This window comes from Megascapheus bottae, chromosome 13, assembly GCF_031878675.1.
Source record: "Megascapheus bottae isolate mThoBot1 chromosome 13, mThoBot2.hap1, whole genome shotgun sequence".
In the NCBI taxonomy this organism is placed as follows: Eukaryota; Metazoa; Chordata; class Mammalia; order Rodentia; family Geomyidae; genus Megascapheus; species Megascapheus bottae.
The window spans coordinates 11,102,648-11,174,736 of NC_143521.1; the positions used below are offsets into that span (position 1 = coordinate 11,102,648).

Sequence of the window (72,089 nt, forward strand, 5' to 3'; positions counted from 1 at the left end):
TTGTTTGGGGGTATGACTCCTATTAGAAATGGTTGGCTAGAATGTGCATGCTCAATTTCCTGATTTTTGACAAATATGCTTTATTCGTTGGGGGTTTAAATTAAAACATACAAGTGGAATAAAGTATGGACAATAAGTATTTTGAGTAAGTTATTTTCAGAGAATATTCATTAGTATGAAGAAGCAGTTTATCGCTTCTAATCTCAATCCTGAAATACTTTTCTACCCAAAGGTTAGCCTGAATCAACACTGACACACACCTGCTTATTATGAAGAATTTATTGACAATAATTCAGAATTTATTCCCGATATCTGATGTTACAAACTTTGGGGTCTTTGAGATAAGCAGGATCCTTGTATGTAACTGGCATAAATCCTGAAAAGAGATAAAGTTCTTCAGAAAAGAATAAGCAAAATTTTGACTAATACAACCCAATTGTTCAAGTACACCTACCCACGATTTGAGCTCTTTTGATTGCTTTTGTAATTTCTTTCTGTTTCTTCCCACAAAGACCTATGAAATTTTGAAGAAGTGTTTTAAAATTTGTAAGAAAATGCCAGTATTCAAAATCTATTTCCAAAGTTTAAGATTGGTATTTATTTTTTTTCTGTAAAGGCCACAGTATTAAATATTTTGGGCTTACAAACAAGTCATAACTTCCATGTTGCTAGCAGCTCAAGAGAAACCATGTGGCTCTATATAGGCAAACTGGAAGAACAATCAACAAGCAACAAGCTGGATACGGCCTACTCATGGGCCACAGTTTATGACACCAAGTTTTAGTCTAAAGATGACTGTGTCATATGTACACTTCATTTGTAATGTGTGTGTATATCTCAAACACCATGTATTTTGGAAGCACTGAGGTTTAGACTCAGGGTCCTGCACTAAAAAGGTGTTCTACCACTGAGGTCACGTTCCTTGTCTTTTTTTTTTTTTTTTTGCTTTAGTAATTTTTTTCAAAAAGATCATGAGGTATGGCTAGGGGCTGTGATCCTAGCTATAGTCTCTTATGTAGCTGAGTTGACAGGCCAGGCATGGACTACTATGCTGTCTGACTTATTAGCTGAGACATGCCTGGGCTGGACTTGAACCACATTTCTCCCAATATCTGCCTTCTAAGAAGGTAGGATCACAGGCATGAGATACCATAGCCAGTCTTAAAAACCCCTATTTTTATATGTTGCCAATCTATAGTTAGGTCTGAGCATAAAAAGACACACAAAATGATAACTCTTGTAGTTTAAAAAGAAATTTGCTTTACAAAACTCCAGCCCCTATAGCATATAGTCTAGAATGGTTTATAGCAATGATAGAAGTGAACAAAGATAATTCTTTACATTGAAATTATTATGATTAAAAAATACCTGTTATGTGCCTTCCATAAATGCATCCAGTAAATGGAGAGATAAACTGAGACAAAAGCTAGGTTTTTTTGAGGGAAAAAAATTACACTGTTATTTTGTGAATATATATAATTAAAAAAAACTAAAAATCTTACACAAGACCTTTAAGTCATATAAGCATTAAGTTTCTAACAAATTTTGTATGAGATAAAATATCCTATTAAATATTAACAAAAGTTGACATCCAGTGTATCAAAAAAATCTATACTACCAAACAACATGTTAATTGGCTTATTCAGTATCTTGATTTCCACAAATATTTAACATCTTTCTAAGAACTTACTAAAATGCTTCATCTGTTATAACAGGAAGCCACATCATCATGAAGGTAAACAGGACTACAGTGAGGTCTTGGGAGGTATAGATATAATAGATATATAGATAGATAGATAGGTATAATAGATATAACTTATCTATTTTTTATTTTTTGTCTATATTAGGATTTGAACTCAAGTCCTCACTTTATTATTGATTTTTGACACGCTAGCACTATCTTGGTCCAGGGCAGTTCTCTTGGCCTTCTTTCTCCCGTGTTGCATTTTATAAATCCCTGGACTTTCTCCCTTAGAGGCAGCTATTATTTTACGCTAATATACCTAACACTGGCACCATTCACTGCTCCCAAATTTGCACTTCTCACTTGCTGAGAACTTGATGAGGGGCAGTATCTGAACCAGAATGATGAGGTACAAAGATCGACTAAACATAGGAGTTTTTACTTGCACCCTCCAACTCGAAATCCCTATTATAGGAGCCATTTCTCAGACCTTTGGAGCATCAGATATGAGCTGAACTAACAGTACATGAGGAGCCAAGGGGCTCAAAAGTGAGTAAGGATACTGACATACAAAATTACAACCTAATTTGAAATTATGAAGCTCCTCTTTAAGAAAGACTAGCAAAAGGCAAAACCCTAAAATGAAGTTTAGTACAAAGGTATATCTCACCTGAACATTCTTATAATCTATACGTTTCTCACATAAGATACATTTCTTAAGAGGTTCCTTATAAGGGTTTTCCATTGAAATGGGCTAGGATGAAGAAGAAAAGTGTCATGAAACAGTTAATTTTGAAGCCAAAAAGGTTATTATGTACCTGTGTGAGAATAAAACAATGAAGCTTGTTGAAATCGTTTAGGAGAGAGGGAAGCTGGAATGAGAAAGATTGATCATGGTACACTATATTACATACATGGATATGTGGAAATGAAATCCTCTTGTAGAACAGATTAAAGCTAATAAAATGTTGAAAACCTTAATAGACATCCACTAAAGTACACTCTACTTTTATTACTGTGTAGCTATTTTGAATAGGCACTTCGTTTTGTGTCACTTTGGCTAAGGAGAAGAAAATTTATGGAGGATTCTGGGATGAAGATAATCTTTGCAGAAAAGGGTTTATGGAATATAAAAATACAAGTTTGATTTTTAAAAAGTGGTTGAGGTTCTTGGTTTAGATTGTGGGTGACTAAACCATTTTAATGTATTTCCATTTAAGACAAACATAGCACAACAGGTCTACCATTTCTAAGTACAACTGCTAGAATTTAGCTATCCTATTTTTCAATCAGGTGTTTCATCACATCTTCTTTTATAACTATGTAATGTTCCATAGCTTCAGCAAGAAGCTCTTCTGAGTTCGATTTTCTAGCCCTATCCTGCCATGTTTGTATATGCCTTCTTGGTTTTTCTGCCTCCACTCTTGCTTCAGTTCCAGAGCCTTTCCTCTCCTGCTATCAGAATGGCTGGCTCCAGTATAAAGATTTGCTTTGCTTTGTTTTGTTTCTATAAGATAGGGCATGACTATGAAGTTTGCCATCTTCCTGCCTCAGCCTCTGAGTTCTGTCATTACAGGTAGGTACATTGGTTAGAGATTTAATTTAGTTATGGCCTTGAAGCCATAATTGTGTAATTTTGCATAATTGTATTCCAATTCCAACGCATATACACGAGTACTCTTTTCTTAGAGAGGATTCAGTTTTTTTAGCTGCCTTAGTGAGATCAAGACCAAAATAAGGGTAAAGTTCTGTTTTGTTTTGTTTTTGGTGGTTATGGGGCTTGAACTCTGGGCCTGTGTGCTGTCCCTGAGCTCTTCAGCTCAAGGCTACCACCCTACCCCTTTAAGCCATAATGCCACTGGGCTTCGTTTGCTGTACTACTTGAGTCACAGCCACACTTATGGCTTTCTGTGTGTGTATATTTTATTGCAGATAAGAGCCTCACAGACTTTCCTGACTGGGCTGGCTTGGAACAGGGAGGTCCTCAGATCTCAGCCTCCTGAGTAGCATGAGCCACTGGTGCCTAAAAGCAGTTAACTTCTTGAAGTGTGTGAATTAGATAACCCAGAGGTCTAGGCCTTCCTAGACAAGTTATTTTGTTTTCACCAATTCTTCCAAATTTCTTAATTCAATTTACACTCAGCACATATACAATTACTAATCATATTCTCAATTATAGGCTAAGTGCTTTGTATGGTATTGGTGTCAAACAAATTATCTTTCCTATGTTAAGAAAATTTACTCTTTCCAAATCCATGTACCTTTCCCCCATAAAAACACACCTATAAGTAAGAAGAAGGTATATTAAATATCGGTGTAAAATTTTACTCTCTATATTTATTAAGGCAAACTGCCAAAAACAATTAGACAAAATAAGTAGTCTTATGGGGCCAAGAGTTTGGCCTAGCGGTAAAGTGCTTGCCTAGCATGCACAAAGATCAGGGTTCGATTCCTTGGTCCCATGTGCATAGAAAAAAGACTGACATAGTGCTGTGGCTCAAGTGGTAGAGCCCTAGCCTTGAGAAAGTCCAAGGACAGTGCTCAGGCCCCGAGCCCCAGCCCAGGATTGGCAAAAAAAAGAAAAGTAGTCCCTTTGTACAATTGTTTGCAATTATTATTACATCTAGCCAAATGACACATACAACTCCCAAATCACATGTCTTTGTATATATCAAGGAAGAAAAAGTATCAAAGAAGCCATGTTTCTTCTTTAAGGAGTCTAGACTCCTGCTAGACTAATCCTTACTTTAGTGCTTAGTTAAGTGAGTATACCTTATTTTTCTCCTGTAGTTTAATTACAAATATCTGAAAGGTAAGAAGTTTACCTTATGTTTTCAAATTCCTTACTAATATAAAGAAGAAAAAAAAATCTTACCAGGTCCTTACTGCTGTCCTCCTGTTTATACTGTGAACAACCTCTTCTCCATAGCACTGCAATTGAAACACCAATAAACCAAGTCTGTTAACTAGGTTAAACAGCCAATAAAGATTTTGTTTTTATGGAAGCATATGTATCAAAGGATACAAAATAAAAAGTGCTGTTAAGGGGTGACATTGTCAAAAGGAATTGTACTCATTACTTGACTTATGAAATGGCAAACCTTGTGTACAGCATCTTAATATATATAAATATTATGTACGTATATTTAAAAGGTACCATATAGTCTCCATATTCACCATGGGTGGTCTGCAGCACGTTCCCACCCATAAAACATCTTTTATAGCGGGACGCGGTGGCTCACGTCTGTAATCCTAGCTACTCAGGAGGCCGAGATCTAAGGATCGCGGCTCAAAGCCGGCCTAGGCACGAAAGAGCAGAAGATTCTTATCTCTAATTAATCACCAGAAACCCGGAAGTGGTGCTGTGGCTCCAGGAGTAGGGCGGTAGCCTTGAGCTGAAGAGCTCAGGGTCAGTGCCCAGGCCCAGAGTTCAAGTCCCAGGACTGACTAAAACTACAAAAAAGCGAAACACAACCTCTTTTTTTTTTTTTTTTAAACACAACCTCTTAAGACCATTTCTCTTAATTCCTTGGTTACAGATTTTAATGCAGTTTGACACCGGGGAAGCAATGGCAATGTCATCACAAAGTCAAAATGAGTACAATAAGATTCTCTGGAGAATAGCTATTAGAGAAACACAGAAATAAAGATTTTAAATGAGTTACCAGCACAGCTCGTTTACTTTCCCTTCAGCTCTAAAATACTCCTCTCGCTCCACCGATCTTGCAGAAACCAGCATCATTTTACCACCACCCACTGTGATAGCCAAAGCAATGGCTGCAAATGCCTCAAGGGAGACTTTACCCGCGTGAGTTCCACCTTCAGGGAGATGGGCAGCAGCCGTCACCCAGCGTGTCAAATTCTTCCGCCCTAGACCCCTGCAAACAGGTCCTACAGCCGCCATGGTCCCTCTTCCTTTCCTTTTCCCAAATCGCCGCATCAAGTCCCTTCCGGTCTCTTCCCCAGTTGGGCCCGGAACTCCAAGGTTCCGGGGTCGACCGCTAGGGGACGTGAAGTCTTCAATGCGCATGCGTGACATCTGTCCGTTCTCATCCTCAACGCGCGGGAAGTCACAGAACGCTCGTGATTGGACGGGAAGTGGGGCGTGTTAACGCTTGTGCCCCAGCTTCCGGTTCGGGAACTCAGGGAACTTCACTGGGGTCTTAGGCGGTGCCTTCCGAGTCTGGCGGCTGGGTCTTTGGGGAGGATGTGTTTGGGGCCGCATTCTCGCCTCAGCCATGGATGAAGGTGTCTCCCGCATCCAGCGGCGGGTGTCTGTCCGCAAGAGGAACCGGGCTAGTGCTCGGAGCCCCGGGGCCTCCCCGGCCGCGCGCGGGTCCCTGCGGAGCGCCGGGGAGGCGGAGGAGGAGAGGACGGCCGGGAGCCGGCGGCGGAAGACCGTGGGTGCGCGAGCCGCCGAGGTATAGCGGGCCCTCCCTCCTGATTCCCGCGGGGGGCGGGAGGGGGAACCCGGGCCTCCCTCGTCGCGGAACACGCAGTGGGGCGGGGGAGTCAGGAACTGAGAGCTTGGCCGCAGAAATGCAGCGGTTTCTCCTCAAGCGCGGACGCTTCAGTTAGAGGACAGCTGTCACAGTACCTGCCGTTGATTAGCACTTAGCAGATGTCTTGTTTTCACTCTAAATTGATGCGAAAGTTAGACCCTGGGCATGAACCTTGTACACAGGACAGCGGAGTGGCCCGACACAGTCTTAGAATCCGAAATTACCGCTCTCTTTGCCACTGCGAATTACGTTATGGTCATTCTGTCAAACTGCCTGTATTATCCAGATGTTTACAACAGTAGTCACGCCTAAGAAGTTGAGCAGCTACAGTACTGATTTCAAACTGTTCTTATAACTTCACGGTATTACTATCTTCCCGTTTGCAGCCCTTCTGTTTAGTACATAGGCCACCCCCAAGCCAGTGAGCACACCGTCTCAAGCCCAAATCCGGTAGTATCTAGTGGTACAACCATGAATTTGTCACACAAGCCAATCCCCTTTGAGTGAGACTAGATTGCCGCAGTCACCAGAAGCATCCCAGTGGTTGTCGACCATTCCAGAACAGATGTAGCAATTAGGATCTAGGAGCTGGAGTGTAAGTAGTAGAGCCATCATGCCTCCTACAGTCACTCTGTTCCTTTCCCCTCTATTCCCAAACCCAAAATTGGAATCACCGTATCACTTCAACATTTCAGGAGCATTATTTAGGAATGCTTACATCACCTCTTCATGTTTCTGTTTCTTTATCTGTAAAAAGAAATTCTCTATCTGTAAAATTATAAATATTCATAATTACCTGCATATAATTGTATATTTGGGTCACGACTAGGCTGAAGGTTTTGTTCTTAAGCTGGGATTGCCCACAACTCTTTTTGTTTCCTTCTCAGCCAATCGACAGTGAAGAGGACATGTTTGGTGGCTATGATAGTTTCGTAGAAAATTCCTTTTTAGCCCAAATTGATGATTTGGAACAGAAATACATGCCATTTCCCGAACACAGAAATCATGCTACCGACTTTGCCACTGAAGATCTTTGTTCAGAAAGTATCAAAAATAAATTCAGCCTTCCAATGGAAAGCAACTTTACTGAAAATAAAACAAAAAGCCCAAGTGAAAGTGAAGATGTCCCTGTTGAACCTAGCAACGATCTTTCATATAATGATATGCCTTCTTCTCAACTTTTATTCTTTGAAAATTTGTGGAACTCTTCAAAAGATTTGAATGCTCCATCTACTAAAGAAAGGGATACGAACTCATCCTCTAATAATACTGTAAATGAAGAATTGCCCCCAGGTCACATAGAGCAACCCCAGAAAAATGATGAATTCTCTCCAAAAGTCAGAACTAGTTCAGATATGAGTAGGAGGGAAAGTATTAAAGATCATCTGAAGAGTGCCATGGCTGGAAATGCCACAGTCCAAGCACCAATGTTTTCTAAGAGTAAACAGCTCAAAGAGACTCTCCTATCTGAAGAAATTAATGTTGCTATGAAAACAATTGAATCATCATCCTATGATCTTGGTCCTTTTTATTCGTTACCCAGCAAAGTGAGAGACCTTTATGTTCAGTCCAGAGGAATTGAAAAACTATATGGTAATGCTTTTTATTGGAATGAAAACAAAGTTTTGGGGTTGAAGGTGTCACTCAAGTGGTAAAACATCTGCCTAGCAAGCACAAGGCCCTGAGTTTAAACCCCAGTATTACCCCCCCCCAAAAAAAATCTTTCATCAACAGCAGGGGTTTCCAGACATTTCTCATCTTGAAAAATCAAAGTAGCAGCTGTCTCTCAACCTTCCATTCCCTATTTTGCCACTACGGAACCCCTTTCCTACATAGTCATCTTTTAAACCATTTATCCTTGCTATCTGTTAAGAAATTCTTCACTACATGCCAATTCTGAGTTCTGTGCTCCCATTTACAATATAAAGACTAGGGTGTGAAAATCCAAGGGAATTTTAATAATTACCTTTCCTGACTTAGCGGTTTTTCTGCTGCTATAACCACATTTATTACAACTCTTGACACATCTGCTTCTGTTCATTTTCCTCTGAGTAGCTGTTTCAGTTTCCATTTGGTTGGCTGTCTTCTCTGCCAAAATTTTGTTTTACTCCATTAAAGGTTGGAATGTCTGTAATGAAAGAAGTCAACAGTACCATTAAACTTTACCATTACTAAAGACAGTTGCAGTTACTATTTAAATGCCGAGAAATGTAGTGTTGTTCAAAATTGGATCCTTGCATATATTTCACTGTCATTTTAAAGAAGGGACAGTTGCCGTTCTATGGGAGATCAGCTCATCAACCAATTACTTCATAAGTGTTTCTGAAACTCCTTTTAGGATCTTATGAACTATATGAGAAGGTGAGTTCTCAACTCAGGGAGAAAACAGGTTGGAGAAGTAGGACTTCAGGAAACAAAGTCTAATACCAGACTACAAGCAGAGGTTCATGGTTTAAGAGGTAACCGTCTGTTATACTTGAAGTAAATAGTATTTTCCTAACTTTACCTTTCTCCTAACACCATGTTCCTTAACTTTCATCTCTTGCCAAAGTGATTTCCCTGAGAACAAGGTGCTAACCCATCCTTATCTTTGTAACTAGCAATGTGCTTTGGACTTGTGGTATGTTTTCACCTTTTGGAAGCTGTCCATCTCCTTATGAATTGTGGCCCTTTTGATTAAACAGTAATGCATCTATGAAAAAGAGCGAATAATTGTTTTGCAAATTATACTTTGAAATGTCAAATTAAGTAGAAGAAACGATTGTCAATAATTACATTGGTTCTAGGTAAGAATTTCAGTATCTTTGTGTGTGGGTGCACATGTGCACATGCAAGTGCACAGGCACGTGAACACCTGGGCTTGGAATCAGGCCTTGAGCTTTTTGGCTCAAAGCTAGGACTCTACCACTTGAGCCACAGCTCTGCTTCCAGCTTTCTGGTCCTTGATGGGAGATAGTCTCATGGACTTCCTGTTCCTCCTTGCTTCAAACTATGATCCTCAGATCTCAGCCTCCTGAGTAGCTAGGAGATCTTGAGCCACCGATGCCTGGCTAAAAAAAAAAAAACACTTTGAAAATTCTTATTTTAGGGCCAGGAGTTTGGCCTAGTGGTAGAGTGTTTGCCTAGCAAGCACAAAGACCTGGGTTCAATTCCTCGGTACCACATACATAGAAAAAAGCCAGAAGTGGTACTGAAGCACAAATGGTAGATCTCTAGCCTTGAGAAAGTCCAAGGACAGTGCTCAAGCCCTGAGCTCAAGCCCAGGACTGGCAAAAAAAAAAAAAAAAAAAAAAAAAAATCTTATATAAATCTGCCTTAATAACATGGCCAATTTAAAGCATACATACATGGGTTAATTCAGTATTCTAAAGCAGTGTTGTCATTTTTTAAAATAACATATATTATTTGTACAAGTAGGAAAGAGGCTTATTATGACATTTCCACTCATGTATATAGCCCCAGTCAACCTCAGCCCATGTATCACTCTACCTTACCTTTTCCTCTTTCTTGAAACTTTATCAATAGGTTTCATTGTTCTATTTTTACACATGTAAACAAACTTCTTTGGGTACTTTCATCCTCACTCACCCCCTTGTCAGGTCATCCTCCTCCTGCTGAACCCTTCTCCCAACAGAGCCTGTTTTATTTTCCTGTCTTCTTCTTTTAAAATAAATGTGTATTAATTGCAGCAAAGTGATTTCATCATGGTATTAGGTGTACATAACACCTAATCATGTTTTACTCAGAATAATCTTCTCTATTGCTTTCTCTTTTTCCCCACCCCACCCCCACTTGATCCTTAGCTCTCACTGAGATTCTTTTATGCTGATTTTATTCATAGTAACAATGTACTTCAAAATTACCTTTTTTCTTCATCCTAAATAGTACATGGTTAAATATTTAATACACGAAAAACTGTACTCCTAAATATTAGTCACTTTGGTCATTTTAGGTTTAAAATATGTGATTATTAGTTTGGGCATGAACATCTGGAGCTTGATAACTAATGGATGATATCAGCTGAAGTATTTTAAAATACTGAATTTTGAATATTAATTTAAGTATCTCAGTGTTTATTTTCAGTGCTGAGATTGAACCCAGGGCCTCGTGTATGTTAAACATGCACTCTCTACTTGGCTATATCCCTAGCCAAGTATTTTAAAGATGCTTTTTATAGAAAAAATATGTAGTTACTCTAGATGTCTGGGAATTGTGTTAGAAAAAGAACGAAATCATTCATAAATGTCATTAAATCATTTTCATTTTTTAAAATGTTCAGGCCCAACACTTTGCTGCATATTTTCAAATACTGTGTATAATTGACTTCACATAGGTCAGCACATTTGTGATCTGTTTTTTTTTTTTACTATTAATGTATATAGATTGCTTATATTTAGATTCTCATGTGATTATGCAATAATAATTCATCCCCTCCACCTCTCCATGGCCCTTTTGTTATCTTCAAATGATGCTGTGGTTAATCCTGCATGCAGTCATTATATCCTCTTGCTCTTTTACGTGTAGATAGAATTTCTAGATTAAAAGCAAATGTGATTTTCTTTTTGAAACTCACTTCCAGGTTATTAGCATTTTATGTTCTTACAGATCATAAGGAGGAATGCTCACCTCTCCTCACTCTAGCCAACTGTACATTTTTAAGAGAGGGCCATTATTTAAGCAATTCATGTGTTTATTTTTACCAATTAAATAAATTACAGTTGAGCCTCTATTTCTATATCCATTTTGTTTTCCTGTCATGAAATGATGTCATTTGCTTATTTTTCTAATGATAAAATACTGGTGCGTATTTTGGAGACTATCTCGATTGGAAATTTTTCTATGGAGTGTTATACTGATTCCCACACTATGTCTTAGATATTACCTATTTTTATCAATGCTACCTTGCTAAGTGAAGTTAACCCCTGCATGTACCAGTTCATACTCCTATTCTTTGATGGTTTAGTTTTTGTTTAAAATGGTATTCAGCCATTCAAAGTTCAGGTTTGGAAGATAACTAATTGAAGTTAGCCTATACAAAACCTTGCAGACTTGATTCGTCTACCTTCTATTCCTTTGTAAGATAGCTTTGGGTAAATGAGGAAGATTAGCTTACATAGTTTCTCAGAATTTAAGAGGAAGATGGTAGGATATTCATATGGGTCTTTATGTTGTTGATTTGGTCCTCACATATCCTAGGTGATAGTCTCGTATTCCTCAGGCTGCAGCCAACTCTCTTCCTGCCTGAGTCTTAAACTGGTGATAAAGGGGGTTAGCTGTTCATCCCCCATTGATGAGGTCTCTGCTAGGCTCTCACTGGCGGTAGGCATTGTATGCTTGGAATTTAGGGCATTTAATATTGATTTTAATACTTACCTTTAGAAGAAGATTGCCTTACAGGGAAGTGTTGCTGTGGCTCAAGTGATACAGCATTAACCTTGAGCAAAAAAGCTCACAGACAGCACCCAGGCTCTGAATTTAAGCCCCAGGACTACCCCCCCTCCACACACACACCATACACACACACCATATACAAGAATATGAAGAGAGAAAATAATGTTTTATTTTTAATTCCACAGAATGGCAACATACTTGTTTAACACTGAGTTCTGTGCAAGAAAGAAAAAATTTAATATATTCTTTGCCAACTAGTGGTGGAAAAACTCTTGTAGCTGAAATTTTAATGCTACAAGAACTACTTTGTCGGAGGAAAGATGTCTTAATGATCCTTCCATATGTGGCAATTGTCCAAGAAAAGGTATGTTTTTCCTAATTAAATTTTGTTTGCTAATGTTATTGTGACATTAAGATCTAAAAAGCTTAAATGTATAGTTTTATACAAAAGTATCTTTTCATGATGAAGAATTAGGGTTTTTAGCATCTAGTACTTACCTAATATATCACCAGATACTACTTGTATTTTTCTCTAAATTGGTAGCTTGAATTCTATACTATTAATATTTAGTCCGAATTTTCAAGCCAAACCAAATGTTTTGTCAAATGAATGAGTTAATTCTGATTTTTTTCTGATTTATCAAAAAAGACAGACGTTATTTTTAACATTCATTAGTTATCATCTAATGAATTAGTTATCATCTAATGAATGTTAAAAATAACGTCTGTCTTTTTTGATAAGATAGGCCTCTTATTTTTACTGTATTTCTTAGATATAAGTGTTTAATAAGCATGGTTGTTTTTTGTTGTTGTTTTTGGTTTTTTTTTGGCAGCCTTGGGGCTTGAACTTTCGGCTTGGGCACTGTCCTTGAGCTTCTTTTGCTCAAAGCTGGCACTCTATTACTTGAGTCACAGTGCACTGCTGGCCTTTTCTGTTTATATGGTACTGAGGAATCAAATCCAGGGCTTCATTCATGCCAGGCAAGCACTAACCCACATTCCCAACCCATTTGCTTCTTTTAATATTCTAGATTTCAGGTTTGTCAAGTTTTGGTATAGAACTTGGTTTCTTTGTTGAAGAATATGCTGGAAGCAAAGGAAGATTTCCTCCAACCAAAAGAAGAGAAAAGAAATCCCTGTATATTGCAACTATTGAGAAAGGTCATAGCCTTGTGAACTCCTTGATTGAAACTGGAAGGATTGGTAATTTGGGCCTGGTTGTCATAGATGAGGTCAGTTACCATTTCTGCTTCTATCTGTTTGTCTGTCTGTCTGTCCCTCTATCAATCTATCTCTGTCTATCTATGTACTTTTTTTTTTTTTTTTGCTTGTCCTGGGCCTTGACCTGGGGCTAGGGCTCTGTCCCTGAGCTTCACTGTGCTCAAACCTAGTGCTCTACCACTTGAACCACCACAGTGCCACTTCCTGCTTTTTCTGAGTAGTTTATTGGAGATAAGAGTCTCACAAACTTTTCTGCCTGGGCTAGCTTTGAACCATGATCCTCAGATCTGAGCCTTCTGAGTAGCTAGGATTACAGGAGTGAACTACCAGCTCCTAGCTAATATTTTCTTTCTACTAATGTGTTACATTTATTATTGTGATTATTTTGTGGACTTGCTTAGTACCTCATCAAGAAGTAATTCATTTTAATATACAGAAAACAATACAAGTAGAAACATTTCTCTTTTGGAAATCTGCAATCTTTCCAATGTCGGGTGTTTCTTGATGTGTAACTACATATGTTTATGAACAATTTTATAGTGGATTTTTGAATTCCAGATGTGTCAGTGTGTTGCCCCCTAAATTCATTAACTTAAATTACTATCTGGTATTTTAATGTGTATTTACTGCAATCCAAAATGTAAAAGAATTATAAAGCAAGTATTGAATACTAATTTCTTATAATTTTTATATGCACATTTATAAAGGCTTACTTGTTTGCCTTTTTGGTGTTATTTTTTTCTTTTTTTTTCTCTCTGTTTAGTTTTCTTTGTTTTATTTTAATCTCAAAGTTACACATGATTGGTGAAGGGAGCCGTGGTGCCATCCTGGAAATGACCCTGGCCAAAATCCTCTATACTAGCAGTAAGTATTTGCTGATTCAAATTAAGAGTTCTAAACTATAAAAAATTAGATTATGTGACCTAGAGTGAGATACTTATAGTTCCTGATTTCATTTCTAAAATAAGCTCATAAGTTTTTGTTGGAAGAATGGATGACTGAGTAGAACTTTGAGGGTAAGTTAAATTACTATTTGAAGGAGCCATCTATTACTTATTTTCACTCACTAGCTATGTTTACTTAGTCCCCATTATTTAACCTGATGAGATTCTTGTGAGAATTACCTGCATTAACGCCTATGAAGTATTCTGTAGTGCCTGATATACATGCTCAGTAGTTTCTTGCTTCTATTTTCTTCACCACCACCACCATCTAAATGAAATAGTATATTTAAGTATCCATTGGAAGGAACTATTTTGCACTCCTGTTTTTCTTTAAAATGTGCACAAACTATTATAAATATCATCTCTATATCTATACTTTTTTTTTCTTTTACCTCTCCTTGCTTACTTTTTTCCCATATCACTTGAGAAGAATTTAGAATATAAAGTATTGCTAAAATTACTTTGGAGGGGCTGGGAATGCCACTTAGTGGTAGAGTACTTGTATAGCATGCATGAAGCCCTGGGTTTGATTCCTTGGTACAATATGCACAGAAAAAGCCAGAAGTGGCGCTATGGCTCAAGTGGTAGAGTGCTACCCTTGAGCAAAAGAAGCTTAGGGACAGTGCCCAAGTCCTGAGTTTAAGCCAGTGACTAGAAAAAAAAAAAATTAGGGCCAGGAATTTGACCTAGTGGTAGACTGCTTGCCTCGCATGCACAAAGACCCAGGTTCAATTTCTTGGTGTACCACATATATAGAAAAAGCCAGAAGTGGCACTGTGGTTCAAGTAGCAGAGCTCTAGCATTGAGAAAGCCAATGGACAGTGATCAGACCCTGAGTTCAAGTTCTGGGACTGGCAAAAAAAAAAAAAACATATATATATAATATCTATAATATCTATATTATATATATATACTTTTGATATAAATGAAACACTTTAATTCTTTTGAGTTTTTTTTTTTTTTTAGAAACGACTCAGATTATTGGTATGAGTGCGACATTAAACAACGTTGAAGACTTACAAAAGTTCCTTCAAGCAGAATATTTCAGCAGTCACTTTAGACCAGTATGTACTTAAGGTTTGCATTATATTGATTTGCCATGTTTTATCTTAGAAATAAAAGTAGTGGGCAGAGTATATATAAAAATTTTATAGAAGCTGTGGGCTAGTGGCTCATGCCGGTAATCCTATCAGGAGGCTGACATCTGAAGATTGAGACTCTTGTCACTAATTAATTAAAAAAGAAGCAAAAGAAGAAGGAGGAGGAGGAAGAAGAGGAGGAAGAAGCAGCCAGCAGTAAAGCTATAGCTTAAATGGTAGAGGCCTAGCTTTGAACAAAAAGCTCAGGGATAGTGCTCAGGCCCTCGGTTCAAGCCCTAAGTCTGGCATACACACACACAAAATTCTAATGAATATCCTGGGTTCCATGACTAATGACTATAATCCAGTTCCTTGAGAGCCTGAAAATGGGAAGATGATAGTTTGAAGCCAACTCTGGTAGAAAAGTTCATGAAAACCTTTTTCAGTCCATGGCAGAGTCTGTCAGCTTATGCATGACATCTCAAGTTATGTAGGAAGTTGAAACTAGGTGTTCCAGGCTAGCATAGTCAGAAAAGTTCTAGACAAAAATTCTCCAAGGAGGGAATCTGATTGCAGCGCCCACACCTGTCATCCCAGCAATATTGGAAGCCAAAGGTGGGCAGATCGTGCACCTAGGTGGGAAGCAAAACTATTTCAGAAATAACTAATGAAAAATAGTGCTGGAAGCATGACCTAATGAGCATGTGACTCTAAGTTCAAACCCCAGTACAACCCAAAAAGTTCAATGGATTAAGAGGTGAGGCTTGGAATATGGCTTAGTGGTAGACTGTTTGCCTAGCATGCATGAAGGTCTGGGTTCAATTCCTCAGTATCACATAAACAGAAAAACCCAGAAGTGACACTGAGGCTCAAGTGGTAGAGCACTTGCCTTGAACACATAGAGGGTCAGGGATAGAGCCACAGCCCTGCATTCAAGCTCCACAGCGGCCAAAAAGAATAAATAAATAAATAAGCTTAGGAAGTATAATTCCACTCCCATGATAACTACATTCTAATAATTAAGTTTGTGTATAAAGACTATAAGTTATATAGGGACCAGGATATTGGCTTGTTAATGTCTCTATAGCACTTGAAGCAATGATTGGCTTAGGGACCCTCAGTGAACATTTGTTGAATTAACTGTTCTAGAACTCTTTTTTTCTGTTATTTTTTAAAGTATATTTTTCATTTGGCTCAAATTTAGTGAGACATGTCTGGCTTATTAAAAAAACAAAGCCAGCTTTGGTAATGGAGAACATCATCGCCAAAGGACAAAACAGCACAATGGCTCATTTCTGGTTGTCACCGAGCAGAAGGCCAAGAGTAAGACCCCCTCCGAGGAGCCTCTAATGAGTGACCTACGTCTTCCACAAAGGCCAACTTCCTGCTACCTCCTGAGAGAGATATCAAAGTGCAAATATATTGATGGGTTAAACCTTTGATTAGGTCAGAGACCCCATTCATCTTTCAGTGATTACATCTACCAGCTGGGGCCACGGCTTTGACCACATATGGATTTGGGAGGAGTGTCCTATGCCAAACCTTTGGACAGAATCATGACCTCCCAAATTAGTAAAGTAAAAATCAGCCAGTGTGAGTGAGAGTAGGAAATGTTTATCTCCTTTAAAAACTTTGAAATCCAGAAACATATGTTTAAGAATATCTCTGCCTTCTGTTGGATAACAGAATAAGTAAGGTTAAGTGAATTATAAGAAAAAGTTTATTTTGTTCATAATTTTGAACTGAGAGGTTCAAGGGTGTGGCACCAGCACATCTTTGCTATCATCTGAGGCATGGTATTTTGCCTCATGTTGTGCTAGAGGTGCTTCCAGGCAAGAGCACAAGTATGCTGCCTATATCTGTCTTTCAGGTCTTGTAAAGCACTAATAATGTGAGATGCAGTCCCACTTTTATAACCTCCTCTAATGCAAATTGCACCCCAAAGGCTCTACCTTTAAATACAATTAACATGAATTTGTCAATATATCTTTCTGTATGATGAAGACTGTTATATAATTTGCTAAAATAATAGAATCTTTAGTGTAAGAAACGTGTTCTCTTTCTCATCATTGAAGTATATGTGAAATATTGATATTATTTATTTCTAATAACACTTAATGGAAAAGTCACTTATATCTGGGTTTTTAACTAGTGTTACAATAAAGAATACACTTCTTTGCCTCAAAACAAAACAAAACAAAGCCAGGGACAGGAGTTTAGCCTAATGGTAGAGTGCTTGCTTAGCCTGCATGAAGACCCAGGTTCAATTCTTCAGTACCTCACATACATAGAAAAAGCCAGAAGTGGTGCTGTGGCTCAAGTGGTAGAGTTCTAGCCTTGAGAAAGCCCAAGGACAGTGCTCAGGCCCTGAGCTCAAGTCCAGCAGTGGCATAAAATAAAATAAAACCTCTTTTAGTTGCCGTCCTGTAATTCCATCACTCAGGAATCAGAAGTAGAAGGATTGTGAGTTTGAGGTCAGCTTGGACTGTAAAACAAGACTTTGTAGTAAACCCACCCAAACAAAAGATTTACTTTTATAATATTTTCCGATATCTATGCTTTGGTAGTAATAATATCTTTTTAATAAATTAAGGCTTAACATAGGTTTAAATTTAAACTCCTCAATAAGAGCATTCCCCAAATGCTTGAAGCAGGTAAACAAATAAAATTCAGTTATCCAAAAGTAATGTATAATGAACATATGCTACAGTACTAGTGTATATGTTCTGGTTCTAAATAGAGCTCCAGAAAATAATTTTTAAGAATTACCAAATTTTATTTTGAAGTTGGATGGTTTTACATTTTTTTCAATGATATGAAGAAAATTAAGAAGTGCTAAGAAACATTTTTCTAACCTTATGTGTCACTTTAGACACTTAAAAATTTCTTTTGAAATAGGGTTTCAGATTTATTGTGTGGCATGGCTAACCTCAAATTGTAATTCTGCTTCAACCTCCTCAATACTGGGATTATAGGTATGTGCCACCTCACTTAGCAAATAAACTTTTTTTTTAACTGTCTTTTTCTTTTTTCATTTTAAACCTAATTTTATTGTAAAGGTGATATGCAGAGAGGTTACTGTTGTATCAGTAAGGTAATGAGTACATTTTTTGTGGAAAAGTGTTGCCCTCACCCTCATTTCAAATGAAATTTTCTGTGTTTTTGTTCACAAAGACTTAAATTGAAAATAACACGATGGTATTTAACATAAGAAGCTGATGAATAGCACAGATAATTTTAAATCTTGAGAAATAACTCAAGTCATTAGCGGAGGATGAATGTGAACTCTACAACTCACCCTTCTATCCTTTCAGATATGTGCCTATTTCAATTCAAAAGGACTTTTGCAGTGATGTTACTACTTATTTTGATATAGAGGCAAAAGGAGAAAAGAGAATGATGAAGCCAGAATTTCTAAGTGGGAGCAGTTTTACATTTCTTTGGCTAAAATCTTTGTATAACTTTGTCTTTTGTTAAAATATATTTTACCAACTTTTAGATCCTGCAAAGTAGAATCCCTTTGTGTTAATTATTTCCTTTTAATTCAAGGTTGAGCTAAAAGAATATCTGAAAATAAATGATACAATATATGAGGTTGACAGCAAAGCTGAGAATGGTATGACTTTTTCACGTCTCCTTAACTTTAAGGTATGTTGATAAGCTTTAAATCCCAAGTTCCCTTACTTTGATGGATTGAGATAGTATTAATTAACCTTTGAGAAAAATGACTGATGTTTAACATATGTTGGTCAATACAATGCAATCTGAAGATTTATTGCAACTAGTTTTCTGTTCTCTTTTTGCAGTGCTGAGAATTGAGTCCAGGGCTTTGTTCATATGGAGCAGCCGTTGTCTCTAATTTTAACATCAGAACATATTATATTTCTTTCTATAATTTCTGTATGCAAATACTGTGTAGCTATTACTAGCCACGTCCAGTTTCATTTCAAGGTTTTGAAGATATGTCAACTCATGTGTACATCCCACTAGTGAGCTCCAGTGTTTAAGAATTAAGTGTTTTTAATTTAAATGTCCACTGAACGGTGAGGAAATACTTGTTTACTAAATTGCTTGGTAAATATCTCATTGCCTTGGGGCTCTAAAAACCTCTACTATGATTATTGTTTAGCAGCAACAAGAAAAATGTATAGTCCAGGTACTTGATGTATACTTAGTATACAGATGTATTAATGTCTACAGTATTACTATTTTGCCATTTATGTAAAAAATATTAAAGGGGTATTTGGGACAGGTGGATCAGTAATGAGTTTGAGCATAGGTGTGGCACTTGCTCAGCAGGTGTTCTTACCACATGAAGCACACCACTACACCATTTTAGTTGATTATTTTCTACACAGAGTCTTGATTTCTGCTTAAGCTTCAATTTGTGCTTCCTTTTGTCAGCTAGACGACAGGTATGCCTTATATTCCCAGCTATCATGCCTCCTCTATAGTGGATGACAGGATGTGCTGCTGCACTGGCCCATTGTTTGAAATGGAAGCTCATAAACTTTTATGCCTGGGCTGCCCTTGAACCCAGATCCCCAATCTCTACATCCTGAGTAGCTAGAATATTAGACTTTTTTTTTTTGTCTAAGTCTGGATTCAAAATCAGTACTTCATACTTTCACTTAATTGCCTGGTCCTCTACCACCTGTGCTGTGCATTCTACCTCAGGATAATAGATTGAGTCACTATGTCTAGTTTTTTGTTTGTTTGTTTGGTGGGTTTTTTGCTTGTCCTAGGGCTTGAACTCAGGACTTGGGCACTGTCCTAGACATTCTTTAGGGTAGCACTCTCCCACTTGAGCCACAGCACCACTTCTGGCTTTTTCTGTGTATGTGGTACTGAGGAATCAAACCCAGGGCTTTGAGCATGCTAGGCAAACACTGTACCACTAGGCCATACTCCTTGCCCCCTCCAGTTTTAAGTCTATATCTCAATCCATTTTCAGTAAAATAAAAGGGACTAAAGGCAATTTTCAAATAACTTTACCTTTTTTTAAATTTTCTTGGATTTTTATACCTGTATAATATTACAAAAATCATAATTGATGTTAATTTTTTTCTAAAAGTAAATCCAATAATATGGAGAATCTATGTTTTTAGAAGATATGTAATAGTAAAGGATATGTCTTTATCCACTCCTTATTGGGACTATTATTAGGACCCATACTTGCTTTTCTCTGTGAGCTTTTTTGATCTGCTTTGTTGAAAATCGATATGTAATTGAGTTACTAATCACAGTTTCTACTTTTCACTTCTTAATTTTACTACTTAATTCCTAATGCATAAACTAAATAAACCTAACAGATCCCTAATAGCCTAAGCAGAAAGTACATTAATGTTTAATATAGGTGACTCCTCCTCCCTCTTCCTCTTCTTCTTCCTCCTCCTCTACCTTCTCTTCCTCCTCCTCCTCTTCTTTTTGTCAGTTGTGGGGCTTGAACTCCAGGCCTTAGTACTATCCCTGACCTCTTTTGCTCAAATCTAGTGCTCAACCACTTCAAGCCACAGTGCCACTTCTGGTCTTCTGGTGGTTAGTGGAGGTAAGAGTCTCACGGACATTACTGCCATGGCTAGATTTTAACCACACAGTCTTTAGATCTCAGCCTCTTGAGTATCTAGTATTACAAGCATGACCCACCAGGGCCCAGCCAGGTTTCGTTTTTTAAATATTCAGATTAATAAAGACTTCAGGACCGGGAGTTTGGCCTAGTGGTAGAGTACTTGCCTAGAGTGCACGAAGACCTGGGTTCGATTCCTCAGTACCACATACATAGAAAAAAAAAGCCGGAAATGGTGCTGAGGCTCCAGTGGTAGAGTTCTAGCCTTGAGAAAGCCCAAGGACAGTGCTCAGGCACTGAGCTCAAGCCCAGGACTGGCCAAAAAAAAAAAAAAAAAGAGAGAGAGAGAGAGTTCAGAGTTTTAGGTGGTATGCATGTGCGTGCGCGCGTGTGTGTGTGTGTGTGTGTGTGTGTGTGTGTGTGTGTAAGAGGTGGGGTACAGGGCTCACACCAGAACTGGGACTTGAACTCAGAGCTTGAGCTCTCACTTGGCTTTTTAGCTCATGCTGGTACTCCACCACTGAAGCCATAACTCCAGTCCTGGCTTCTTCTGGTTGGAGATAAGAGTTATTAGATATGTCTGAACAGCCTGGCTATAAACATAGATAAGGTGGTTATCTCTCAAGGATGCTAACTCTTTGGAACTTACATATTGTTTTTTTTGCAGTATTCTGATACCCTCAAAAAGATGGATCCTGATCACTTGGTAGCATTGGTGTCAGAAGTTATTCCCAATTATTCCTGCTTAGTTTTTTGTCCCAGTAAGAAGAACTGTGAAAATGTAGCAGAAATGTTATGCAAATTTTTAAGCAAGTATGTTAATCTTTTAAATATATTCTATTTTATTTATATCATAGATTACAAATTGTGTATTCTGTTTATTGAAAGAGCACTCATTACTTCTTTTTTTCTTTTTCTTTTTTGCCAGTCCTGGGCTTGAGCTCATAGCCTGAGGACTATCCTTGGATTTTTCTCAAGGCAAGAGCTCTACCACTTGAGCCTCAGCACCACTTCTGGCTTTTTCTAAGTATGTGGTACCAAGGAATTGAACCCGGGTCTTCGTGCATGCTAGGCATACTCATTACTTCTTAGAGAACACTGTATTATTCTAGATTTTGAAGGAACTGACCTTGAAAATAAAAATTCACATGTGAATCAGAAATCCTTAAGTTGCATTTAGAATAACTGATAGATTCAGTGACTTAAGATCAGTGATTTGAAACCTTGGCTGACAAGTTACTCACTTCAGAGATTTAAAAAAATCATCAATCATGTCTGGGGCCAGGAGTTTGGCCTAGTGGTAGAGTGCTTGCCTAGCATGCACAAAGACCCGGGTTCGATTCCTCGGTACCACATACATAGAAAAAAGCTGGAAGTGGTGTTGAGGCTCAAGTGGTAGAGTGCTAGCCTTGAGAAAGTCCAAGGACAGGTCTCAGGCCCTGAGCACAAGCCCAGGCCTGGCAAAAAAAAAACCCAAACAAACAAACAAAAAAAACCCATCATGCACAGATTGCATCTTAGAATCTGTGAGAATGAGACCCAGGAGACAGTCAGGGTCTAGATCTACTGACTTTGCAACTCAAAGGACTAATCACTGTAGAGACAAAGCATATCTTCAGCTTAACTTTCTCTTTAACTTTCTCTTAACTTTCTCTTCATTTTCCTGATCAACAGCATAAGTTGTTTGGACTTTTGAATTTAATTTCCAAAGTAATTAAGAAATATATTGGTTTAGAAGTTTATGATATATATATATATATATATATGATTTTTGTTTGTTTGTTTTTGCTAGTTCTGGGTCTTTTGCTAGTTCTGGGTCTTGAACTCAGGGCCTGGGCACTGTCTTTGTGCTTTCTCAAGATTAGCATTCTACTGCTTGAGCCACAGCACTACTTCTGGCTTTTTCTGTATATGTGGTACCAAGGACTTCATGCATGCTAGGCAAGCACTCTGCCTCTAGGCTACACTCCCAGCTACTAAAATTTTTTTAATTTAATATTTTTTTGATATTATAAAGGTGATATAGAGAGGGGCTGTATATGTCAAGTAAAGAATATATTTCTTTTGGGACATTGTCATTCCTTTCATCACATTCTTCCAGTGTTTCCCTCGTTTATGGTATTTTAATGTTAGCTCTATCCTATCTATGGGACTAAATATAAAGCAATTTTAAGTACTAGTGATTCTAATTTTTCTACATATATCCCATGTGTGTTTTTACTTTTCTAGATTTCTTTTTTAATTACTTCTTAGCTTGGACTATGTTAACAGTTAGAGACTCTTAACTTGGGTTTTAGTTTGTTTATCGGTCTATTGCCTCTCATACCAATCCACTGGTATAGACTGATGAAATAGAATTTGATTTATGGACTAGTACAAAATAAAGGAGTGGCTCATTTTAGTAATTATTTGCCTTTGCAATGATATTAATTATAGGAATTTGAGGAACGTTTAAATTATCATTAAAAGTTTCTCAGTAAATCACTATCTTTAATTTTTTAAACACTTTAGAATAATTTAAAACATTAAGACAAAATATCATATTGTTGCATATTACTGATATTTCTCATGTGCTCTTTTAGACATTTTACCATGTACTTGGTAAGATTTAATACCTATTTTCAACTTCACAGAAGAAAATTTAAGCCTTAAGATAAAAGAAACCATGTTCTTCGGGGTGTGGGGGGGGGGAGGGAAATGGGTACCAAGACATGTGAAAGGGTATCAATGTATGTGAATTAATGCACCTTCTATCTGGCAAATATCATGAAACCCTTTTACTAATTACAATAAAAAAAATTAAAAAAGATAAAAAAAAAGATAAAAGAAACCATGTTCTTGGGGGTGTGGGGGGGGAGGGAAATGGATACCGAGACATGTGAAAGGGTATCAATGTATGTGAATTAATGCACCTTCTATCTGGCAAATATCATGTAACCCTTTTACTAATTACAATAAAAAAAATAAATTAACCTAAATTACAAAAAAAAAACAAAACAACAAAAAAAGAAACCATGTTCTGTAAAAGTATATCCTATAGCAAAAAGAACCAATCATGCCAAGTAGAGCAAAAAAATCTAAACTTTGTATCCATGGATTTATGGAAAGTATAGGGTTGAACTCCACAAACTTCAAATTACATGTGAGGTATGTGTTTAATTAAATAGTTGTGTTTCTCCTTACCATTAATGAGGTTTTAGGAGGGTTCTGTCATACACACAAAGACTGAGAGAGAATGCATAATAGTTAAGGAAGTCAAGATCCAAATTCCAAGAACATTTTATATACTTATACAAATAAAAGGATGGCCTTTTTTCTTTTCCTTTTTCTTTTCTCTCCCTCTCCCTGCCCCCCATCTCTGTGTTGGTCTGTCTGTCTGTCTGTCCTGTGGCAAAACTTAAGAGCTTGGGGGCTGTCCCTGAGCTTTAGTGCTCAAGGTTAGGGCTCTACTATTTTTAGCCACTACACCATTTCTGGTTTTTGGTTGTTAATTGGAGATATGAATCTCATGGACTTTCCTGCCCAGGTTGGTTTGGAACTGTGATCCTCAGATCTCAGACTCCCGAGTAACCAGGATTCTAGGCATGAGCCACCAACCCCCAGGAAGACATTTTAAAAAATTGCTACTAGGGGAGGGGAGTTTGGCCTAGTGGTAGCCTAGCATGCGTGAAGACCCGGTTCAATTCCTTGGTACCGCATACATAAAAAAGCTGGAAGTGGTGCTGTGGCTCAAGTGATAGAGCTCTACCCTTGAGAAAGCCAAGGCCCAGGACTGGGGGGAAAAATGCTACTAAAATGAAAATGGTATGATCACTGTAAAATCAAATCTTATTTTAGGGATTTTTTTTTAAGGGCACATCTGAAACACAGGGAAAAAGAAAAACGTGACGTGATTAAGAACTTGCAGAATGTCAGCAATGGCAACGTGTGTCCAGTCTTGACGCACACTATCCCATATGGAATTGCCTACCATCACAGTGGCTTAACAAACGAGGAAAGGAAGCTCTTGGAGGAGGCCTACTCCACAGGGGTGCTCTGCCTTTTTACCTGTACATCCACCCTGGCAGCAGGGGTCAACCTACCAGCTCGAAGGTGAGAGATGAGTAAATGTTGACCAGGTTTAGAACATTTCACCTCCTAGCTTGGGAGAAATTTTTGTGTAGTGGGTGAGAATTTATAGTATTTGCAAGTTGATATTTTTATTTCCTTTAATGTTTTACTTAAAAGTAGATATTTCCTGGTATTAGAATTTCTTCTTTCTTGTTCTCCCTGTCTATTTTTGGTTTGGGTTTGCTTGTTTTCTTCTTTGTTGTATGGTTTTGATGTTTGAATCTGTGATCTCAGTTGTACAGGAAGAATCAGCAAACTTCACAGTTTTTGTGACTCAAAGAGTATAGTATATTTAACATAAGGATACTATTGAAAATAGGACATTCTGAAATCTTGTAGAAGTGATTCATAAAGCTGGCCTGGAGATGTAGATCAGTTGGTAGAGTGCTTACCTAGCATGGACAGTGACCAGGGTTTGATCCCCAACACTGAAAATAAAAGGAGAGGGATCTGTGATTATAAAGCTATTTAACTGTTGCAACATTTTTTGTAGCAGATGCTTGGTTAGTTTTTCAGTTATCACCAAAGCTGAATCCTTGAATTCTTAATTGATTTCTACTCTTTATGACTATAATTTTTTTCTTTTCTAATAATTTTTTTTTGCCAGTTCTGGGGCTTGTACTCAGGACCTGAGCACTGTCCTTGGGTTTTCTCAAGGCTAGAGCTCTACCACTTGAGCCATAGCACTACTTTTGGCTTTTTCTGTGTATTTGGTACTGAGGACTTGAACCTGGGTCTTCGTACATGCAAGGCAAGCACTCACCACTAGGCCAAACTCCTGCCCCTAATTATTTTGATGAGTATTAAAAGATGTTTATTTTTCTGGGTATGGAAGATTGATATTTTAATGGGACCACAGTTAATTTATGTTCTTGTTGTTCTATTTTTATTTTTTTAACTTTTTGATTATTTGCCAACATGAGAGTATATTAGCCTCTCATTTTAAGAAGTTGTCAGTATCTCCTTTTTGCATTTCTAAATTTTTTTACTATTATTTTCAATTAACATGTCATTAAACTTACATGTATATAAGTATATAACAAAATCAATAATTTAAAAAATAGGTCCTAAGCTATATGTGTAGTATCACTTTTAATTTTGTCTGTTATATAGAGTCATTTTACGAGCTCCCTATATGGCTAAGGAATTTTTAAAGAGGAATCAATATAAACAGATGATTGGCAGAGCTGGTCGTGCTGGCATAGATACTATTGGAGAGAGTATCCTTATAATGCAGGAAAAAGACAAGCAGCAGGTAATATGATTTGGTTACCAACTGGCTGATTTTTTTTCTTGGTTTTACATCTGGCCCTTTATGAGACTATCTCTTAAAAACTAATTATTAATATTTCTTGAGAAGATATATCCTATATAAATGTGATTTTTGAAAGAGTATTTGAATGTATTTCAGATAGTGGAAACAATATTTGTCCTATTTATCTGTTTTCAGTTTTAAAATTTTTTTCTATTGGGGCCAGAAGTTTGGCTTAGTGGTAGAGTGCTTGCCTAGCATGCACGAAGACCCGGGTTCGATTCCTCGGTACCACATACATAGAAAAAAAAGCCGGAAATGGTGCTGAGGTTCAAGTGGTAGAGCTCTAGCCTTGAGAAAGTCCAAGGATAGTGCTCAGGCCCTGAGTTCAAGCCCAGGACTGGCAAAAAAAAAAAATTCTATTTTGTCCAAGTTTGAGCTTTATTTTTTGATCCTCCCAAAATTTATTTAAAATATAAGATCTTTACATAAAACACCATTTATTTTAATAATAGCATGTGATATTGCTTTATCTTTTATAGGTCTTAGAACTAATAAGCAAGCCATTGGAAAACTGTTACAGCCATCTTGTTCAAGAATTCAACAAGGGAGTCCAAAGTTTGTTTCTCTCTTTGATTGGTTTAAAGGTATTTTTGAAAGATTTTTTTAAAAAAATTTTACTACTATTACTACTACATTGAGTTTAAAAATTATGCAAATAATTTAAAACTTTGTTACAAAGAACCTTTATGACCATCAACTTCCCTGATGAATTCTAGTATGCACCTAAGGAAGAACTAATAAGTCATAAACAAACTCTTCCAGAATGTAGAGGAAGAAGAAATGTTGCTCAGGCCTTCTTATGAGACAGCATTGCTATAATACTAAAACCTGACCCTCCCCACCAACAAAATTATGAACATAGATGCAGAATCTTCATTGTAGTATTAGTAATCCCACAATACAACACAAGAGTAATATGCTACGATCAAGATTTTTCCAGTAGTATAAAATTGATTCAACATTAAAAACTCAAGCCAGGCATTGTGCAACATGCCTATAATCTCAGCACTTAGGAGGCAGAAGCAGGAGAATCCCTGTTTAAGCCTAGCATGGACTACATAGTACCTAATGTAAGACCCTAACTCAAAAACACAAGGCTTTAGATGTAGCATAGTGGTAGATCTTTGCCAACATGCACAAGGCCCTGAGATAAAGCCCTAATACAAACAAGAAAAAAAGGTGGGGAGGATAACTTCAAGCATACTGTTAGAATTCAATATACATTCATAAAGAAAACCAGACAAACTTAGAATTAAGAAATAACTTCCAGGGCCGGGAGTTTGGCCTAGTGGTAGAGTGCTTGCCTAGCATGCACAAAGACCCAATTGGTACCATATACATTGAAAAAAGCCAGAAGTGGTGCTGAGGCTCAAGTGGTAAAGTGCTAGCCTTGAGAAAGTCCAAGGACAGTGCTCAGGCCTTGAGCGCAAGCCCAGGACTGGCAAAAAAAAAAAAAAGAACTTCCAACCTAATAAAGAGTGTTTATTTGAAAACCAAGGATGACATCATACTTAAACTGAAAAATGGTATATTTTAACTCTGTGATTAGGAAAAGCAAAAGCAAAATGCCTGCCCTCACCATACATACTGTTTTTAGGTTATAGGCACTATAGGAAAGTAGATTAGAAAGAAAAAAGTAAAACCATCGTACTTACGTCCTATTGACACTGAGTTCAAGAAAGTCCAAAAGAATGTACAAAAAAAGAACTAGAATGTAGTTAGCAGTGTTACAAGATAGCCAAAGTACAACACTCAGATATTTTTCCAAATTCTATAAATAATAAAAACATTTTCATTTATGAAAGCATCAAGAAATAAAATAGGAATAAAGAGAAGATATGAACTAGCCAGGAGTTTGGCCTAGTGGATGTACTAGACCTATACATTGAAATCCATAAAGCACTGAGAAAAACTAAGCAAGGCATAAATACATGTAGATACCACATTCATAAACTGGAACAATTTAGCTTTGTCTATTTGCTTTTTCTCAAATTGATCTGTACTCTCAGTGCGATCCCAAGACTTAAAATCTCAGGCCAGGTGCGTTGGCTCATGCCTGTAATCCTAGCTACTCAGGTGGCTGAGATCTGAGGATCAAGGTTCAAAGCTAGCCTGGGCACAAAAGGACCTGAGACTCTTATCTACAATTAACCTCTAGAAAACTAGAAATCAGGGAGTGGGGCTTGTCTCAAGGGTAGGATGGTATTTGAGCTGAAGAGCTCCGAGACAGTGCCCAGGCAGAGTTCAAGTCCCATGACCCACAAATAAATAAATAAAAGAAGAAATCTCAGATTTCTTGTTTGTAAAAATTTAAGAATTCTAATGAAATTGGGAAGGAATCAGGACTTCACTCTGGAGATCAGAACACTAAGTAAAATGGAGACAGAGCTATTTTGGCTATGAGTGTGGCTTCATCAAGTTGACTATACCCAACATGAAATTGCAGTTTTAAACAACTGCAATTTGGTAGTGAGAAGTGAGGCAGCCAGCAGTTCAACAGATGAGTGAGTTGGAAGCTGTCATTCAAGTCTGCTCAAAAGAGGTGGAAATCAAGCTATTGAGTCTAGTCCAGGTATCAGGGTTCAGCAATCAGCCAGCACTGTAGTTACGGCAGGATACTGGGATTCTAGACAGGGTCTGTGACCAGGGAAATCTTTTAGGCTAGCAGCTGGGAAAGGAATAGGAGGTAGAGGTGAACACCGCTAGAGATATTAGATGTATACTTCTATAGGAAGTGAGAAAATAGTTGCTATGTCTTGGGATTCAGGAATCCTCTGGTTTTCGTTTATCACAAGGGTGTTTCAAACACACTTGACATGTTTTTTGTGTTTGTTTATGTTTTGCTGGTCCTGGGGCTTGACCCTCAGGACCTAGGCTCTGTGCCTATGTTTCTTTTGCTCATGGCTATAGTGGTCTACCCCTTGAGCCACAGAGCCACTTTGGCTTTTTCTCTTATTGGAGATGAGAGTTTCACAAGAGATAAGAGTTTCTGCCCAGGCTTCCTTTGAACATGAATCTTCAAATCTCAGCCTCCTGAGTAGCTAGGATTGCAAGCATGAACCATGAGTACCCAGTGACAAGAGTCTTGTTTTGTTTTTTTGGGGTTTTTTTTGTTTTGTTTGTTTTGTTTTTTGCCAGTCCTGGGGCTTGAACTTAGAGTCTGGGTACTGTCCTTGAGCTTTCTCAAGGCTAGCTAGTGCTTTATCACTTGACCCACAGCACCACTTTTGGCTTTTTCTGTGTGTGTGGTACCTAGGAATCAAACCCAGAGCTTCATGCCTGCTAGGCAAGCACTCTATCACTAGACCATGCTCCTGGCCTTTCCCTCCACCACCCCTACACCTGTCTTTTTTTTTTTTTTTAATATGCTTTATCTTTAGTTCTTGCACAAGGATTCAGATCTTGCATCAAGTAATATTATTCCTTTTTATATATAAACAGTGAATTGGAGACAAATATAAGTAAGCTTCTCATGGTCTCCATGCAACTACTGCAAGGTTTTCCCACATCCTCTCAGTAGTTTTTTGCATAGAATAGTCTTTTCAAAATGTAAATCAGAATATGTCACTCCTTCTGCTGAGATTTGCTGTGATCACCCCGTGCTATTAATGTGAAGTCCAGATTCCTTACCATGATCTCTGTTGTTGATATGGCTTCTGCCAGTCTCTTCAAACTCATCTCTGGCCAGCCTTCTTGTACTACAGTCACACTGCCATTCTGTTTTCATTTCTCAAACATACTGTGCTCACTAGTGCTTCCTGAACCTTCAGCCACCTCCCCTCCCCTTGACTAGCCTCACACTCAGCCTGTTTATCTTAGTCTCACTGACCTTCAGATTTAGCTTAACTTCACTTCCCCAGGAAAGCCTTCCTACAGATCTGAATCAACTCAGTAGTTGTTACATACTTTAAAAGCACCTATCACACTGCTAGAGTTGTTAAACATTTGTAAATATTATACCATGGTATAATTTTTCTTTGATAATAGATCTTTTTTTTTCTTCTTAAGCCAGTCATAGAGCTTGAACTCAAGGCCTGGGCACTATCCCTGTGCTCTTTTGCTCACAGCTAGTGATCTATAACTTTGAGCCACAGCTGTATCTCTAGTTTCCTGGTGGTTAATGAATATAGGGATCTCACAAACTCTCTTGCCCAGGCTGGCTTTGAACCACAATCCTCAGATCTCAACCTCCTGAGCAGCTATAATTACAGTCATGAGCCACCATGACACAGCTAATACACTCCCATGTTGATGCCTATATTCATCCACTGTTTTCTCTGGTGTTTTTTATGCTGGCTTCACCATCTGTGATGTTCTCTTGCCATGACTTCTAATTGCCATGTACTATATACTTAGAATTTAGATAATTCTTTGTAGAGAAACTGTATAACTGCACAGTTGTAAGTCAACCTAACCTTGAAAAAAGAAAAAATTTTATGGTCTCATATTTCTTTTCACTGATGACTGAATCCCAGTGTTTCACATAGTGCTTGGCATGTGTACAGCACTCAGTAAATACTTGAATGAATAATACTGACTTTGGAATGGAACCTGGGTAAACTAGCTAGTTGGGTCATTGGTGGAGAATTCAGCTTTGAGAAAAGCCAAAGAGACAAAGGCTGGACTAACATGTTTCAATCGCAAGGAGGAATAGAAAAGGCTATGCGAAGGCAGATAGAAGAACAAAGTGAATGTCCTCACCTGGACCTGCCCACCTATCTCTATAGTGTTTATTGTGATCAGTCAGATAGGAAACATGGTGGGAACAAAGTATGCTAGTAATCCACAAGTTGAATATATTTCATTTTAGCTTGATAATATATTAATAATGGAAAGAGAAAATTATGGAAAATTGTGTTGCCCTCTCGTATTTTTCTTATCCCTTATATTAGCCTAGTGTGAAATAATCACTAAAATTTTCTAGTTGAACTATCATCAGAATTGTAAGAGAACTATTGATTATTTTAGTAGAACATTCTGATATCATTGAAATTGGATAGTAAAAGATGGTTCTCATTCAGAGTTAATTCAGCATCTTAATACTACGCAGAGTGCATAAGTAGTATTTATGATCACTGATATAAGTTGTAAATAGTGAATACAAGGTGGAGAGCAAAAGATAATAAGAGATATATATTACTTATTTTTAGGTAACATTTCTGACAAGTATTGCCGGATCATATTTTGGTGAATTCTTTTTTCTTTTTGCCAGTCCTGAGACTTGAACTCAGGGCTTGGGTACTGTCCTTAGACATTTTTGCTACTTGAATAACAACAGCATTTCCAGCTTTTTCTATGTATGTGGTACTGAGGAATCAAATCCAGGGCTTTGTGTATGCTAGGCAAGCACTCTACCATTAGGCCATTTTCCTGGCCCTGTGAATTCTTTCAGTTGAATTTTCAATAATGTGATTTTTTAAAAAAGTTGTGGGGGCACATGCCTTTAACCCGAGCTATTCTGGTTCGAAGCCAAATTGGGCAAAAAAAACCCCTGTGAGATTCTTAGGTTCAGTAAACCATTTAAATATCGGAAGTGGTGAGGTGGCTCAAGTGGTAGAGCATTAGCCTCCGAACAGCACCAGATCCTAAGTTCAAGACCCACCACTTCAAAAAAAAAAAAGTTTTTTAAATTTAAAAATACAAAGCTGGGCACAGTGGCTCACACTTGTAATCCTCACTGCTCAGAAGGCTAAGATCTGAGGATCGAGGTTCAAAGCCATCCCAGGCACAAAAAGGACTTGAGACTCTTATTTCCAATTAACCTCTAGAGAATGGGAAGTGGGGCTTGGCTCGAGGGTGGAGCAGTAGCCTTGAGCTGAAGACCACAGAGACAGCACCTAGGCTGAGTTCAAGCCCCATGACACACACACACACACACACAAAAATACATGTATTTTCATAAAAACATGAATATGAAAACTACATTTGGTTTGAATTGCTTTTCCTGTTAATTTTTGTATAGGTTTTATATTGTTAATTTAAATAGCTTTAAATAACTTGCTAGTTTAATTCAAGAATGTGGTTGCGGGAGACCATGAAGAGCTTGCTTCTTTTTACCTTCAATTCATTGTTTATAAAACAGGAATAATTCTACTTAATGTATAAGAATGAATAGCCTTCTTGATTAATGAATACGGTAAAGCTTGGAAATAAAGAAAATGCTCCAATGATGTGGACAATTGTTTCAGATTGCAACAACTCTTGGTGACATATATCACTTTATGAATGGCACATTTTTTGGTGTTCAGCAAAAGATTTTATTAAAAGACAAAAGTCTCTGGGAAATAACTGTCGAATCACTTAGATACCTGACAGAGAAAGGACTCCTACAAAGAGACACTGTTTGTAATTCTGAAGAAGAGTTAGAATGCAATTTCCAAATTACAAAATTGGGAAGAGCTTCTTTTAAAGGTAAGAATTTCCTTAAGCCTAATTATTAATCTAATAAAATATATTGGAAAATAGAAATTAAATTGTTCTCTTTGTATTTGTGTTCATCTTATAGCACTAATGTCATAAGCTGATAAGCTATGTCAGCTTAAATTGAAAACTATTTCAAATTATAAGTAATTAAAATACGGTACAAGGGGCCAGGAATTTGGCCTAGTGGTAGAGTGCTTGCCTGGCATGCACGAAGACCCGGGTTCGATTCCTCGGTATCACATACATTAAAAAAAAAGCTAGAAGTGATGCTGTGGCTCGAGTGGTAGAGCATCAGCCTTGAGAAAGTCCAAGGATAGTGCTCAGGCCCGGAGTTCAAGCCCCATGACTGGGGAAAAAAAATACGGTACAAGTATATATAGAGATGAAGTTTGTCATTCCTCCTTTGATGTCCCTCCTTAGAAACCACAGATTTTAATATCTTCCCCAGTATAACAGTTTGTAGAATGTCTTTTCTTCTCCATACATTTCATTTCAGTTCATAATACATACATATATACAATTTTAAGTTTTTGCTATAAACAAGTCATTTATATTGTTCTAGAATTTTCATTTTGGTTTAATATAACATGCAAATTATTCTATTCTTGAATGAAGACATTCTTTTCTTTATTGTACTTGTCCTGGAGCTTTGAACGTATACTTTTCTTACTTTCTTGCTTTCTTTTTTTGTTTTCTTTACTTCTCTTCCCTTCCCTTTACCCCCAGTTCTAAGACTTGAACTCAGGGACTGTGCACTGTCCTTAAGCTTATTTTGCTCAAGGCTAGCACTCTACCACTCGAGCCACAGCACCACTTCTGCCTTTTCTGTTTATGTGGTACTGAGAAATCGAACCCAGGGCTACGTACATACAAGGCAAGCATCCTACCACTAAGCCATGTTCCCAGCCCTTGCTTAGCTTTTTCAAGGCTTGGCACTCTGACAGTTGAAACAGACCTCTACTTCCAGCTGTTTGTTCATTAATTGGAGATAAGAATCTCCAATCTGCCTGGGGTAGCTTTGATCTTGAGATCTCAGGCTCCTAAATAGCTAGGATTACAGACATGAGCCTGGGTACATAATGAATCACTTAACAAAAAATAATTCATGTCTATTATTAAAAAGAGAACTAAGTGCTAGGAGTTTGGCCTAGTGGTAGAGTGCTTGCCTAGCATGCACGAAGACCCAGGTTCGATTCCTCGGTACCACATACATAGAAAAAACCTAGAAGTGGTGTTGAGGCTCACGTGGTAGAGCTCTAACCTTGAGAAGATCCACGGACAGTGCTCAGGCCCTGAGCTCAAAAACAGAACTAGGAATGCTTTTAAGCCCCCAACTCCTGTTCCATTTCCACTCTATCAGGAAATGCTGTGATAACAGTTGGATGTGTGCCCTTCCACATAGAGTCATGCACTGCATAGTGACGTCCTTGTCAACAGTCAGCAACAGCCAGCCACGCACACAACCATGGTCCCAAAGAGATGGCATCCCCTCATGGAGACATTAGCCATTTTAAATGTTAACACAGGACAAAATGCATCCTTGTCCTCAAGTGGCATGACTCTTTATGTGTACATATGTGATTGTATATGTAGGCATTTGTTTTTTTTTAATTTTTAAATGTTGTTATTATAAAGGGTATATACAGAGGAGTCATGATTAAATAAGTCATATCATGAGTACATTTCAGACAATGTCACCCCTTTCCTCTCTCCCAGTTTTTGCCCCCTCTCCCCACCCATAAGTTAGTGTTTCAACCTCAGTAATTTAGACATCCATAATTGGATACAACAGTTTATTTAACCATCCATCTATTAATGGATGTTTTCATTGTTTCTGATTATAAACATGAATGTATAAAAATCTTGATTTATGTATTTTGGGTAAATACTGAAACATATTTCTTGGGTAGATTCTCAAAATAGTTGGACCAGATTTTAAGGACTTTTTACTATATTTAGGTAACTTAATTTAAGGCTGGGAATAAAAGTCAGTGATAAAAGTGTTTGTATGACATGCATGAGGCCTTGGGTCCAATCTCCAACAGTGCCAAACAACAAAAAATAACAATTGACAAAGGACTGAGCATTTAGCTCAGTGACAGAACATCTTTCTAACATTGAACCTCAACACTACAAATAAAAACTAAATGAACCAGACTTTATTTAAAATCACTTCTCTCTCCCTCTAGTAATAATGAGAAAAATGAAATGTTTGTATCTTTCTTTTAGGAACTATAGATTTGGCTTATTGTAACATCCTCTACAGAGACTTGAAGAAAGGTCTTGAAGGACTTGTACTTGAAAGCCTTCTTCATCTAATCTACCTAACAACGCCCTATGATATGGTTTCTCACTGTGACCCAAATTGGATGATATACTTCAGGCAGGTGAGACTGTAAGATGTCTCCATTAGGCTACTTACTTTGTCTTTTGTTGTTATTGTTGTTGCTTTTGGTGGTCCTAGGTACTATCCCTGAGTCTCTGTGCTCAAGGCTAGCACTCTACCATTTGAGCCCACTTCTGGCTTTTTCTGTTTATGTGGTACCTTTATGTGGAATCCAAACGAAGGCTCCGTGCATGCTAGGCAAGCACTCTACTGCAAAGCCACATTCCCAGCTGTAGGCTACCTTGTTAAACATGAAATTATTTTTGTCAATTTTTTTGTCTATTGAATTATATTTAGAATTGTCTTTTTTTCTTCTCTGTTAGTATATGTTTATTGTACAAAATAATGGGTTCCATGTTGACATTTCCATATATGTATATATAACATAGTAACATGACAGCATTTTTATTTATTGAACTTAAATACTATTTCTCTTTTAAATATAAGCATATTCTGTGTTGGAGAGAGACAGATAGTCAGAGAGATTATTCCACAGGCAGTTTTATTAACATTTAATAACAAGGCCTTATAGTACATAAAGCAAATGGTACATATTTTGCTGATGATTTGGTATAGTTATGTGAAATTGATATCAGAGCAAAGCATGATGATGCATCAAACCTGCTAATTATATCTGCAAAGCAATATTTATTTTATAGCCAGTAGCAAGGTGAAACTGGCTATACATTAGCAGAATGACTGGAGTACAGTATAGTATGACTTTTCTGTAATTGGATGATTGAATGCATATTAGAGAAAAACAATATCCCCACTACTCCCAGTAATGGGAATTAAACCCAGGGCCTTCCAATACTTAGTTAAGTGTGTGCTCTACCACTCTGCTATACCTCTGTTTCCCTGCAGACATTTTTTTAGCCTTAGGAAATGAACATCTTTTATAATACCACAGTTTAAAGTCATTGCTACAAATCTTTAAAGTGGTGTTTTATAATGCTTTCAAAACATTTCCCTCTTCCCAGTTACCCCCAGTATTAAATATAATCACATAGTCCATGAAAACTAGTACTTGTGTAACCCAGTGATGGAGATGCATTGCTAGCCAATTTTATCATTGTGCAAACAGTCCTTTGGGACCACTATGATATACATAATAAGTATTAGCTAAAGCATGAAGCATCAATTTGCTGCATATGACTATAATTCTTTTGATGTAGAATATTTACAGTAATTTTGGAACTTTCAATATTTGTTCATTTATGTCATTTTTGTATCCCTTAACATCATGAAAATGTGATCTCATTGTAAATACTGGATTTGACTAAAATGACAGATTTTAAAAAAATATTAATTTCAGTTTTTGCATGTATTTGCTCTTTATTTAGTTTAATCAACTCACTCCTGCAGAACAAAATGTAGCTTCTCTTCTTGGGGTCTCTGAAAGCTTTATTGGGAAGAAAGCATCAGGTCAAGCCATCAGGAAGGTACTACAGTCTTTTTTCCTTTTACATGATAAACTTCAGTTCATTCAGAAAATATTATGTCTTCTCCATTATTGTGCTGATCTTTTTGTTTCACATTCTTTTTCTTTTAATTAGTATTATTCTCATTTTGTTATTTGAAATGTACCTCTACTGAGCATCATGGTACAAACTTGTAATCCCAGCACTCAGGGCTGGGAGCAGGCAGAAAGAACACATTCAGGTCAACTTGCATTACATGAGGAAACTGTCTTTGAAGGAATGATTGTTTAAACACCAGAAATGTGCAGCTTTTTAGAAACTTTCTAAATTTCAGTTAAAAGGCATGAAGCAAAGTCTAAGACATACACTAATAGTAAAAGAAATAGAAATGATGCTTTAGTAACCACCTTCACCTTTTTTAATGTCATTTTTTCCTCACTTTTTTTGTCTTAGTTTCTTTTGTAACCAAATTAATTGAAACTGAATAAATCTGTCATTTCCCACTGTATCTTTGTGTGTGGGGGTGGGGGTGAGTGGTGTGTGTGCAGTGTGGGTGGTGTGTGTGCAGTGTGGGTGGTGTGTGTGTGTGTGTGTGTGTGTGTGTGTGTGTGTGTGTGTGTGTGTGTGTGGTACTGGGTCTTATTTGAACTCAGAGCCTCAAATTTAATTAGCTGGTGCTTTATCACTTGAGCCACACCTCCAGGCCTGCTTTTTGCTAGTTGTTTGAGAAATGGAGTCTCACAGATTGGCTGGCTTCAAACTTGGGTTCTCCAGATCTCAGCCCCCTGAGGAAGTAGAACTATAGGCATGTGCTGCCAGTGCCCAAGTTCCCCTTGTATCTGTTAACTTATGGAGGCAATGCTTATTTCATTCTCAAAAATAAATGAAGCTGTTTACTTTCATTTACAACGAATGACGCAACTGTTTCAACTATGGCCATATCAAAAAGTTTTAAAAATGTCATACTTAAGCATTCATATTATTACACGTTTTAGACTGAGTCTTTTACCTTAGAAATAACTCTGTTATTTAGACTTTCAGTTTTATATTGTGTTTTGTTTAGTGACAGGGTCTCATTGAGTAGTCCTTATTGGCTTCAAACTTAGAATCCTCCTTTTTCAGCTTTCTAAGTACTGAGATTATAGGCTTTTTATATGTTTGACAACCATATTTTAATTTAATTAAATTAATTTTTAATTGTCATATTTTATTTCTTTATTATAAATTTTATTATCAGGGTGAGATATAGAGTGGTTACAGTTAAATTCATAAAGTAGTGAGTACATTACTTCTTGAACATTGTTACCCCTTCCCATCTTTTGTTCCTACTTTTCCTCCTCCCACCTCCTCCCAAATTGTAAAGTTCATCCTTTGTCTTTTATATCACCATCTTGCTTTTCCCCTTTCCTTATCTGATTCAAATAAACAAGTAAATGTGTATGCAATACAATAGGAACCAAAGTCAGATACAGCAGCAACAGATAATAAACCTTAAGGGAAAAAAGAGAAAGAAAAAAAAGAATAAAGAAATAAGTTCACATAGTACAACAACATCCACAAGGATAAATCTCTTGTTTCCCTGTCCTGGAGTTCATTTTGCTTAGTCTCATCCTTTATGGCCATATGCATATAGCTTGCCCCTCAGTAGATGAATGGATCAAAAAGATTTGGTATATATACAGAATGGAATTCTCTGCTGCCATCAGAAAGAATGCTGTATTTGTAAGGAAAGGGAAAAAACTCATATTAAGTGAAGCAAGCCAAAGGAACAGAGTGTCCCTCATTTGTAATAATGAGATTTTCCTAGCAGAGGCGCACAATAGCTCAAAAATACTTTTTAAATTATATGCCTTTTCCCTGGCAGCATAGCCTAGCATGCATGAAGCCCTGGGCTCAATTCCCCAATACCACATACACAGAAAAAGCTAGAAGTAGTGCTGTGGCTCAAGTGGTAGAGCACTAGCCTTGAGAAAGCCCAAGGTCAGTGCTTAGGTCCTGAGTTCAAGCCCCAGGCCTGCAAATAAATAAATAAATAAATAAATAAATAAATAAATAAATAAATAAAATATCTTTTATGTCAAACTGTCAAACGCAAATCATGATTTGGAACTATTACCAAGTAATAACTTTAAATTTTTCTTAACTTTTTTTAGTATAATATTTTTATTTCAATGTATGGAGGGGTTACAGTTATATTTGCCAGATAGAGGGTACATTACTTCTCACACATTGATATCCCTTCTTGTGTTTTTGTCCCGATTTCCCTCTCCCTACTCCCTCCCTTCATTTTTCCCCTCTTATTTCAAATAAACAAGTAAACATCTATATATTATACCAGGTAACAAAGTGGGATACTGTAACAATATAAGATTAACCAAAGGGCATTGATCCAGAATATAATTTATTACGTTTTGTTACTTTTTTTTTTTTTTTTTTTTTTGCCAGTCCTGGGCTTGAGCTCAGGGCCTGAGCACTGTCCTTGGACTTTCTCAAGACTAGAGCTCTACCACTTGGGCCTCAGCACCACTTCTGACTTTTTTCTATGTACGTGACACTCCGGAATCAAACACGCGTCTTCATGCATGCTAGGCAAGCACTCTGTCACTAGGCCAAACTCCCAGCCCCACATTTTGTTACTTTAGAAAAAATATTTTATTTATTTGGCCTCCTATGTTTCAAGTATGTATATGTGTGTGTCCCATGGTGAAATCTGAATTCAGGACTTTGTGCTTCTTGTTTGGCCTTATTTTTGCTCCTAGCTTCTGCTGTAAGACTTGAACCATGCCTCCAGTTCCAATTTGTTAGTTAAAAAAATTTAGTTTTGTTGTTGTTGTTGCTGCTGCTGCTGCTGTTGTTTTAATGTTTTTGAGACAGAGCCCTGTTATATAGCCTAAACTCAAGGTCCTGCTGATTACATCTTTTTTTAAGTACCTGTATTACAGGTGTGTACCACCATACCTGGCTCAATTTTGTTATATTTTATCTAATACCTGTTAACTGAGTAGTTAAATACTCAGAGAATGATATATGAATTTATCTCATTTAAAGTAAATTTGTTACTGGTTTAATGTCTCATTATTTAACATTCTAAGTAAATACTCTTAGAACAAAAAGCATAGACTGTAGGAATTCTAAAAGAACATGATACTTAAAATCTAATTGATTTCTCCATATTCTCTTTTATATATTTCTTGCAAAAGACTTTAAAATTGACATAGAGCAATTTACTCTATGATAATTATATCATTCTTCTTGGCTTAGGAAATACATTCTAAGCAAAACTTACATTAATTCAATTTATAGTTACTAGTAAAGGTGCATTAAAAATGGGGAATTAAAAAGCTATCTTTTCCTACTTGATATTCAGTTATCACAGGTTTTTTTTTGGTTTTGTTTTTGTTTTTGTTTTGCCAGTCCTGGGCTTGGGCTCAGGGCTTGAGCACTGTCCTTGGACTTTCTCAAGGCTAGCGCTCTACCACTTGAGCCTCAGCACCACTTCCGGCTTTTTGCTATGTATGTGGGGTACTGAGGAATTGAACCCCGGTCTTCGTACATGCTAGGCAAACACTCTACCACTAGGCTAAACTCCTGGCCCCGTTATCACAGGTTTTTTAACTTAATGGTTTTTTGTTTTTTGTTTTCAAATCTCATTTTTCAGTTATTGGTATTGAACTCAGGTCCCTGAGCTTTTTTGCTCAAGACTCTACTACTTTGAGCCACAGTTTCACTTCCTTTTTTTCTGGTGGTTAATTGGAGATAAGAGCCTCACAGACTTTCCTGCTCGATCTGGCTTGGAACTGCGATGCTCAAATCTCAGCCTCACCTGGCCTACCTTAACACTAACACCTGTAATCCTAACTATTCAGGAGGCTTAGATCTGAGGCTCGAGATTCAAAGCTAAAAAAGCATAAAAAGTCCATGAGACTCATCTCCAATTAATCACCAGAAAACCAGAAGTCATGCCATGGCTCAAGGAGTATAATGCTAGCCTTGAGCTGAAGAGCTCAGAGACAGCACCCAGGCCGAGTTCAAGTCCCACAAATGAAAAAACAATAACAACAACAAAAACTATCCATAATGAAGATATAGAATGTAAAACCTGTAACTCACAAGTCTTTCAAAATGTTGCCTTAAGTTCTATTTCAGTCACGAGGAGGATATAATGTTTCCCCCCAACCTGAAGGCCAGCTTAAGCCAGCCTCAAAGTTTTAAACTTCCTGCCTCAGCCTCTAAAGCTGTGTGATTCCAGGCATGTACCACTATCACACCTAGCTAATTTTACACCTTTTATGTTTCTTCCTCTGGAGTTCATCCTCACTTCCTTTTGATTTTAAGCATGAATTAGTTTCGAAGTTAACTTGATACTAGCAATGAGGTATTTTATGCAAAAATATAGTCACTAGATTCACTGGGAAGTGGATGAAATTAGAGCGAATCATGATGAGTGAGCAAAGTCAAGACCAAAGGAACAAAAGGTGCATGGTATCCTTAATATGTGGATATTAAGTCCAAACTGTACAATGGCGATGAGTCAATATTCGGGTACCCAATGTTATGGACATGGTGTTGGAGATACAAACATAACTACATAGACATTAAAAATCTATGATGGGCTGGCTATATACTCTATAGATATAATGTTTTATTACTTATATTAATTTGTATCTATGACATACAAACCCTCAGCTTAATTTTGATTATGTTCTAAAATCTGTGTATGAGTGTTGTATGTAGAGATTCCCTTCTTGAATACTTGTTTGTTAAACATGACATTTGAAATATGATATAAAAACCAATGATAATAAGTTCTTTAATTTAAAAAAAATGTAGTCACTAGATATGCCACTGACAAAGGTAGGTACCCAGAACAGAAGCTGTTAACTACAGGAAGCATTTTTTTATACCTTTTACTATCTTAAATTTGGAAATATTATTTTTCATAACCATGTAGAAATCATAGCATAGCATTTACTCTTTTTGTAAGAGACAGGCTTATTAATCTATCTACATGCATTTGTGTAACATAATCACAGTCATACACACACATGACCAGCTAAGCAGACAGCTCAGTTCAGGAGATCACAAATTGAAATCATTGATTTCTTCAAGAGTCTCTGAGCAATGAGCCATCCTGGACTTCTCTCCTAAGTCATAGCTGTCAGCAGTCCTTGATATTCCCACAACTCTCTCACCTGAGCCTCCATCTATATGTTGCTTAAATCCTGGTGACTTCACTTAAAGACCCTCACCTAACTGCATGTGCCAAGATCCTATTACCAAGTCCACTCACAGAGTGGGTGCCAGGTTTAGGACAACATGAACATTTTTCTTTCTTTAGGATAGTACAATTCTACTATTATATTCCCAGTAGAAGAAAGTTTAGTTTAAATTGGAAACAGTTTAATCACACTCCCCCCACCCCCCCTCTCTCTCACACCAGTCCTGGGGCTTGAACTCAGGGCCTGGGCACTTCATTGTTCTTTCTCAATGCTAGTACTCTACCACTTGAGCCACAGTACTACTTCCATGCTTCATACATGCTAGGCAAACATTCCTCTACTAGGCCACACACCCCACCCCTACAAGTCTCTTCTTTATAGTTGGAAAAATGAGAAATCATTGTAATCTAAAATATGTGTTAAATCAGTTGTTTCTATGAAGTTATTCTCGCCTTGATAACTTGTAGTACAACTTTACTGTCATTCCATCTAACATTGCTTATTTAATTATGTCCTTCTAGAAGGTTGACAAGGATATCGTCAACAGACTCTACCTTTCATTTGTTCTTTATACCTTGCTTAAGGACACTAACATTTGGAGAGTGTCTGAAAAGTTTAATATGCCTCGAGGATACATACAAAACCTGCTTGCTGGAGCTGCTTCATTCTCCTCCTGTGTGTTACACTTCTGTGAGGTAATTCGGATCAATGTGTGCTGATCCTTTGTGGATCTTCTTGTTTTAACTGTTAGCCAATAGGTCAGTATTTTTTCATAGCTAACTTACATTATTTCAAAGCAGTCAAGATTTATTTTAAAATATATCTTTATTTTTTCCTTTTTTATTGTAATTAATAGAAGGGTTACATTATATTCGCCAGATAGAAGGTACATTTCTTAACAATCATTGCTACCCCTTCTCATATTTTTGTCCCCATTTCCCTCCCCCACCCTCTCCCCTCATCTTGTTTTCCCCCTTCCCTATCCTATTTCAAATAAACAAATAAACATATATACAATATATCAGATAACAAGGTAAGATGAGAAATAACATAGTACATTAAGAACAACAGTCACACCTTGTATGACTCTTGTTTCTGTATCTTTATTTTTATATACTTACAAAAGCACCACTGCAATGTGGAAAAGGTACAAAATTACTGATCAACTAAAATATGTAATAAATAGTTTGCCCCACATTAGAGTCACCATTAACAATTATGTTGTCTAGAATGAACTGTTAAAAACAGCCTTTTTCCATAACTAGTTTCTATGTCAGTATCTTTCTTATGAGTGATACCATGTCTTATGTTTGGTTTGGTTTGTAAGTTACCATTTCTAACAGCTACAATGGAACTACTCAGTAATCTCTCTCTCTCTCTCTCTCTCTCTCTCTCTCTCTCTCTCTCTCTCTCTCTCTCTCTCTCTGTCTCTCTCTCTGTCTCTCTCTCTGTCTCTGTCTCTCTCTCTGTCTCTGTCTCTCTCTATCTCTCTCTCCCTCCTCCTCCCTCCCTCCCTCTCTCCTTCCTTCTCTGCTTCCCTCCCTCTCCCTCCATCTTTTCCTCCCTCCTTCCCCTCCCCTCCCCTCCCTCTCCCTCTCTTTCCCTCCCTCTCTCCCTCTCTTCTGTCTCTAGTATATATTAATTGTACAAAAGGGGTTCGTTGTAATATTTTCCACACATTCATATAATATCCTTGATGGAATTCATTCACTCTGTTGTTTTCTCTCCCATCAATATGATGTCATGATTTTTATTCTCCATTCACAAATGGGCTTTTTTTTTCTGGATAATCTTTCTTTTCCTTTGTTTGTAATGGAATTGTGAGGACATGAGCCTTAGAAAACAATCTATATGTAGACCTAGAAAAATAACTATAATTTTGATGACTGATCCTAAGAAACATCTAGCTAACAACCACTGATATATTTTTACTCTTCTTAAGTATTTTTTTCTTTTAAAAATTATGTGAGTAGTATAAAATAGTAGATTGGTTACATGTGAGAATGATTTTTCTTTTTTTTTTCTTTTTTTAAATTTTCATGAGGCTTGAACTTTGGGCCTGGGCACTGTCCCTGAGCTCTTCAGCTCAAGACTAGCACTCTACCACTTGAGCCACAGTGCCACTTCCACTTTTCTGGTGGCTAATTGGAGATAAGAGTCTCACAGACTTCAGGCTGGCTTTGAACCGGAATCCTCACATCTCAGCTTCTGAGTAGCTAGGATTACAGGTGTGAGCCACTGGTATCCAGCCTTGGTGAGAATGGTTTTAACTGCAAATAATAGAAAAAACTCCACAGAAGTTTAACCAGTAAGGAAAAATCCCTGTCTATGTTATAGGAAAGCCAGAACTAAGGCAGGTCCATAGTTGATTGGTTCAGTAGTTCTAGTCAAAGATTGTCTTTTCTTTCATTTCATTTATTGCATTAATGCTTCCTAACTGGTTGCACTATGTCGAGCTACTGTGTCCCTGCATCATATCTTCCCAGTGAGACCGGGTGGAGGGCAACATTAAAAAATACACACTACCATAACAGAAAATTTGAAACTTGTATCAAAGAAGACATATACTCAGGGTTGACAATTACAGATTTCCATTATTTCTATTCATTTAAGTAATGCCATATTGAGCATATGTTGCATTTGAATTTTTCCATATTTAACTTTTTTTTTCTGAATACCAAAGATAGGCACTGGTTTTTACATTACTTGAGAAAAATTATGTCTAGATCCTGAGATTTTGATAAAAATGAAGTTTTTATTTCCTCTGCACATATATGTATGTGTGTGTGTATGTGTGTTCATACATATATATGTACCAGACCTGTGACTTGAACCCAGGGCCTGGGCGCTGATCCTGAGCTTTTGTGCTCAAAGCTAGCACTCCACCACTTGAGCAACAGCTTCACTCTTGGCTTTTTTGGTGATTAATTGGATGTAAGAGTCTTACAGACTTCCCTGGCCAGGCTGGCTTTGAACTGTGATCCTCAGATCTCAACCTTATGAGTAGCCCAGTGCCCAGCCTTATTTTCCAATGTATATTTTTTTTTCTCCATCTAAGATTATTAAGTTTCTCAAAAGACTCTCTGACACTTTTCCTCATAATAAATTTGATCAGAATCATCCTTCATTTCTGGCTTAACTCAAGGAACTAGACATAAAGACTTAAATAAGTCCTTCCCACAAAAGTAAATGGAAATAACTTACAGAGGTTAATTTTTTTGTATTTCTTGTGTTTGGCAGGAACTTGAAGAGTTTTGGGTTTATAAAGCCCTTTTGGTAGAACTTACCAAGAAGCTGACATACTGCGTAAAGGCAGAGCTAATCCCGCTCATGGAAGTGACTGGAGTCTTAGAGGTAAGTAGCTTCCTGGTTTGTCAACCGAGGTTGTTTTGACAAACAGAAAAAGAAAAAGGTTTGCTGTTGTGCAGTCTTACTATAGAACAAATAATAGCAATTACTTATTTGCTATGGAAATTTTTGATTGGTTTGGTTTTATTTTTAATATAAATTGCTGCTATGGCCTCCCAGAAATCCTCTGCCAACCAAGAAGCAGACCTGATGAAAAGACTTGATTGTGGAACATAATAATAGTACTAATAACAGTAAGAGAAAGGGAGTTTCCCCAAGAGTGTGTGCTATCACTTGTACTTAGCTCCTCTTCCTTCCTCTACTCCAGTGACAACTGCTTCGGCCATTTAGACTTGTGGAAGCAAGGGTCATTTGCATTCATTTACTACAGTCTGAAGAAAGAGTTCTCAATCAGTTGCTTTCTGATAGCCATCTGCTTCATTTTTCAGTTCTGCTTCTGTAAACACACACACACATACACACACACACACACACACACACACACACACACACACACACACACACACACACACACACGTGGTCCTCTGAGTTGAGGATGGAAACATTTAACATATTGAACTAGAACTTTTTTTTGTTTGGTTTGTTTTGTTTTGCCAGTCCTGGGGCTTGAACTCAAGAGCCTGGGCTCTCTCCCTGAACTTCTTTTTGTTTAAAGCTAGTGCTATATCACTTGAGCCATAGCTGCACTTCTCAATATTTGTTAGTTTAGTGGAAAGAAGAGACAGACAGATTTTTGAAGGGTCTGACTTCAAACTGCAATAATTTTTTATTTGTTTTGTTTTGTCAGTCCTGGGGCTTGACCTCAGGGCCTGGGCACTGTCTGAGCTTCTTTCCCCATGCCTGATCCTGGGACTTGAATTTGGGCCCTTGGCTCTGTTCCTAAGCTTTTTCCTCAAGGCTAGTATTCTACCATTTGCAGGATAGCACCACTTTGGGCCTTTTCTGATTAGTTTATTGGAGATAAGAGTTTCATAGACTTTCCTGCCCCAGTTGGCTTCCAATTGTGTTGGCTTCAGACTCCTCAGTAGCTAGGATTTCAGGTGTGGCCCTCAGCTGAACATTTTGCTTAGGTTAGTGCTATTTACCTAAGTGCCTTGTTCTTTCTCATTCCTGAGTTTAGTACATATCAACAGGTTTAGCTGCATAAAATCTACTTTAAAGTCAGATTTAAAACACCCAAATACAGCTTAGAAACCTCTTCAAGATTCTGATGTGTTATTTCTTCATATTGAGTTTATTATCTTAGTTTATTCTTACCTCTTGCATGTGGATTTTTTTTTTTTTTGCCCTACCTCAAATTCTGATTCTACTGATTTTTGTAATGCTTTCAGGGTCGAGCAAAACAGCTGTACAATGCAGGTTACAGAACTCTAATGCACTTAGCTAATGCAAATCCAGAAGTATTAATAAAGACCATTGATCACTTATCAAGGCGCCAGGCCAAGCAAATTGTCTCATCAGCAAAGGTAAGCAAGTAAATCATCCTCTAACTTTAAAATGCTTTATAGTATTGCTCCATTTACCTTAGACATCAAAACAAATTTTTTTTTTTTTGCCAGCCTTGGTCTTGAACTCAGGGTCTGGGCACTGTCCTTGGAATTTCTCAATGCTGGCATCTACCACTTGATCCACACACAGTACCACTTTGGCTTTTTCTGTGTATGTGATCCTGAGGAATCAAACCCAGAGCTTCATGCATGTCAGGCAAGCACTCTACTACTGGATCACACTCCCAGCTCCTCAAAACAAAATTGAATGCTGTGTACAGTTACAGACATGAAAGTATCTGTGCTCAGAATTTGGGCTGTGACACAAGCTTTGCTAAGAAAAGGACCTCCTTAAAAATATAGCTGGTTTTCAGCGTTCATTGGAAGCCATTAGGCTCTGCTTCCCCAGAGCCTCTTTAAGAAGTCCTTTCTCAGCACTCTCATCATTTTTTCCTACTCATAAACACATTTGCTGACTGGAAATTACAGCCTCAGAACTCACGGTCCTCTATTTTGGGATGCTTTTCCTCTACAAAGTTCATCCCAATATGCTCAAGTTAAGTTTTTCCTCTTAAACTCCTAGCATTGAATCAGGTCATGGCCCTTTCATGACCATGCTCTCTGGAGCCCAGTCTACTCTTTCTTACTGTAATTATTCACATGTTTGAAAACAGCCCTTACTGCCACTAAGTGTTTCTCTTATTCTAAATAAAGTTGTTAGACTACTCACTCACTCTCCTCTTGCCCTTTGCTAGATGCCATCCAGTTTCCTGCTGCCCCTCTATTCCATGTGGGTAAAGCCATTACAGGGCCATTTAGGCTTATTGCCATCTTGATTGTGATTACGTATTTCCTTTTGGGAAATATTTCCTATGGGTTCCCACCCCTCCAAAAGAACATGTTTCTCTCTCCCCTCTATAACTCCCTATTATATTTGTTTTTATATTGGTGTATGTTTGTGTGTAACTTATAGTGGACTCATTTTGATGACTCCAGTCCTAATACTTTCTGGTACATGCATTGACATAACAGAATTTTAAAACTTCATGGCTTACAACAGTCACTTTATTTTCCTTGTGTTGTTGTTGATTCGAAAGTGTTCAGCTACATGATTCTCTCATTTGGGGTTTCATATAATCACAGCTAGATATTGCCTGAGACTTGTTGTCTAGAAGCTCAACATGGCTGAGTGTCCAAAAGGGCTCCATCACCTGACAGCTGGTAATGCACTGTTACCTGGGCTTTCCATTGGAATAGCTGCATATGGTCTGTCCATGACCATAGGTTTAGTGTCATTCATTTACTTACTGCTGATCTGTGTGGCTCTCATTGCATGTATTGGAAGATTTGTTTTAAATGGTCACCATTGCATCAGATGTTTGAAGGTTTCCTAATTACTTGTTTGTTTTTGTTGGCTTTGATTTTATGCTCTTTTGGTTTTGAGATAGAGCCTCATTGTAGCTCAGGCTGGCCTCAAATGTGCTCATCCTCCTGTTTGAACCTCCTAAGTGTGGGGATTATGGATCTGAACTGTCACACCCAGCTCCTTAACTATATTTTAATTTCTGTTACATAACACTCTGTAATGTTGTGTGCCATCTGATTGGTAGAGTATTTTATTTCACCCTTGTATTTACAACTAATAGCAACATTTTATTCCTGATATTTAGAACAAAAAAGGGAAAGTCATTGTTTCAGGTGCCACGTTTTGTTTTTGTTGTTGTTTTTGTTATTTGTTGTTTGTTTTTGTGCCCTTGCCTCCCAAGTGCTGGAACTACAGCCATGTGCCCTTACACCTGCTATGTGCTATATTTAGAAAGACTATTTTCCTGTGCATTGCTTTTGAAATTAACCATGTGTCTAAGTGCACTATCACATACCTATAACAGCAGCAAACTGAAGTGGAAGGATTGCAAATCTGAGGCCAGGTGGCCTACATAGTAATATTTTGCCTCAAAACAATAGAAAAAGAAAGCGGAAGAGAACGAGGATGAGGTTAATAACTATGTTAACTTTAGTAATTTGAATAAAAGTTAACTTTGAATTACTAATCAGTTTTTAAAAGCATACTAAATTTTGAGAAATAATAAAATGATATAAATGGTCACACTTTTAGGAGCTAATTAAGATTTTGCAAAATTGTGTGAGATTTTATAGATTAAATACTAATTTTGAAGTGGCCAGGTCTTCAGTAAAACAAATCTTTAGATGTGTTAAAACTCCTTTAGTGTAGTGCTCAGCTGAAATTTTAACTCAAGGCCTCAGCCACATTAGTGATATTAATGATTATCACTTGTTCTTTTTTTTTTTTTCTTTTGCCAGTCCTGGGCTTGAGCTCAGGGCTTGAGCACTGTCCTTGTGCTTTCCTCAAGGCTGGAGCTCTACCACTTGAGCTTCTATGTATGTGGTGCAGAGGAATCAAACCCAGGTCTTCATGCATGCTAGGTGAGCACTCTACCACTCGGCCAAACTCCCTGCCCCAATCATTTGTTCTTATATGGTCACTTATTCCATCTCATGATGCTAGTTTTAAGGCCTAGATTATGGATGTCTAAGAATCCGGGTTTCTAGTAGGCAGTGGCATAGTGGGGGCCTCATGACTTTATGTTTTATTGCAGATGCTGTTGCATGAGAAAGCTGAGGCTTTGCAAGAAGAAGTGGAAGAGTTACTGCGACCGCCCTCCGATTTCCCTGTTGTTGAAAAGGAATGAAGTTCTGTGATGCACATTTTCAAATCCAAAATATTTATTACATACACATTTTATTAAAGAAGCTTTAAAATGTATAAATGACAAATATATATTAATTATATGCTGAAAACTGTGGTAGTGCTTAAATCTGTCTTATAATTACCAGAACTTTCCCACTAGTAATCCATCCTTTTCAACAGACAAATTATCTTCCTGCAAAAATTCTTCCTGGACATAGCTCCAACATACCCTTATTGCTGAACCTTTCATCATTCTCTTACACTAGACAGGCTGAGCACACACTCTACCACTGAAATACACTCTAGCCCTCTCTTACATATTTCTTTTTAATTATGGTTTTTTTTTTTTTTGCCAGTCCTGGGGCTTGAACTCAGGGCCTGAGCACTGTCCTTGGGCTTTCTCAAGGCTAGTACTCTACCACTTGAGCCACAGCACCACTTCCAGCTTTTTCTGTGTATGTGGTACCAAGGAATCGAATCATGCATGCTACGCATTCTACCACTAGGCCACACTCCTGACCCTTACCCATTTCTTTTATCAAACCGGACTACTTGAAACCTCAAAACTTTCCCTGAGATGTCCAGACTTCCAAGTCCTAAACTGCTTTATGTTATTGCTAGTAAATGAAAATGTACTGTGGATTTCAAGTGTCAAGTTACAATGTTTGAATGCTATCTATGAAATTGTCTCATATTCATCCTCATACATCTTATAAATGCTTTTTCTCCTCTTCAAGCATCATGAGGTCTCTCATTTATGCCATCCCACCCTGCCCCCAGCTACTAGTTTGCAACCTGGAGAAGGAAACCTTTTTGTTCATTTTTTTTTTTTGATGCCACATGGCATCTGCTATACTTCACTCCACAAATAGGAACCTCTGTGAAAAATGAATGCTACCCTGATTAACAACTTAATATTACCTCTCCCTATCAGAATTATTACTCAAACATAGACTTTTCAGCTAAACCTATAGTCTACGTTCTTCTTGCCTTAGCATTTTAAACTTAAATATTATAGGCATTTACATAGTTCTGTGTGCCAGTAGTTTGTGTGATTTAGCGAATTTCACTCCTTCAACAACCAAGTAATCCCAAGTACTATTATCCTCACAATTAGTTACAAATGAGCCAGGTGTGGTGGCTTATGCCTGTAATCCTACCTACTCAGGAGGCTGAGATCTGAGGATCACAGTTCAAAGCCAGCCCCGGCATTAAAGTCCATGAGACTCTTATCTCCAATTAGCCACCAGAAAACTGAAAGTAGTGCTGTGGCTCAAGGGGTAGGACAGTAGCCTTGAGCTGACGAGCTCAGAAATAGTGCCCAGGCCCAGAGTTCAAGCCCCATGAGCCACCAAAAAAAAAAAAAAAGTTACAAGTGAGAAAGCTGAAACAGAAATTATTTGTCCAGGCCATTGAGTGGTAAAAGAACAGGAATTCAGACCCATGCAGCCCAAGCCTGAAGTCCATGCGCTTGTATAATACTGTCTTGGTAAATGGTGTGCCCGTGTTTTTGCTTCCTACGTGTTACTCTCACCTGACCTTGACCTTCTCCCTAAGATTAAATGCCATTACTGTGCCCCATTCTGCATTGTCTTTACACACATCGAATATGGCATCCTGATGACTCCATAGAATCTTGGGTGCCACTGCACATGTTCCATTTGTACCAGCTACCTTGTCCTTGGTAAAAGCAACTACTGAGGATTTCTCAGAGGTGCTGAGATACTCTGCTTTATGGCATTAGTGCCACAAGAGTCCTCTAAAGAGATGATTCATTTTGTTTCTTAAGTCCTGAGTTCTTGAGGGTCAGGTCGAAGAACTCGTTATTCAATGATCAGTGGTCTTAATGGGCAATTTCTAGCTTTGCCAGTTTCATTTTCCTTTTTTAACTAGGTGGATCCCTTTGTTCTGCAGTGATCTCGTGGCCGGCTCAGTAGATGTGAGACTGCAATGCTGATCTGCTGGCACAGGCAGCATGGGAAGGGTATGCTACAGTCCTCCCGCTCAGTGCGACGGGCCATGCTGCACTTAAGTTTCTCAGCACACGTCTTCATATAAAATGCTTCTGTACAGGAAAAAATTGAGAAAACAACCTGTTGAGACCTCTAGGACATCCTTAGGTTAGATAACAATAGAATTTTGGTACAGTTTTCAAATCGTTTCTTATTGTTGAATTTACCATGCCGTCCCTCAGATGGTGGCTCTTGACTACGTCAGATGCGTGGTAAACCCAGGGCTGCTGGGCAGGATCTTGCCATGCACGGTGCATGGGATGTTGGGTCATATGGGACAGCTCACTCACAGCTGGATCAGATCCCAGATCATGGGCAGACATGGCCCCTGGGACAGCCAGGCCACCATGGCTCCTGCATGGCTCCAGCATGGCTCCAGCATGGCTTCATACCTACAATTTTTTTTGCCAGTCCTGGGCTTGAACTCAGGGCCTGAGCACTGACCTTGGACTTTCTCAAGGCTAGAGCTCTACCACTTGAGCCTCAGAACCACTTCCGGCTTTTTTCTATGTATGTATATCAAGGAATCGAAACCAGGTCTTCGTGCATGCTAGGCAAGCACTTTACCACTATGCCAAACTCCCGCCCCTACGTACTATTTTTGTGTGCAATATTTTTATTTTGTTTACATATCAATCTTGGGGCTTGAATTCAAAGCCTGGATGCTATCCCTGGACTTTTTTGCTCAAAGCTAAAACTAGCACTAGAGCCAAAGGTCCATTTCAGGCTTTTTGATGGTTAATTGAAGATACAAGTCTCACTGACTTTCCTGGCTTCAAACCCCAGTCCTCAGATTTCCTAAGTAGCTAGGATTACAGGCATAGGCCACCAATGCCCTGCTTATTTGCAATAAGATTTGCAATAAAGGGCCGAGAGTTTGGCCTAGTGGTTAAAGTGCTTGCCTAGCATGCATGAAGACCCAGGTTCGATTCCTCGGTACCACATACATAGAAAAAAGCCGGAAGTGGTGCTGAGGCTCAAGTGGTAGGCTGAGGCTCTAGCCTTGAAAAAGTCCAAGGACATTGCAATAAAATCCAATGAGATTTTTCTCCATATCCTATAAATGATAGCTTATGTGAAGTTCCTCATTAATTAAAACAAGAAGAAAGATGTGGGCTGGGAGTTTGGCCTAGTGGTAGAGTGCTTGCCTAGCATGCACAAAGACCTGAGTTTGTTTCTTCAGTACCCCATACATAGAAAAGGCTGGAAGTGATGCTGTGGCTCAAGTGGTAAGAGGTACAGCCTTGATAAAGCCCAAGGACAATGCCCAGGCCCTGAGTTCAAGCCCCGGGACTGGCAAAAAAAGGAGAGAGAAAGAGATGCAACTACCACCAATTGGACATTTTCTCAGGCCTTCCTTCTCCCCTAAAAGTGGACAGAAAATGCATTCTTAAAGAGAAATGCATCAAGTTATGAAAATATAGGCTAATAGCAATTTAAGTATAAAGAATAGATATAATGCTATGTTTCTGTAAGATCACACATAAAATTGGAAACAAGGGCTGGAAATGTGGCTTAGTGGTAGAGTGCTTGCCTAGCATACATGAAGATCTGGTTTCAATTCCTCAGTGCTACAGAAACAGAAAAAGCCAGAAGGGGTGCTGTGGCTCAAGTGGTAGAGTGCCAGCCTTGAGCAAAAACTCCAGGACAGTGCACAGGCCCTGAGTTCAAGCCCCAGGACTGGCAAAAGAAGAAATTAGGAGCAGATTCACAGGTAAGTACTACTCACTGTACTAAATGTATCACTAGCTTGACTCTAAATTCCTACGAGTTATAATAAGTATACTGTCTTCCCTAGAAATAATGAAGGAGTTCAACATTTTGTAGAAATTTGTCAGGCTCAGTGTATTTTCAGTGTATTTTACTGACTCATTTCAATATTTTAGCCGGATGCTGGGCACTGGTGGAAAATAGTGAAATATCTCATCCTTATTTCCTTTAGGAGCAGTAAATCACAAACACAGGAACTATGGAGCCACTGATAAAATGTGACATGCGGTATGAAACAGAAGTGCTCTGGACACCAGAGGTAGACAAGCAGATGAGTCTGAGAGGGCTGTGCTGGATGTTGAAGGACAGGGGAACTGGGCGTGATAGGAATGGAAGAACATTTGCAGAAGATTGCTCTAGTGCTCTTTCAGCAAAGAATACAAAGGAAACCATGAAACATCTGTACACTGGAATTCTTAGAGCAACAAGAAGTCCCAAAGGCACATAGTTTGCATGGAGCCATCTCTGCTTTCTCATCCGGATTCCCCTGTGATCAAGGAATGGCATTTATAAAACTCATGACATGAGAATAATGATGTAATAGTAACGTGGATACAGCCATATGAAGTTTACACTCCCAACCTTGGGCCCATTAGCTCTGTGCTCCACTTATGCTGAGGCAAGTAGAAAGTGTATCTCATCTTTGTCCAAGGTAAACTACAATGCTAGCTTAAAGCACAAAAACCAGTTCGTTCTGTGATAGCCTGCCGAGGGAAGGGGCCTGGGGTAAACTGAGCTCAGGCTCCATTTGTGCAGGGGCACCCGTGTGGAATAAATGGAGCCTTGAGAAAGACTAAGTTTCTTCATTGGTGCTGATCTGGAGATACAAACTGTTCACACTTGAATGACAGGAGGTGAGTTAAAGTACGGTATTCATATTGGGGGCAGGTGTTATATCCCCTGAATGTTGGCATCCCCAAAGGCTCTCATGTCTTTGGGGACAGTTCGGTGTGGTAGAAGATATACATCTCAGAGGGGAAGAAAAAGGATCTACAAATGCAGCTTTCAAGGGCACTCTCTCTGGCAGGGGAGGTTCAGAAACGAGTTACCAAGTTTGGCTGGAAAATAAATCTAATAGCACTGAGCTTTCTCAGGAAGACTAAAGAGAATCTGGAACAATCCTAAGGGTTGAATACTGAGAGTCTTGTTAGTCTCTGAGTCTTTTAGCTGGAGGAATGTGGAAGTGGGAAAAATCATTTTTGCCAAGAGTTTGTGCCAGGCCTGGGACTTGAACTCAGAGCTAGGGTGCTGTCCCTTAGTTATTTTGCTCAAGACAAATGCTCTACCACTTGAGCCATAGCTCTGCTTCTGGCTTTTTCTGGTAGTTAATTGGTGATAAGAGCTCCCAGGGCTGGGAGTGTGACCTAGTGGTAGAGTGCTTGCCTAGCTTGCACAAAGCCCTAGGTTTGATTTTACTCAGTACCACAGACACAGAAAAAAGCTGGAAGTGGTGCTGTGGCTCAAGTGATAGAGCTCTAGCCTTGAGAAAGGACAGTGCCCAGGCCCTGAGTTCAAGCCCCAAGACTGGCCTGAAAAAAAAATCTCACAGACTCCTTTCCAGCTGGCTTCAAACCAGGATCCTCAGATCTCAGCTTTCTGAGAAACTAGGAACACAGGGCATGTGCCACTAGCACCCTGTGAGTTTCTTCTTTATTTCACGTCGATGGGTAATGTGCCCATGTCATAATAAGGTTTATAGGGAGGCATATCACACAAGCACGAGAGAACCTAATCATCATGCTTATGAACCGGAAAAGAATCAGTTTCTTCTCTTTCTAGAGCAAAGACTGAGGCTTAGTTAAGAGTCTGTCTGAGCCAGCTGCCAGTGACTCATACCTGTAATCCTAGCTACTCAGGAGGCTAAGATCTGAGAATCACAGTTCAAAGCCAGTCCAAACACTAAAGTCCATGAGACTCTTATCTCCAGTTAACCAGCAGAAAACCAGAAATGGCACTATGGCTTAAGGAGTAGAGTACTAGCTTTGAGGTGAAGAGCTCAAGGAAAGCATTCAGACCCAGAGTTCAAGCCCTATGACCACCCCCCCTAAAAAAATCTATATGGTTAAGAGGAGAGTCTTTGCCCTCTCTGATATTATAAATGTTTTACTTAGCTCACTCACCAATTCAGATTGATATTTTATTTCCTTCAGTCCATTATAAATCTAGATCCTGGCCTTTAACTTAATTTTGATTCATTGTATGCATATATTCTCTCGATTGGAATATTTCCCAAAAGGGGGAGAACACAGTAGTAATTTTTCAGATCATGTCAGAAAGATGAAAGCAACTGTTAAATTTTAGAGCATTTATGTATTACCCATGGTGTGTGGGGGGGGGTGGATGAATAGTTTTTCTGATATATGTAAGTACACAATGAAAACACTAGAAAATTCAGTAATATAAGCAATATAAAGCCAGTCCTAATAGACAGGAGTATTACAACATACTGGTAAGAAGTTATTCTTTTTTCCTGTTTTAGTTTTAGTTTTAGTCTGTCCTGGGGCTTGAATTCTGGGCCTGGGCACTGTCTCTGAGCTCTTCAGCTGAAGGCTAGCACTCTACCACTTGAGCCACAGCACCACTTCTGGTTTTCTGGTGGTTAATTGGAGATACGAGTCTCACAGATTTTGGTGCCCTGGCTGGCTTTGAACCATGATCTCAGCCTCCTGAGTAGCTAGGATTACAGGCATGAGCCACCAGTGCTCAGCATTTTTTTTTTTTTTTGGTGTCCGTCCTAGGGCTTGAACTCAGGGCCTGTGCACTGTCCTTGAATTTCTTTTGCATTCTACCAGTTAAGCCACAGCTCCACTTCTGGCTTTTTGTTGTTGTTGTTGTTGTTGTTGTTGTTGTTTATATGGTACTGAGGAATGGATCTTGGGGCTTCATGCATGCTCAGCAAGCAGTCTATCACTAAGCCACATTCCTAGCCCCTTTTCTCCTTCTTGAGGGGCTAAGTTCAGGAATTTAAATGAGCTGTGTTGACTCATGGGTTTACTCAGCTCCAGAGCCATGGTTGATAGCAAACAGTACTTGAGATTGACTTTGGAAGTGAAACAGGGCTGACCAGGGAAGGTCAGAAAGCATACAGGACTTTACATACCCTCCTCTACCTCTTTATCTCCTGGGGCAACTATGATTGTGAATTCTTTTTATGATCATGGAATATTTGGAAAAGAGGAGGAGAATCTACTTTCTTCAGGTCATATGTTTTAATATTTCCCCCCAATATTACAGGAGACTGAATAGGAAGATCATTTTGCAAAAAGTATTCTAGCTCTTGGCAGAGCACTTACGTATACTTTTCAGGCTCTTGCAGCACAGAGAAGCCTTTATAAACTCCCATAACCTTGAAAAGCTTCTTTTGGCCATCACCTGGGCCTGAGCAGATGCAGTTCAGAATAACCTCCAGAGGAGCTCAACTTTTATAGGCAACAGCCTGTGCTTTAGTTGTGCGGGCCTGTGCGGACATACTCAATCTAAATTAAATGTTAATGATGGTGGCGTCTGTGTCATTCTGCTGGGGAAGCTAAAACACAGAGGAAGGAGGCTGTAACAGCTGTCAGTAATCAGGACACTGTCTTCCCTTGAGCCCTGGCTGTCAAGATTTATACTAACACCTACAATCATTAATGGCCCTGCTGCCCAAAATGCCCTCCTTTGCCAAGATGTTAGACTAGAGAACCATGCTCTTTCAGAAGTCCTTGAGAGAAACATAGAAAAGAGGGCATGAGTCCATGCAGAAAGAATGGACTGATGCCCACGTAAATACCGTCAAGGGCTAAAGAGCAGTCTTAACAGCTGCTACAGCTGCTTTCTTCTAAGTGGGCAGCCTGGATCTCCTGGGCATATGTATTGTTGTTGCCTTTTTCTGAGAAAAGCTAAGAGGGCCCAGAAGTGTGGCCTAGTGGTAGAGTGCCTGCCTAGCATACACCAAGCCCTGGGTTTGATTCCTCAGTACCACATACACAGCAAAAGCTAGAAGTGGTGCCATGGCTCAAGTGGTAGAGAAGTGGTGGAGTGCTAGCCTTGAGAAAGCTCAAGGAAAGTGCCCAAGCCCTAAGTTCGAGCCCCAAGACTGGCATTAAAAAAGGAGAATATTCTAACCTTCTGTTAGCCCGTCTTGTTAATTCAACAATGAGGAAGAGCCTTTCCCATTGCTTATTCCAGTTATGTCACTTGCAGCTTTATAGCAGCTGGTGGTTTCATTCCTATATAATGGTTGATTGGAATCCAATGTCTGACACAAAACGCTGAGAGAGCTAAGACCACAGAAACCCATTCTAGATTGCCACTTCTCCATTGTATACTCAGAGGTTTTTTCCTGAATAAAAAGCTTGGGTCTTGCTTTGAGGCCCTGGCTGGTCTTCAGAGAACTGCAGTAAAATTATTCCACAGGTAACTAAAGTGGCTGAGAAAGAGAGGAACTCCACTCTATATTGCATTGACCAATTAAATCTGTAGTTTCACATATGTGGCTGTTGGTGATAGTGGAAGTTTCAGATAAAAAGCTTTTCGTGCTACTTACACAATACCTCTAAGTCAGCAAGTTAAACAGGTGAACTGTTGGACCTGCTCTTTGAGGGGTAGGCATTGCTCACCTCACCACGGAGTGCTATGTAAGAGATACAATATCATGGTTGACCACAGAAAAAGATAAAAGCTGGGAACCAGTGACTCATACCTGAAATTCTAACTAATCAGGAGGCTGAGATCTGAGGATCACATGTGAAAGCTAGCCCAACAAGAAAATCATAAGACTTATTTCCAATTAACCACCAAAAAGCCAGAAGTGAAGCTGTGGCTCAAGTGACTAAGCATGACTTGAGTGGGAAAACAAAAAAGCTAAGAATCAGTGTACAGGTCTTGAATTCAAGCCCCACTACTAGTAGAATGAATGAATGAATGAGGTAAAGGAATGGCTGCTTATATGTCTGCTCATTCTTAGAGCCATTCTGTTCCTATCTACTCTAAATTACAAGGTCTAGAATCTGGACGTTGGCATTTTCCAGGCTCTGTTGCCCACCAGGCACTCAGGATTAGCCTATGGAAATCCCCTCTGGGAGGCTCAGAGCCACTATACAGATTTAAATAGAAGACCTTCCATATACTACAGATGCAGAAAGCATCTCTGGGAGCTTCTCTCATCAGACAAAAAGCAGGCACTTAAGAAATGAAGTTGCCATTTATCTCTTCAGAGAAAGTTTACTGGGAGAGAAGAGTTGAAGATGTTCACCAATTCTCTTTCAAAGGGAGTCATGACAGAAAGGTAGTCACATCTGTGTCACAAACATCTCAAACTTTTTTGTTTCCCATATATTACCCCTACAATTCCAACTGTCTTTCTTAAACCTATTTTTTCTTAGTCAAGTCTGTCTGAAAACCAATTGCTGCAGCCACAGGCAGTTAAGCTAAACACTGGAGGGAGCAGGCCTCAAATCCAGCATCACAGTTGCCCTTAACAGCAGGAGATGGGACTGGGCACCCCTTGCCTAGCACACAACAGGCCCTGGGTTCCTTGTCCAGCACCACACTGGAGTGATATGTCTACAAAATATGGATGGTCCCTCTGATTTCAGACTTCCACATTCCAGAATTGTGAGACTGCACCTCGGTTGTTTTAAGCTCCGAGGGGTGTGGTGTATCCTTTCAGTGCAGTAGACATGCTTTGCAAGCTAATGTAATGACATCGATGGGGCTCTTCCCCTGTCCTTCTCTTCCCCTTGACAGAGAAGGGTCTTGATGCCACTGCCTACCTCTATCCAACCTGCTCCTCCCCACAGAGGAGAGAGCTGAGACGAATGGGGTTGGGACAAGAAGCAAAGGCCCTCTGTGTCAGCTCTGTCCTCTCTACTTTCCTCCCTCTGAGATGCTCCTGTCTCAGGGGAGCTCAGCCAGGGAGCAGAACTTGGCAGAACTGTGCCCTGGCAGGCTGGAAAAGCAGCCTGCACCACGCTCTCCAGAGAAGCAGGGAGGGCAACTGGATAGATCTCAATGGAGACCTATATTCAGGCTGACCCAATGGAGATGCTCTAGAACAGAAGCTTCAATAGTATTCCTTCCCTGCTGGGGTGAGGATTAGCCTCTGTCCCTCCACTATTGATCAGGACCACCAGAGGCTGTAAGAGAAAGTACAGCTGAGCCTCTTGCCTAGGTCAAAGCCACTTCTGGTGGTATTCCAAGCTACGTCTTGCTCAGCAACAGAACAAGAACCAGCAAAGACCATGCAGCCCCAGGCCAGCACACTCCACCTTAAGGAGCCTGACAGCTTGGCTTTTTCCTGGGTAGATAGATAATAGAAGAACTGGAACCAGAAATTCCTTCCTCCTGAAGTATCTTCTCAGCTTCCTTTGCTGACTAGACCAGGGCCAGTCTTGGGCTTGGGCTTAGGGCCTGAGCACTGTCCTTGTGCTTTCTCAAGGCTAGAGCTCTACCACTTGAGCCACAGCACCACTTCTGGCTTTTATTTTTCTATGTCTGTGGTACTGAGGAATCAAACCCAGGTCTTCGTGCATGCTAGGCAAGCACTCTACCACTAGGACAAACTCCCAGCCCCGGGCCAGTCAGTTTTTATAGCGCAAATGATAAAAGGTATTTTTAAATCTGAGCAGTCATAAATTGTAACATGCCATACTCACTAAGATCACATCTGGACACTAAACTGTCCTTGCTCTTGAGAAATTTTAATAGTTATCAAAATTATAGCCAAAGAGAGACCTGTCCTGGCCCACTTTTTAGCTCAGGCCTGCAGTGCTAGCCAAATGCACAAAAGTCAAGGTCTAATGGCCAGGACTAAGTCTGTAGAAACCAGTGGTCATGGGGTGGCACAGACAAAACAGTCCAAGGAACACATTTGTGTACAGCTCTTAAGCCTGAGCCCTGAGGGGGCACTTCTAAGCATTCTTGCTTTGTGCTGAAAAAGATAGGAGAGAGCCAAACAGCCAAGAAGTGCCATGAAGATCTGTTTAGGCAGTGAAAGCTACTCAATGTGGCCACACAAAGCATGGTGGTCAGATTTGATCACAGTGGTCATGCTGGTGCTAGAACATTCGTAGAGTCCACATGAAGATTGTTGAAGTCATCAGTGTGTCTCTGTTGGCCTTATGCAAAAACAAGGGAAAAAATCATAAGTGGTGGATACAAATATGATGTTAATACATTTTCATGAAACATTCCCATGTTTTACAGGTTTTATATTGAATATCAGAAAAAGTAGAGTGTGGCCCTCAGGGAGACCAAAACAAGGAAGAGCACAGAGCATGAAAGATCATCACAAGCACCTGCAGGAAGCTGGAAACACAAACCAAACATGATGCAGGTTTCCCTGTAGAAAACCCCAGCTTAACACAGCAGAGTTAAATCAGAATGTCAGTCATCACATGTCAAGTGGACGAAAGGCACAACTAATGCACCTACTACCTTATCAATATAACTGTAATCCATCTATACATCACCCTGACAGTAAATTTTTTCAATTTAGCTATAAAAAATAATAATTAAATAAATAAGATGATGTAGGAGTGGGCCAGGAATGTGGCCTAGTGGTAGAATGCTTGCCTAGCATGCATGAAGGCCTGGATTTGATTCCTCCATACCACCTACACAGAAAAAAAGCCAGAAGTGGTGCTGTGGCTCAAGTGGCAGAGCACTAGCCTTGAACAAAAGTGCTCAAGGACAATGCCCAGGCCCTGAGCTCAAACTCCAGGACTGGCATAAAAAAATGTGTAAGAGTAATTAAAAACAAAAGTAAGAGTTAAAAATGAAACAAAAACGGTTTAGAGTTAGGTGCCCTACTTCGGAAAAAAAATTATATGTGGAAGCCTTAAGCCCACTCTGTACTTGGAGAGGAGAGTCTTTAAAAGCATAATTAATGTAAAATGAAGTCATTAGTGTGATCCCTGATACAGTATGACAGGTGTTTCTTAAGGAGAGAGGAGGAAAGATCCCATGAGGACACAGGCAGAGGCTTCAGAAGGAACTAGCTCTCCTGATACCACCATCTTAGATTCTAGCCTCTAGATGTGTGAAGAGTTCCTGGGTTAAGCCACACAAGTATGTCGGCTATAGAAAATCAATACACAGATATTTTCCAATAGAGAATGTAATGAATAAATGAGAGTAATTCAAAACATCAGGAAATCTTGTTACCAAAAGTGACTATTGAGTCTGAACCCGAGCCACAAAGAAAAACTGTTAATGCCCATTGAATTTGTAATTATTATTCAAGAACAGTTTATTTCTATTTATTGTTATTGTTATTTTGTTTTCCTCCTGTCCCTTTGTAGCCAAGGCTCACCTTTAACACTTCTTTTAAGGGGTGAGGAGTACTAGAGATTGAACTCAGGGATTTGTGCAGGCTTTCTACCACCTGAGCCATGTCTCATGAAGTATTTTTTTTATTTATTTATTTATTTTTGCCAGTCCTGGACCTTGAACTCTGGGCCTGAGCACTGTCCTTGGGCTTTTCTCAAGGACAGAGCTCTACCACTGGAGCCACAGCACCATTTCCAGCTTTTGTCTATGTATGTGATATCAAGGAATCGAACCCAGGTCTTCGTGCATGCTAGGCAAACACTCTACCACTAGGCCAAACTCTCAGCCGCTATTTTTTTATTTTTTATGCCAGACTCAGGGCTTGAACTCAAAGACTGGCACTGTCTCTGAGCTTTTTATCTCAAGCCTAGCATTTTACCACTTGAGCCACAGTTCCACTTTTTTTTTTTTTGACTGTTTTAATGGGCGATAAGAGCCTCCTGGACTTTCTTGCCCTGGTTGGCTTTCAACTTTGATCCTCAGTGCTCAGTTTCCTAAGTGGCTAATATTACAGGCCTGAGCAACGGTGCCCCGCTGGTCTTGAACTCTTGAATCTCCAGCCTCAGCCTTCTAGTGATATAATTATAGTTGCATGACTCTATGCCAAGTTTGTAGCATTTTATTTATAAAATAAACAAGGAAAATAAACCAATTTTAACTTCATTCAAAGAGAAATGTGTATCAGTACTAATCTATATGTCATCTGTATCGCTTTGATAGGGTTTTGTGGTGAGCTACTGTTAGAGTGAACGAAGACAAACAAATTGGATGCTTTGGGTGTCCTCTGAGGCACTGTGACATCCTTGTCCTGGTGAGCCTGCACCCTGTAGCTATTTCCCAAGGGTGGATGATGATGAGCAGCCAACCACACAGCTACCACAAAACACATACATTCAGCTTCCCAGAATTCCTTGCAGTTGGGTTATACACACGCAGCATCTTTATACTAAGGAGAGGGATGCATGTGTCTTATGCAATTTTCCACCCTTGTGACCTTGTGCTTAACCTCTCCTCATCTGTTTCCTTGCCCATAAAATAGGGATGCTGATAGCATCGACTCCATAGGAATATTTTGTGTTTGTGTATGTGCTGTATGGGGGCTTGATTCAGGGCCTTTTGCTCTTACTTTGGCTCTTTCTTTTTGGACAGTCCTGGAGCTTGCACTCAGGGCCTGGGAGTTGTCACTGAACCTCTCTATGCTCAATATGCTTTACCACTTGACCCACAGCACTATTTCTGGCTTTGAGTAAATTATTGGAAATAAGAGTCACACAGACTTTCCTGCCTGGGCTGGCTTTAAACCATGATCTTCAGATCTCAGCCTTCTGAGTAGCTAGGATTACAAGCGTGAGTCATCAACGCCTAGCTTACTTGGCTTCTTTTTGCTCAAGGCTTGTGCTCTACCAGTTGAACCATATCTTCACTTTCATCATGATCATTATCATCATCATCATAGGCAGTACTGGGGTTTGATCTCAAAGACTAGCACTTTCTAGGCAGGCACTTTGCCACTTGTGCCATGCCGTCAGTCCTGGGATTTTGTAACTGAGTTATACAAACCTCTTTACCTGGTCCATGGTATCTGTAAGTGTTGTGGTGGTGATAGTTGTTGGGAAAGTCAAGAGGAGCCACTTCTCCTGTGATGTCCCCTAGATCCACTGGAGTTTTCATGGTGTTCGTGGTGTTGGGTTGAGGTTACGAACATGTGTCTTCATGTCCGTTACCCCCAAGGAATCCTTCTCTGGGGACAAATCAGCTACGGTCTTGAGAACCATTAGAGGCTCAGCTTTTCAGCCTTCTCTTCAAGGCCCCTCAGCAATTTTGTAACTGCCTACTGATTTCATAAAAATGTTCCCTCTGAGCCAGGCACAGAGGGTTCACATCTGTAATCCTAGCTACTCAGAAGGCTGAGATTTGAGGATCATGGTTCAAATCCAGTCCCGACAAGAAAGTCCATGAGACTCTCATCTCCAATTAACCACCAGAAAACCAGAAGTGGTGCTGTGGCTCAAAGTGGTAGAGCACTAGCTTTGAGCTGAAGAGCTCAGGGACAGAGCTCAGGCCCCCAAAGTTCCCTCTGCTTAAAAACCTGTGAGGTGGTGACCATTTCCCTTGTCTGAATGTACAGTGATCTTCTCCTATGGGCTTCTTTCTTAGTTTCCCTGTGTTAAGAAAATACACTGAAAAATTTATTTAGAAACAAGGTACTGCAAGCAAGATTCACTGACTGCTTTAATCCATTCACAGACAGGTGAAACAGAAGCAGGATCCAAGTAAGAGGAAAAACCTGTTCCTCTTGCCTCTTACTTGTCACTTTTTTTTTTTTTTTTTGGTCTTGGCGTGCTATTGTAAGTTCAAGCATAGCTTGAGCTATGAATATGTTTGTGAATTCATACGGCACACTGCAATGTTATCACATTATCTAAGCACACTTTAAACCTTATCACCAGCCTGGACTCTCAGATATGAATTCTGCCTCTGTCCAGGTTCTCTTAAAAAGGTTACTTTAAAAAACACTAAAGATTCTTAAAAAACAAACAAACAAACATGATTCTATGAGTGATATCTTGTAAATGGCTTTTACTTAGTCAAAGTTCATTGGGTTATAAGTAAGAGACAGACAGGCTTTGTGGTAGAATGAGAGGTTTCTTTGTAATCTTTGGAGACATCAGATTCCAAGGTCAGAAATAGGTTCATGTCACAGAGAGACAAAGCAAGAAGCAGGAACTGCCAGAAACCAGCTGCTATGTCTTTCTGCCAGGCCTCTAAGCCCTTTTCTGCCCTTATGGTGCTTGGTGTGGCTACTCTACCTTCCCAGTTCCAGAGAGTGGCACCCCAGCTTGTTGTAGTGTACCAGCCCACCAGCCTCACCATCTCCATAAGAGGACCTGGCATTACCCTACCAGCAATCAATCTTCTTCTGGGTAAGTCCCATTTCCCAGAAACAGAGATCAAACTTAAATTAGAAAGCCAGACACTAGTGGATCACACCTGTAATCCTAGCTACTCAGGAGGCTGAGATCTGAGAATCACAGTTCGAAGCCAGCCTAGGCAGAAAAGTCCATGAGACTCTTATCTCCAATTAACCACCCCCAAACTGGAAGTGGAGCTGTGGTTCAAAGTGGTAAGGCATTAGCCTTGAGCACAAAAGCTCCCCTGAGTTCAAACCCCATGACTGCCAAAAAATAAAAATAAAAAACAAAACTTAATTACATTTCCTTTCTTAATTAATTGATGGTGGCTAAGAAACAATACCCTTCACATAGTACAAACTGACTGTACAGAACTGAATCTGGAGGGGTCAAGAAATAGTTCTTGGAGATGTGAGGTGTCAGTAGACATTTTCATGGAATACAGAAAATAGCATTAACTTCACATTTAAGAAATGATACTCTTCTATTCAGGGAGCTAAAATCTGAGAATTGCAATTCAAAACTAACCTGGGCAGGAAAGCCTGTGAGAAACTTATCTCCAATTAACTCCAATAAATTAAATAAATAAATAAAACAAAATCAGAAGTGGAGCTGTGGCTCAAGTGATAAAACTCTAGCCTAAAAGCTTGAGTCTAAAAACTTAGCAGTGTCCAGGCTCTGAGTTCAAGCCCCAGGACCATCATCAAAAACAACAATAAACTTATACTCTTTACATATGATGTTGAAATATCTCACAATGGTTCAGTGGTTTTAGTGTTTCCAAACAACATGATATGACTACTATGAGACTAGTTAGCAAAGCAACTGGAAAGTAAATTAATGAGATAAAAATTGAATTCTAGATATCTCTTGGAGGTTAAATGATATTCAACATGCAAATGGAACACTTCGAAAGATGTGTACCTTAACTAGAGCTGCCAGGGTACCTCTTAAAGAATTCTCATTCTGGTAAATAACCGTAAATAGAAACCTAACAATGGAAAATCACTAGGTTGCTTCTAGAAGCAGTCCACAGAAGAACCTGAGTAGAACACATAGCCAGATGAATAAGGCAAAGGCAAAATACCTGGGCAGAGGTGAGATTCATATCTGAGTGTGCAGGCTGGCGATAAGGTTTAAAGTGTGTTTAGAGAATGTGATAACAGCAAATTGCTGGTGCAGGCCTCTGACATTGCAGTATCAGAATCTAGGGCACCTGTCCCATATGAATTCACACACATATTCATAGCTTAAGCTGTGCTTGAACTTACAATAAAAAGCCAAGACAAAAAAAATGTGGTAAGTAAGAGGCAAGAGGAACAGGTTCTTCCTCTTACTTGGATCCTGCTTCTGTTTCACCTATCTGTGCTCTCTGTTCCTTTGAGGCAAATGCCTTTCTCTGTCCCATACAGATGGTCAGCAGAAAGGCTTTTCTAAATCTTCACAAGTGGCTTTTGTGCCTTCTTGCTTTTAAAACCTAGCATCCAAACAAGGTAGTAGCTCCCACCTATGAGACTGTGATCTAAAATTAACTATTCAAGGCTAGCCAAAGCAGATAAAGTCTTCAAGACTATCTCCCATTTATCAGCACAAGCTGGGCTACAAGTGTGGCTAAGGTGATAGCGTGTCAGCTGTGAGCAAGCAAACAGAGCAAGGTAGCAGAGCAAGCTTGAGGCCTTAAGCTCAAGTCTAGTATCAGAAAATACTACTATTAATAATAAGGAGCAGCATTCAACTTCTCTAAAAATCTATTACTTTGTATAGTCATTTGAATATAGTTGTAAGTAGAGTATAGTAGGAAGTTAGTTATTTGAAGAGCTCTCTGGTGCTCGTGCCTGTAACCCTGGCGACTCAGGAGGCTGAGATGAGACCTGGACAAACTCATCTGTGAGAATTCATCTCCAATTAACCAGCAAGATGTCAAGATGTAGCTCAAATGATAGACTGCCAGCCTTGAGCAAGAAAGCCAGGTGAGGGTATGAGGCCCTAAGTTCAAACTTAGGGTACTAGCATAGGAAAAAAAGAATCTAATACATGCATCTTAAAACACTTGAATGTAAAATCATACGCTAAATCAATTGCTCAACTACACACATAATTGGGAGCTACAAAGCTAAAATAGTATTCCGTGGGCCAAATTCTTTACAATGCTTGCGTTATCAAATATATACAGTTCCTTTAGCTTAAAAACATTCACATACACGTGTGATTTTTTAAGTTACATAAGTCAAGAGTACAGTCACCCCCTTCCCTCGCTCTCTTGGTTTTTCCTTCCCGTCCCTACTGACAAGTTCATTTTCAACAGTGTCTAGTGAGTGCCATTGCTGCATCTGTTCCCCCTTTGTCCCTCCATTTCTGTATCCCTCTTCTCCTCCCAAAGACAGATAAGTGGACAAACAAGACCGGAAAACAAAAACAACAAAGAAAAAAAAACCCTCTCATTTCCGTTTCCTCGAGTTATTTCAATATAGGCATGACTCTTGATTTTTGTGGGGTTTGTTTTATTTTGTTTTTCTAGTCTTGGGGCTTGAACACAGGGCCTGAGCACTGTCCTTGGGCTTTCTCAAGGCTAGCATTCTACCACTTGAGCCACAATGTACTTCCTAGGAATTGAACCCAGGGCTTCATGCATGCAAGGTAAGCATTCTGTCAACTAGGCCATACTTTTGGCCCCCAGGCATGATTCTTTGAACCATTCTGTATTTAGTATTTTCTGAGGTAGAGAGCCCATGCCTGCCCCACTCTTCAGGGCCATTTCACAGATGTGCAAGTTTCCAGCCAGGACATTAGTCTCTGTCTTCAGACCTTTACAAAAACTTTCATCACAAGCCCGACCCAGGTCAAGTTCCCTTCTTTAATTGCAATGCTTCTTCATGATGAACCTTGAGGGCTAGGTCACTTCTACAGCTGACTTATCCTTTGGGTAGAGTGAAAAATATTGGGAACTATGATACGTTTAGGTACCAATAAATAGGTTTTAATTTTAATTTCTTTTACAATCAGAAGAAAAACTGTAATACAACGAGCATGTAATATCCAATACATCTTAGATTATATTCATCTGTATATCAATTCAGTGGTAGGATATAGTCTCTGGAACTTTTTTCCCCCCACAAAGACAAAATTTCCCTGAGCCCAGGAAAGCCATCCTGTGGCTCTGGTCCCCAATGTCCATATTTCTAAGTGGGCATCCATCACGACCTAATTCTCAAAGCAACTTGCACAACTCTGACCCACTAGACGGGTCCAAAATGCAAGGAACACATTTATATTCCTTTGCTCTTCTGATGTTTATATAACTGTATTTACACAATTCTACATTTATGTGTGTGCGCTGGTACTTGAACTCAGGGCCTCTCCTATTTTTTCACTCAAAGCTCATACTTACCACTTGGGCCACACCTCACCTGTCACCTTCTGATTTTGTGCTAGTTAGTTGGAGATAAGAGTCTCTCAGATTTTGTCTGTCCAGCCTAATATCAAATCAATCCTCAGATCTCAGCCTCCTGAGTAGATAGGATTAGAAACATGAGCCAGGCTACATTCTTTTTTTAATGTTTTGTCATCTTTAAGGGCATGGGATTTTTTTTTTTTTCAGTCCTGGGGCTTGAATTCTGGGCCTGGGCACTGTGCTTGTGCTCTGGAGCTCAAGGCTAGCACTTTACCACTTTGAGCCACAACCCCATTTCTTGTTTTCTGGTGATTAGCTGGAGATAAGTCTTACGGACTTTTATGCTTGGGCAGGCTTTGAACCGTGCTCCTCAGATCTCAGCTTGCTGAGTAGCTAGGATTACAAGTGTGAACCACCGGTGCTTGGCTGGGCATGTTAAAGTACCATCCAATAAGCAAACTTTGGAGTCGTTTTGTAAGGGAACATATTTTGGAGGCCAAATAAACATATAAAAATCCTTCATTAAGCCATCAGAGAAATGAAAAATAAAGTACATTCTTCAAAGGGATGGGACTGTTCTTAGACTTGACATCTATTAGAACCACTAAATTTTTCATTTTTTTTTATTGTCGGGGTAATGAATAGAGGGGTTACACTTACATTCATCAGGTCCACTAAAATGTTTTTAACTGACATCAGTAAAAGCGGTACAAGTGCAAGGTTTCTGTCCTCAGGACCGTAAACCTAGCTACTCAGGAGAGTCACAGTTCAAAGCCAACACAAGCAGGAAAGTCTTTTTTGGAGACTTTTCTCTCCAATTAACCAGAAAAACAAACAAACAAACCAGAAGTGGAGGTGTGGCTCATTGGTAGAGCACTAACTTGAGTGGAAAAGCTATGACAGTGCTCAGGCCCTAGGTTGAAGCACTAGTTCTGGTGCACGTGTTCACACACACACATACACACATACAACTACAACCACTGAAAAAAATGTGTTGGCAGGACTGGAGGTTTGGCCTAGTGGTAGAGTGCTTGCCTAGCATGCACGAAGACCTAGGTTCAATTCCTAGGAACCACATATATAGAAAAAAAGCCAGAAGTGGTGCTGAGACTCAAGTGGTAGAGCTCTAGCCTTGAGAAAGTCCAAGGACAGTGCTCAGGCCCTGAGCTCAAGCCCAGGACTGGCAAAAAAAAAAAGAAATGAGTTGGCAGTTTCATATCAACTTCGTGAGCCATTCCTCCCCGACATTTTATTTGCCCATAAAAACATAAGCCTATAATAAAACCAAGATAAGCTTGTTCTTAGCAACTTCCTTCCTAACAGCTTCAAATAGTAACAGGAAGATGGATCTGCAAGCTAGTATATGTTCATACAATAGAAACTACTTTGGAAGAAAAAAACCTCAATATGTACATGGTCTATCTGAATTTCAAAACTGTTATGCCCAGTAAAGGTAGTCTTAGATTGAAGAGCATGTATTATATATGTTACATATATACGTTTATACGTATAATATGCCTTACATATTTTTTTCTTTAAGTTCCAGAGCCAGCTAAAATAATTCATTTCTTTTGCCAGTTCTGGGGCTTGAACTCAGGGCCTGACACTGTCCTTAGGCTTTTTACTCAAGACTAGCACTCTGCCACAGTACCATTTCTGGCTTTTTCTTTTTTTTCCCCATATATTTTTTATTATAATTAATTGAAGGGTTACATTATATTTGCCAGATAGAAGGTGCATTAATTTCTGGCTTTTTCCTATGTATGTGGTACTGAGGAATCAAACCCAGGTCTTTGTGCATGCTAGGCAAGCACTCTATCACTAGGCCAAATTCCCAGCCTTAACTAAAGTAATTCTTTTTTTCATATAAATATTTCATTGTAATTAATAGAGGGGTTACAGTTATATTCGCCAGATAAAAGGTGCATTACTTCACACACATTTATACTCCCTCTCATATTTTTGTCCCCATTTCCTTCCCCCACCCCCTCCCCTCATCTTGTTTTGCCCCCTTCCCTTTCCTATTTCAAATAAACATATATACATATATACAATATACCAGATAACAAGGTAAGATACTGTAACAATATGAGATAACCAAGGAATAAGAAAAGAGATGAGAAATAACATAGTACATTAAGAACAACTATCACACATTATACAGCTCTTATTTCCATATCCTGGAGGTCCTTTCATTTAGCCTCATCCTATATGGTCTTATGTATCTAGGTTTTGAACTATTGTAATCCTCTGCTAGGAGAGTCTAAGGTTTGAACTAATTATTACAAGTGAGGGAAACCATTGTAGCTCAAGTAATTCTTGATGATAAATTTAGGAATGGTTGCCTCACGGGTAAGAGTCAGGACTTTACTAAGAGAAGACTTGAAGGAACTTGCTGGAAAGGTAAAAGGTTTAGATTTCTGTATTGTTATATTTAAGATTTGTGTGTTTTGCTGTGTGTAAAATTTACCTACAAGCTGGATGCAGTGGCTCACTCCTCTAATCCTAGCTACTCAAGAGACTGAGATCTGAGGATCAAGGTTCAAAGCCAGCCCAGACACTAAATTCTATGACACTCTTATCTCAACCATCAGAAAACCAGACATGTTGCTGTGGATCAAGGGCTAGGATGGTAGCTTTGGACTGAAGAGCTCAGGGACAATGCCCAGGCCCAGGAGTAGGGAGGTAGCCTTGAGCTGAAGAGCTCAGGCACAGCGCTCAGGCCAGAGTTCAAGCCTGATGACCAACCAAAAAAAAAAAAAATTACCTACAAACAAAACAAATTACAAACTCCAATTAAAAATTGAATTCCTAAAGAATAAAGAATACTAATGTCCATAGTTTATATAGATATGTTTCAAAAAATTAAACTAGTGGTCAAAGGATTTAAATAGATATTTCTTTAAAGAAAATGGTAGGTCCACAGAAATGTTCAGCATGAGAGAAATCCAAATTGAAACCATAATGAATTGTCATTTACCAATACTAGGAGATAAAGGGATTCAAAACATGACACTCTCAAATATACTGTTTTTGCATATACAATATTTTCAGCCTAAGGCACAGGCAATAAAGATCTGGCCCCACCTTGGGCCAGGAGTTTGGCCTAGTGGTAGAGTGCTTGCCTAGCATGCACGAAGACCCGGGTTTGATTCCTCAGTACCACATACATAGAAAAAGCTGAAGCAGATCACAAATCACAAGAAGGTATTGTACTTGTGCTAAGAAAAATGAGCCTTCTATCACAACAGGCTGTGGGGGGGGAGGCAGTCCCAGCTCAGCTCCCTTCATCTTAATCCATTCTCATAAATTTATCATTGGTTGTGTAAATAGATAGATACACTTGGGCAATTAATCACTTCTTTGGGTCTTTATGTCTCTTCTGAAGGGCTCCCTCATACAAAAGAAAATATTAAGTATATGACTGTCTCCTGTTGATCTATGCTTTATTAGTTTACTTCTTAGTCTAAGCTCAGTCAAAGACCATGATTGTAATAAGTGAATTAATTATCAGGCCTTAATCCATAACCTGTCACCCACTAAAAGTACATCCCTTTGCTGGGTGTTGTGACTCATGCTCAAAGTCCAGCTATTCAGGAGGCTGAGATCAGAGAAGCCAATCAGGGTAGGAAAGTCCATAAGACTGTAATCTCAACCAGCAAGAAGTGTGGCTCAAGTAGTAGAGCATCAGCCTGGAGCAAAAAGTTTAAGGAAAAGTGTGAGACTCTGAATTCAAGGGTGTGTGTGTGTGTGTGTGTGTGTGTGTGTGTGTGTGTGTGCGCATGCGCGCGCGCGTGCACGCGCGTGCATGTGCAGGTGCGTACTTGTGCATGCCCACACATGTGTACACATGTATGAAGCATGCCTTTCCTTCTCTTGTCAAGGGGTCCAGATCAACCATGTACCATAATGACCTGGGTTGTGTACCAATGTCTCTACGGATGAAATGGTTGCTGATCTTTGTTATATAGGAATACATTTCTGAAGAAAATGCCACATACCATGGTTATTGGATAACTATGAGCTCCAAGCTTACCTCACCAATGGGATAAAAGGCCCCCCCTTCCCGGACAGCTTTCTCTAAGAGTGCTTTTCTGCCTTCCTCTTGAAGAAAAGCTTCCACAAAGCTTTGTCTGTATATGCAGACTCACAGAGCCTAAGAAGACAGAAGGAACTTGCTCTTTTCCAGTGGCCATATTGGAGTAGTCACACAATGACATGTGTTGGTTTAGATGTGGAGAAAGTGGAACCCTCATATACTACAGATAAAAATCAAATACACGGTGCAGACACTCTGTGAAACAGTTTGGAGAAAAATCCTCAAAGTGTTAAACAGAATTTTCACTTAACTCCCCAGCTCCTCTCCTAGATCTAAACTCAGAAGAATAGAATACATGTTTCCATACAAAAACAAGTCTATGAAGGTTCACATGAACTTTGTACCTAACCACCAAGAAAAAAAAACAACACAAAAACTCATCAACTGATTAATGGACAAATACAAGGAATATATCCATATAAAGGACTATTAGGAAGCCATAAAGAGGAATAAAGTGAGCATTTATACTGCAATACAGACAAACCTTAAAAATCTTGTGCCAAGTTAAGGAAGCCTGACTCCAAATGCTACATAGTTGAGGATCCTTTTGTATAAAATACCCAGAATAGGCAAATCCATGCAGGCAGAAGTGGATGGCAATGGAGAGAGATTGTTTAATGAATATGGAGTTTCTTTGTGCCATTTTGAACAAAACATGGACCAAAGAAAATAGTAATGGTGGCACATCTTGTGAGTAACTGAAACAACGAGAAAAAAAAGTGGATGCTCACATTTTAGAAGGGTAACTCTAAGACATGAGAGTTGTAT

General features: G+C 39.0%; 2 protein-coding genes and 1 non-coding gene across 5 annotated transcripts; 1 reads left to right on the forward strand and 2 right to left on the reverse strand.

Moving 5' to 3' along the window:
• Nucleotides 1-264: 264 nt before the first annotated feature.
• Mrps18c (mitochondrial ribosomal protein S18C) lies at nt 265-5,828 on the reverse strand. Its single transcript, XM_090343298.1, has 6 exons — nt 5,489-5,828; nt 4,560-4,615; nt 2,355-2,438; nt 1,369-1,426; nt 455-514; nt 265-376 (listed from the first exon to the last, which is right to left on the reverse strand). The coding sequence occupies exons 1-6, from the start codon at nt 5,721-5,723 to the stop codon at nt 300-302; spliced, it is 570 nt and encodes a 189-aa protein (XP_090199424.1). The 5' UTR covers nt 5,724-5,828; the 3' UTR covers nt 265-299.
• Nucleotides 5,779-48,937, forward strand: Helq (helicase, POLQ like). Of its 3 annotated transcripts, none has more exons than XM_090343290.1 (18): nt 5,779-6,105; nt 7,074-7,779; nt 11,763-11,941; nt 12,609-12,809; nt 13,590-13,662; nt 14,709-14,806; nt 18,371-18,469; nt 21,055-21,200; nt 24,225-24,479; nt 25,611-25,752; nt 26,292-26,396; nt 32,001-32,223; nt 34,465-34,622; nt 35,965-36,063; nt 41,783-41,956; nt 44,502-44,615; nt 45,962-46,096; nt 48,736-48,937. In XM_090343290.1, exons 1-18 carry the CDS (start codon nt 5,923-5,925, stop codon nt 48,826-48,828), a joined length of 3,183 nt encoding a protein of 1,060 aa, XP_090199416.1. In that variant the 5' UTR covers nt 5,779-5,922; the 3' UTR covers nt 48,829-48,937. The 3 variants fall into 3 exon arrangements, with proteins under 3 accessions (XP_090199416.1, XP_090199419.1, XP_090199418.1); XM_090343293.1 differs by having other exon boundaries at nt 41,846-41,956; XM_090343292.1 differs by having other exon boundaries at nt 24,240-24,479.
• A 5,330-nt stretch (nt 48,938-54,267) lies between these two features.
• On the reverse strand, nt 54,268-54,369 carry LOC150055508 (small nucleolar RNA U13). The gene has a single exon (XR_016537540.1). It is a non-coding gene; the product is annotated as a small nucleolar RNA U13 (small nucleolar RNA).
• Nucleotides 54,370-72,089: the final 17,720 nt, after the last annotated feature.

Bases quoted from the DNA above. Each gene is read 5' to 3' on its own strand.
- Mrps18c (XM_090343298.1), bottom strand. From the start codon at position 5,723: ATGTCACGCATGCGCATTGAAGACTTCACGTCCCCTAGCGGTCGACCC. The intron at 4,616-5,488 runs GTAAAGTCTCCC...TTTCAATTGCAG, and splicing joins TGAAGGTGGAACTCACGCGG to TGCTATGGAGAAGAGGTTGT. The intron at 2,439-4,559 runs GTAAGATTTTTT...TCTTCATCCTAG, and splicing joins AGGACAGCAGTAAGGACCTG to CCCATTTCAATGGAAAACCC.
- Helq (XM_090343290.1), top strand. From the start codon at position 5,923: ATGGATGAAGGTGTCTCCCGCATCCAGCGGCGGGTGTCTGTCCGCAAG. The intron at 6,106-7,073 runs GTATAGCGGGCC...TTTCCTTCTCAG, and splicing joins TGGGTGCGCGAGCCGCCGAG to CCAATCGACAGTGAAGAGGA. The intron at 21,201-24,224 runs GTATGTTAATCT...ATCTTATTTTAG, and splicing joins TTATGCAAATTTTTAAGCAA to GGATTTTTTTTTAAGGGCAC.